Consider the following 72,089-nt stretch of genomic DNA (forward strand, 5'->3'; position numbering starts at 1 on the left):
GTTGTTTTTCTAGATTTTAATCAGTATAAGAAACTAATTGGGCTCATTAACTTTAATACCGATTTATCTGTAATTCCTCACTCAGTGTCATATGTATATTCTTCTTTTATGTTTAAAGATCTTTACGAATAAAATTATCACTGATTTGGCAATTATGAGGTATGAAAGCCTTTTTATGTAGACAATAAATAACCAGCATTCTCACTGTATATGTCTAACCACTACAGTCCCTGTTTTGCAGGTGAAGCAATTACAATACATGTGCCCAAATGCATAGATGAACTCAGATGCAGCTCAGAGAGAGCCTGCTGGTTACTGAACACCTCAGGGCAACTTGGATTTCAGCCTTGTTCCAAAGAGTACTTACGTGCTCTGCATAAAGTAGACTAATGTCAAAAGAAGAAAATAAATGTACTCCAGTTCCATCAGGAGAGCTAACTTCAGTCTGCATCGTGCTCAATTTACAGGCCTGAAACTTCTAATTATTTGCAGGATGAATGCAGGATGTCACGCATTTCTCACTACTTTCTGTGAGAATACCTTTACTCTGAATACTCCTAGAAATTAGAAGACAGATAAGGTAATGGCTCATCTAAAGTATGGGTGTATGGTTAGCATTAAGCTACTCAGCACTGCTGAATACTAGGCACTTTTGCCTCCAGCAGAAAGGGAATATTTCTCCCTGAAGAAATGTAGTAGTTAAGAGACTTAAACCATCTGCTTATATACAAAGAAACACAATGGGAATTTCTGCAAACATTCACATTTTTGTGTCATCTCCTTTCCAACTCTAGCACTATCGCACAGATTCATATCAGAATTTAGGAGTGCTTGTCTCACAAGTCCTAACCCAAGCAATGATCAGGTGGATAAAGGTATCTCTGTAGTAGATTTGATTCAATTGAAACAAGCAGAGGAAGTAAATGCATTCAGTATTTTATAAAAATTCCACACATTTAGTATAATTCTCCTTTCCAAGGGATAAATTAGTTTGAAAATTTTATTTTTTTTCTAAGAACTTCATTTTTTACTCTTCACATTTCAGACTCATGATTTGTTTGTAAGGGACTATCACACTATCATTTGATTTTTATTAGTTTATTGTTTTCTGGAATTTGGGGTATGTTTTAATTAATGGGAAACATGTTCATGTGCTTTTCCCATGTGTTCTCTCACACACTGATGTGAGAGAGAACTTGTTTACAACTTCAATATTATTTCAAGTGACAGAAAAAGACCAAGTTCAGAAAGTTACTGCTTTTTCAAATAACAGGCACATAATTTTGGGATGTATTTTGCAACAACAGGGACATAGCGTTTGCATGACTTTTCCAAGAATAACGTTACTGATCTGTCTGCATGTCAACGGGAAGACCACCGTCTTATATAGGAAGAATACACAGGATGAATCTACACCAAGGAAGACTCAACAAACCATTGATCAGTTAGGAAATCACAGACCCAACACTGCACTAATTGGCATCCACAGGAGTCACCTTGGAACTGAAAGGTCGAGAACTACTTCCATCACATCTGATCTCAAAAAAATCAGGTGCCAACCAGTACCACAACACTGGTTGGCACCACAGTGCATCATCAAGACTCCTATCTACCTCTTGACCTGCTGCAGCATCATGAAGCATTTTGAGAACTCAGTGAAGAGATGTGCTGATTAAGGTTATCTCCAGCACCTTGAATTTCACCAAGCATGCTATGAAGATAACTGTGGCCACCATGGGCAGGACTGCATCACTGCACATTCAGGGGTTAAATCCTCAGAACAGACTGATATAGCACATTTTTAATTTGCCCTTAGTTATGCATGAAGGCTACTGCAGTTATGGTTATTTACATATTTCCTGACATCTATTCAAGTATATCTTTCTTGGCACCTTTCTTTAAGCTGTTAAACTATTTCCAGTACTTAGGCTTGTGCTTTGTTGGTATTTTAATCAAGAAGAGATGTTCAGATTCCTGACCATACTATTTTTGATACTTGCATTACTGAAGTATCCCTTACTCTTAGTATCTTTTATCTTTCCATCCCAAAAAGCCAGCATACTTCCAGAAGTACAGATCAACAAATTACACTCTCTTGAAGAGCATAATGATGAACTAAATATTTCTTCTGTATTCACTATTTTCCAGATGTGATTTTTAATATTCAAGACAAGGCTGAGATTTACATTCATCTTTTTCCCCTTTCTTTTGCTAGAAAAAATAATATGATCTACTTCAGCATTATAAAACTCAAAGTCTTACTGCACTTAGAAATATTAAATCCATCCAATGAATTATCCTTAGGATAAACAAATGCACTTTAAACAGATCTCAGTGGACTATTCAGGTTTCTTTCACAGAGCTTATTTCAAATGATTTTTGCCCCTCCCCTGTGAGATTCTCTTATTTTTCTTAAAGGTGGCTAATTGCTAATGTAACTGTAAGATTATGTACTTAGGCATACAAACATTCCTTTCTCTCTTCAAGGGAAGATCCTGCTGTGGATACGGACACAGATTTTCAGTTGTCAAATCAACAGATTACATACTATGTAGAAACCAAGTAATATTTATTCACGTGTCTGCCCTTCATATGAGAAGCAGGCCAGCTCAACACCATCTCAAAACCCAGGAGCAGCTGCATAGATATTCCCATATACCTAAACCTCTTGGATTACCATATACTCACTATCCATATATTCATATCTTGAATAAAATATTCCATTATACTTGCCCTCATAGAGATCCCCATATACCTGATTAGAACAGAGACCTGTCCTAATCTTAGTTAAGAGAAGAGAACCAGGATTGACCCCAGACCTGGAGGGAAAGGGGAGACAAGTCTACAGCCTTCCACACCAGCACTGGCAGCAGAGTTGTGTTGAAGATTACCTTTTTTTTTTTTTTTTTTTTTTCCTTTCACTAATCAAAGTGAATATATAAATCCATGTGTGTGTGTATGTGTGTTTATAAACCAGTCTTAAAAACAGACAAATAGAATTACTTTTTCTTGACGTTATGACATTATAAATGCAACACATACTGCTAAATCAGGTTTATTTTGGGTGTCAAACTTTATTTAATGGTAGTTAGCTTGCTACAAAAAAAAAAATATATATATATAATGTTTTTTAAGGTAATATTTACTACTCTACATAATTTTAATTTTGCAAGTGCTCCAAATGGTTTCAGTTGATTCTTAATAAAATATGTTGGGGTTAAGGCCTGAAAAGCTTTATCCTATTCTAACTCTGAAAAGCCTACTTTGCAGCTAGAACAGGGTTAAATAAATAAATAACATTATCTGGAAACAGTTGACAGATCTAAGAGTTTAAATAAGGACTGGGAGACTGGATAAGTCTAGCAGGTCATGGTATCTGCAATGAGAAAAAAAAAGTTTTGTTTTGTACAGAGGTCTGAAATCTGTAACTTCTTATATGTCTAACTGATCCTTTTGAAACGGCAAGTAGAAGTTTGCTGAGATTGCCAAAAGCCTGAAAATATTTGGCTCCAAAGCAAGAAGAAACTGGGGGGGGAATGAAAAAAAGTGAAAAAGAACAGAAAAGTTTTCATAACAGAATTCTGGATTCTGTTGCTTAAGAGGAGGTTATAAATACGGACATCAGAATGCTGTGACTGCAGAGTGTGATGTGCCCTGAAAATAAATCAAATATTACACAGAAAACATCAAATATAGGTCATGTTTTAACACATCAGTCTCACAGCACTAATGTTTCTTTCAAGAACAAACACTAACAACAGAAAGAAACAAAGTTGTGGAGATATTCAATTGGCCCCAAAAGCAAAGTCATCATCTTAAGAACCACACCTTAAAATTCCATAGAACTGAGTTTCTTCCTGCTAATATAGCACAATACGTACGGAACTCCACGGACTCTCTACTTTTAAGCTCAGTCAATGAACCTGATTGAGGATGTGCTATTTCTGTAACACTACAGAATGATTATCAGGATCTGGGTATACATGTATGAAGTTAAAGAAAACTTGGGTCTTCCAAAAATCCTCATTTCCCATGCAAGGCTGCAGAAGGTAAAATACAGCATGTGCTAAGTCAGCAGGCTATAAAGAAGGATATTCTATTTTGTTTGGCAGGGAACAACAGAGAGCCTCAGATAGATTGGCAAAGCCCAGAATGCCAAAGGTTTAAAGAATTATAACCACCAACCAAAGAAAAAAAATAGACAAGTAAAAGTGATGTTTTTTGGGACTGTACCAAGACTTTAAGATTTACTAACATAAATTGGTTTTGAAGAGGGAGAAACGCACGTTGCAGATGCAGGGGACAGCTAGAGGCTTTGACATTTTTAGAGCTCTGAGTTATTTGCAAAGACTCCTACAGAGAGAAAGGAACCCACTAGCGGCACCACTGATAGAAAGAATGATACTACCCACAGATACGGTGAATTTAGTGTTAACCATAGCCTAACAACGTATACAGGAAATTCTTCCATAAAACAGAGGATATACACCTTGTGTAGATTGGTGAATATTTGTTCAGAATCTACCTAGCTCAAGCTCATGTGTAAAACTAAAGGTAATTGTGGGATATGCAGCATGACCAACACATATACACACATCCGCAGCCTTACTTCAGTACAACAGGAAAATGGTATCTACACATACAAGCCATTTCAGGTACTGAGTGTTTCTTAGACAAAACATTAATTCCATGAAGGCTAAAACATTCTGAAAGTATTTCAGAATTTATCTGCATCCAAATCCAAATCCAGTCTTATATTAAGAAATATCAATTATGTAAAAAAAAAAAAAAAAAAAAGGCCTGCTAGCAGCCTTACAAGGGTGCGCATTTGTTGAAAATATCTCACTTGTGCAAAGAAAAAAAAAAAAAAGACTATTATACGTTCAGGAGACAGAACTGATACCTGAATCAAACACATTTGCTGATTGATGGCACAGAATTAGTGCATAATGCACCAGGGATGTAGGGAGGGTGGGCTTGACCTGACGTTGAAGAATGCATGTGGCAGAATATTCTCTGCCCACTGAAAACCTTGACTGATACAGCTTTGCTATCTTCTTTGGAGAATAGCAAAGCTCTGCTATTTGGAGAATAACAAGCTCTGCTATCGAAGTGATAAAGGTCTATATATGAAAGTAAACAATTACACAGTGAGAAAATGTGTTAGTATACCTTCTCTTGTGAATGCTGTACAGAACGCTGTATAGTAACAGCAAGGATTCAATAGGTCTGATAGCAGCACAGCTGGGCTTTTGTATATAAACCAAGAAGTTTCCCCAGTGACTTTTGTTCAATGTGCTTTTACCACTGCTTCCTGAATGAGGCCCTTCCTCAGCATCTCTGCCCATCCTTTTACAAGATGTTTTGCTGTAGTTTCTGTATTACCTAGCTACTTAATTTTGAATGATTTATTTTTAAATGGATAGTTACCTGGAAACACTGTGATGGGTTAACGCAGAACATCCTGCATGCTAAAATTATACATGTGCCCTTCATGTGGATCTAACCTACTGAGTCAGATGGCACAGATAATTTAATTAACTGGTTGCTCTGCCTTGCTCCAACACTAGGTTAAAAGTCTTGAAATAATGTGTTTCCTTCATCACAGTGGTTCCTAGCATGAGAAAAGGGGGATTATGAATTTTATTGAAAGAACTACTACAATAATGTTTAGAAGCAGATTATTTATTTATTTATTTATTTTTACTAGTTTTTAAATGTCAGTTTAAGCATGTTAAACAGCTAAGCCCTCTCTTTCTGGTACAAAAAATGAACTGAAAGATCACATCAACTGTGCAATGGAGCACCAACAAAGATGCACAGATACATGGAAATAGCGCTCTTACAGCTAAATACAGATTATCCACATATATGGTTCTTCACTGAACAAATCCTGTCCTTCATCAGAATTTCACTAAGAGGAAAACAATCTAACACAATCATGCATCTATTTCCAAAGACAGTTCAGAAATGTCCTTTTCCTCACTCCAGGACGTGATGCTTACATACTTAGAGCCCTTCAACAATTTCCATGTCCGTGGTCCTTATCCCTTCTAGACAAATTTACAGTCTGATATGAAGCATGTCCAGCATGTTTGCTTCACAGGTGATGCCTGAAGATACTGGAGAACAGTACCTATCCATGTTCTGCATTGCCTACATACCACCACCATACGAGCTCCACATATGAACCTTTGTGATGAGATAGCTCCATTATATAAAATACCATATAAGATGCTGAGGAGGGAGGCAGTGGCAATAATACAGACAGAATATATGAAGTGTTTTGTCATACACTGTTGCTATTCTATCGAAGTCCATGATAACATAACATCTAGTCTTGCAAACACTACAGTGCAGAAGCACAATGGGTTTCAGAATTCAAGTTTGTGGAGCACATTCAGGGACAGCATATACCCAAGAGCCTGACAGGTGTTCCTCTGCTTGTTTTAAGAGTGCCTTTAGCCTTATGTGGACACCCACAGGTCATTTTTCCTTTTATGGATCAGCAATTAGATAACTCACCCAAAAATACATCAAACTATTTCTTTATCTTTTTCCTAGGAGAACTCAAGCTTCTGTCATACAGCAGTGACTGCATAAAGGGAAGAAAAGTAAAGGTTTTTTTTTTGTTTTTTTTTTTTTTTTTTTAATCAAGACTCAGGTACCTACTTTTGGCAGGTTCAGAGTAGAGAAACTGGAGGGAAATGGAGCACCTCTCAGTGTGCATCTGCCAAAAGATGCATGAAAAATAGTTTAAAACACACATCAACTTTCATTATGGCTTATTTTAAGTAACTATATGTTCAGTGGGTTTCCAGTATAATTGCCTCACTTATGTCACAAAAAATTTAGGAACAACACTAAAGATCTGGATTCTTCCAAGCAATCAAAATTTAGGTGCAGTGATGCTAAAATTCACAACACTTGGGTCAATTTTACCCACACAACCCTCAGTTATCCTACGCAGAACACAATTGCACAGCTGCTGAGCAAAAAGGAAAAGTTTACCTGATAGAAGTTTACATAGTTGGAAGAGCATTCTTTATTAATACATTTTTGCAGCATCCATGAATTACATCTTCACTCCAGTATTCCAATTAATGGATCCAGAACACATATGTAGATCATTATTCCACAGTTATCTATCCTGTTATTTGATTAGGACTTTTCCAGATGATTGGTGATCTTAGGGGCTCGCGGGGGGAAGGGTTCATATAGTCTAAAGTAGGCTTTTTAAAATTTCCAAAATGCATTTCTAACCAGGTATAAACCAAGGTGTTCTTCTTCCATCTCAGTAACGCTGTAGTATAACTGCCAGATTTGTTTAGAGACGGTGGGGTTAACAGAAGTGACTTATTTCTCAGTATGCTGCTTTCAAGTAGCACAGAGCATACTGGCATTAAAGGATAGTGGTCAACTTGAATGTATGAGTTGCTAATATTTTACCCTGTAGTACGCATGCTCTTTCAATATTTGGCATTTGTCATGTTGATAGATATCTTCATTAGGATATTTATCCATTGTCTGCTTCAGATCATAAAAAGGAGACCCAGTGGTGGTATAAAAAAATAAGAGATAGGAGGTGGAAAATATCAATAAAATACTATTTTTAATTTGCACTGGATTAGGATTTGATAACTGGTGTCTCCTTGTTCTTTATCAATGAAAGAAAGGAATTGAATATACCTAATTCATAACAGCTCTGTGAGAAGTACACAACTGTGAGAAGTACACAAATTGCCAGGTCATCTCATCAAGTTTAATAAAGCAGTACCTCGTCTAGGAAGGGAGTTTACATTTATTAGTAAATAATTCCGTGTGGTCTACATGAGTGTTAAATTGACATTCCATAATGAATCAGAAAGAAAGAAAGAAAGAAAAACACAACACAGTAAATAGTGAAAGTAGAGGTAGGAAAAAAAATCATAAAGCAGCTGTAAGAAGCCTAAGACAATAGAACATTTGAAGGATGTGTCCAAGCATTTCTGGCAGATAAATAACACGCTGAGCCCCCACCCCCTACAGATCTCAAGAAGGAATTCACAAACAAACCCTCTGTCTGTAACACAACTTCAGACAAAAGTGAAACAATAAACAGGACTACGCATAGTAGCAGGACCACAACCGCAGTTTATAACAGCAGTTTGCATGCCAAGTACATCAATGAGCATGGGTAATACACACCAGCATTCACTAGCCTCACTTGCTAGGTTTGGAGAATGTGGACAGAAGGAAAAAGAGGTAAAATAGGGAAGAAATCAAACAAGACAAAGTATTTTGTAGATAGGCATATATTTTTATTAAATGTTGTAAGATTTTACCATGAAACACAGTCAAATTTTTATCACTCTCTTAACAAGATGTCCTTGCTAGAGTGGCAGCCTAGGATCACAGCAGGAGTGAAGCATCAAAGTCCTGAGGCTTCTATTAATTGGGAACTCTTCTTCTTTTAAGACTTTGATAATATTGTGCAGTTGTCTCATCAAGAAAGGACTAGTTTATTCACTGCTTGAACGTTAACACTGAATAGACCAGACACGTTCAATATGGAATACCTTCATAATACTGCTTTTAAATTGATCTAATTTGTACACTGAAAAATGAGCCCTATAAGAAACAAAGTGAAATAACACTGAAGAAAAACTGTTTTGAAAAGCCCTTCACCCAGCACTGAGTGATCTCTGTTTCTTCCCGCTGATGCTGTGCCACCTCACAAGTGAATGAGATTGCAAAGCTTTTTGCGGAGTTATTCCAAGTCCCACAGCAATCAAGCCTGTTATGTCAACTTTTGACTGGGTTACCGGCACAAGTGAATAGGTGTGAGGTCAAGAGAAAAATAAGCAGAGAAAGCAATGCTTGAGCTGACACTATTGACAGCAAAACTCATCCAGTGCTCACTCTCTGCAGCTGGTGTTACTTGACAGGAATGGCATAGGGATGCTGTGAATGCATTTTAGCTTAGTCACCTTGAGAAATACACTTGCAATTCTTTAAACAGGGCAACTATGATTTTAATGACCATTCAATAGTTAAGGAAAAAGGCTGCATGACTTCTTCACTGAGTATTTTCTGATCTTCTTTTCAAAATCATAAACATATTAGTTAAGACCTTGCTAATGAGGCTTTTGGCTCTGATGTTTTGCTGAACAGTTTCTAGAGGGCCTTGCACATCTTTTTTTATTAGCTATGTTTAGATTAATGAGAAGTATCATGTACAGGCAGTCCTTGTTTACGGTATTTCATTGTGAGGGAGTACAGCTGAGTGAGGTCATACCTCTTCTGTTTGTCCTGGAGGCCACATCCCTGCAAGGGTGACAGTGTAACAAACTCCCACATCACTTTTGGCACAGGAATAAGGGAAGAGGTGGAGCCCCCTATTTCCCTTTCGCTGGTTCTCACCCCTTCAGAAGCAAGGATGCCCATTTCCCAGAACTGCTTCCAAGCTCTGCTTTCTTGTGCCCAATGGCTGGCACAAAAAAGAGTGCACACAGAACTAAGATGGGTGCTCCCCACAAACAGAAGTCATAAACTGAAAGAAAGGGAACAGAAAAGCATACCCCATCAAATCCTGCAACATCTGAAACGGTAAATACCTTGCTTAAAGCCCCTTCTTGAAGGATTCAGTATTCCTGGCAAATCCCATATCCTCTTGCTGGAGGTCTCAAGTAGGAAACGCCACTGTTAGGACTGAACAGGCAGGACCTGCTTGTTTTCAAACAAACACAGATGAGTAGTGTGGGGGAGAAGGAGGCTTTGGTAAAGCAAGATCTCCAGGATTAACAGTGAGTGTCCCATTGGTGCATCCTCTGATATGAGCAGCAGCAGCAAGTTTCCCTAGTATCCAACTCCTGCCCTTCACCTACCGTAGTTTCAGTCTTAAAGCTTGAGTTCAGCTCCTAGCTGCTGGAATGCACTCAGCCAGCACCTGAAAAGCATTGTTTTAGTCACACAAACTCAGCCTACCCGAGACCTAATTTGAAATGAACCTGAGCTGAACTCTGTCCTGGCAAAATTACTACTGGAAGCTAAGCAAGGTTGTTTCAATCTAGCTTGTTACAAGAGACACACCTTTCATTGGGGTCTCTCTCAACCCTTGTCCCTGCAGGAGATACCCTAACCATTTGCTCAGGGTTGTGTTGCTTGGCACATAAAAAAACAAAACAAAGCCATACCAGTCACGGTATCATGCTCTGCTGCTCCTCAGTAGCATGCCCAGGCACACACAGTACAACAAACGCCACAGGGATGTGCCAAGACCTGCATTACGGGTCTCCCAGCTCACGCTCAGAAGACAGTTTAGCAAACTGAGAAAACAATCCAAACCCAAACCCCCATGCTGAAGTGGATTTGTAAAAGTATTGGAAATATTTTTTAATATTAAAATAGAAGCTTGTAAAGAAATTTTACATGCCTTTCTGCAGCATGGAGAACCCAAAAGAGGCATATACGCAGTAATTAATCACTGTTGCTGTCACATAAGGGCTTAACTCATGCTCCAAAATTTCAGTTCATCACTTTTAAAACCACAAGATGTTCAGGCTCTCCACAGCAGTTTTCCTTTGGAGGTGCTGATTTGCAGAACTGCTGTTTATCTGCCTCTGAACATCAAATCCCAAATGGGCCTTTCAGATTAGGCACTGAAAATAGTTCATCACTTAAATGTGACCTATAATTTGAAGGCTGAGGACACCATTCAACTGGGAATAGGAAACATCTGGTAAGGTAAACAACAGAAAAATGCCTTTGTCAAACTTCACAGGAATCAGGGATTGATTTTTTCCCCACTATCCAGACCTACTCCACAGTTACATTTCCTCTCCCCTTCTCTCTAATACACATAGGTTTAGGCATGGGCTGTTCTCATATGTGAAGAACAAAGGGGAATTCTAAACAAAATCAGTTCAGGTGCTTATGGACATCATAGAACTGCACCCTGTGTGCAGTCCATGCTAAGAAACATCTGCCTGAGAGGGGTAAGCAAGGGCTTTCAAGAGATATTTCAAATAAGGTTAAAAATGAGACCCCTTACCATTCCTTTTAGACTGCTACTGGAAGCTGAACAAGCTGTTTGGAAGGTACCATGTACAAGACATCTTTACTGTACAAGGCAGCAGTCTTATAATGGAGCTTCTTCCTTGTCCTGTAAGTCACGCACACACACCACAGGTCCTTACTTCTGCAGAACACAAAGCTGTCATCTCAGCACAAGCTACTAAGGCACTGCTTTTTTCATGCTCCATGCATACACACGGTAGTGAGCTCCTAACGTCTTACAGCAGCACTGTCTATTCCTGTAGACTGTTACCAGTCACTAACCATGGAATGAAAACAACACTGCCAAAGAGTAGAATAAGAGGGAGGAAAAGGAAACAAACCAAAAAACAGTGCACAGTCATGCAATTAGGGAAGCATGCCCACATTCATTCGCAGAATGAAAGGTTAAAGCGAAGACTGTTAACACAGAAAGATTTCATTTAAAAATCCATAGTATTTGTCTTCCTTCCCATCTGAGCTGTCAGAAATTTCCCTCATAATTTTGGTCTCCTCAGAAAGGTATTAAAGCAGAAACGTTAAAAGAACATTGCTATTGTGTTTAAAAACCTTCCAGACTGAACAGGGTCCCTGTCAGCCACCCGAAAGAATGGTATTCTGACTCATAACCCTTCTCACTCACTCTGATCTTCTCTTCACTTCAAGCCAGAATGCTGATCTGTCTGTCTTCGATTGCTTGCTAGCCTGGAGAAAAAGAAAATAGTAACTGCTTTTAAAATATCGAGTCAATTTTGTGCTAGGCTTAATTCACCATCATGATACAATCTGCAATGATATAGAAATTTTCCTTCCAATGGTTAAATCTCTGGGGCACTTTATAGAATCAAGTCTTGTCACAAGCAGCATCACATCAAGAAAGTTTTTAAAATAGATTTAAAAGACAAAGAGCAATTCAGCATATGCATTATCCATGTGGAGCTGGTTTGGCAACTGCAACATGGAATCACTTAAAGCTTGCCCGCAGCCCTACTTCCCCCCCTCCTTCTTTTTTTCTGACAGCACAGCCTTGGAAAACATTAGGCCTAGACTATTATCAATACAAGTTTTAAACCTAGGAAGTTGTTCTTTATTTCTGCCTGCTGTCATCCAGCTTTGACATCTAGTTTTGCCAGGTCATCTACTTACAGTAAGTACCATTTCAAAAGGATACAGGATTCTCTGAGGTAGACTGAAAAGTATTAAACACTTCACTAAATTAAACTGGTGAGTGTGGTAGATAACCTCTTTATAAATAAGCTCATATTTTACTTGTGCCATTGTCACATCCTCTCACAGAAGTGATGACTAAACAGAATGACACAAACTGCCAGGGAAAAAAAGTGGTAAAGAATTCCAAGAATTCTTTTACTACAGAAATAGCAAAACTACCACTTAGAAGACAATGTTTTCAAATGGCTGCACCCATTTACAGTCCTACTAAGCTGAAGCACCACTTTCAGGTGTAAAAGCAAGACACTTAAAGAGAGTGAAGGAGAGCTGGTCAAATCAAGGTACAACATGAGAGGGAGAGATTGTACTTCCTTGCTGTGGGATGGAGAACAATGGTGGTGGCTGTAGCATACCTGATCTCTCTCCGCAAATACAGTGTTCTAGGTTGTGCTTACCATACCCAAGAACAGACGGGTATGTTTGCATTTAGTTATATTTATTGAAATCAATTTTCATTCACCTAAAGTGAATTATAATATGATCAAATATGACCACCCATTAGTTTTCATTTTGATGTCTTAACCTTACAAACAGGTAATTATTACAAATTACTAGAATAAAATATCATTGTTAGTAACGATTGATATGCACCTTTTCTGCTGCTATGTTCTGAATAGTATCTGATGTTTGCAGTATCTACGTTATATATATCAATCCTTTGCAATACATTTTTTGCAGTAAATATTGAAAATTTGTCCAAAAAGAGCAACATCATATATATGCATCTTAAGCCACTAGCTTTTACATACTTGTTAGCAGCTAATTCTAGGCACTGAGCAAAGGAAATTCAGGACTCTGAACATCCTCCCGTTCAGATTTGTTTTAAGCCCATGCAGAAACTCAGATTCTCAGAATGTAACTGAAAGAATGGGAAGCTGCAAATATATGAAGTGTATTTTCAGTGGGGCTTGCAAATACATAAATGCAAAGCGTTAAAGAAATCCAATGCTCTGGCCACAACTTCAAGCCCATTTTGAATAACGCTTCTGCTAAATGGAAAGGACTACTCTGCTCTGGTCCTCCATGAAGGGCCAGTCAAACACCTGCAGAGTCACTTGGGGAAGAGAACTGAAGAAGGAATCCAAATGAAAAAAAATCCCAACCTTTCCCCCATCCATACAAAGAAATGGCTTTTGTTTTAGTTTATATTGTCTTTCTGATTTAGTTTGTCACATAACCTCATGTATTTCTACTGACTCCGAAGGATAGATGCTTGTCTGAGGGCTGGTGCCAGTTTAACATTTTTATGAAATTATCATCTAAGTATTGTATTTAATAATAAAATGGGTTTACAACACTACATAAGGCTTCTAGTTTAAATAGTATCTCTGCATTACCACTCTTATGTCAGAATTTTTGACCTATTCCATTTAAACAGATCAATTTGAGAAGCTTCCTTATATTTTGATTTCCTGCATTCCTCAAATATTTGCTATTTTCAGAATACATTAGCCATACTGTACTATTAGAACTGGCTGCTCACCCTACAAAGCGGGTTTCAGTTTCTTTACTGTACTTTGTCTTAAGATAGGTTCACAAACACAACAAGGGAAAGAGGTGGTATTTCATTTTTAAGTCCTGCAAAACACCAAAAAGAAAAGCCTTGGAAGCAAGAGTAACCCAGTTCGTTCCTACTGTCGTTTGTTTATATTTACATTGCTGTTGACCAAATAAATTAACAACACAAAAATCTGTTTCTAGTCTGTACAAAGATCTACAAGCGTTTCGAAGAATGACTTCAATCTCATCATTGCCCAAGCAGAAAGTAGTTATTTACACAAAAGAGCCTGTAAAATATCTGAATGCTGCATTTTAGAAATACTCAAGTATCTCAAACTCTTGTAAGATAAGCCATTCACAAACTCCTTATGAAGTGACAATATCAAATGCTTTACAAGATCCTATGTAGAAGAATAGAGGTATCAGTAACAAATAAAATAACAGTAATAAATGAAATAGTAAATGGAAAAAATCTTCAGCACCAAGAGACAGCATTATCAAAAAAATCAATTTTTACTCTTTCAGGTTTTTACGAAATTGGATGATGACTGTCACTGTTCAGAATAATCAAAATTACTTCATAGACGAGTAAAGCTGAAAGCAAATTATACTTGAATTATGTACCAGTTCTTTAAGGCCAAAGGAAGAAGCTTCCCTCCTCCATAAGCACTGAGCACTAGAGATAGTCAAGTCTTGCAGAGTAAGTGTGTGCAAATTGTAAAAGTGTTAGTAACAGCTTTTTTAAGGGGAAAATAAAATCAAATACCTGTGTTCAGAGAATTTGCATAGTTAATTCAAGCAATGTTGACAAAGTAGTGAGGCTACCTAAAGAGAAAGTTTTATAGTTTAGTATTGTATCTCCTTTTAATAATAGATTGACCAGTTCTCAGCTGGATATAGCAACATCCATCAATCCTAGTAGCATTACCATTTTTCATAAGTGATGGAGGATGAGGCAAAGAGGTTATTTATATATATATATATATATATATTTTTTTTTTTTTTTTTTTACTTAGTTGAAGGTTACCATCACAAGTGTTCTTAGATTTCATTCATATCTTGAGGTCACTGTATCTTGCTGCTTTGTGCTGAAGTGAGTCAAAGCCAGAAGCTTGGACCTTTTCAATAAAAATATGGGAAATCCAGATAATGAAGAATTGCTCTTGATCTACTTATAACAATGGCAGAGACTACAGGTTACTTGAACAAGAATCCTGCAACAGACAAGAAGGCTTGTATCAACTCAGAAGATACCAAGACATATGTATAATACAAATATATCTATGTTACTTCCAATTCTATAAAGTAAAAACGTCTGTAACAACAGTGCCCAGCTCCTTACAAGTATCAGTTGACACACTTTGGGGCATGCTTGTGGTGTCACTTATCTCTTCCCACCCTCTTGGTACAATCCTGTGACCTTTCTACAGTGCCTCAAAACACAACTTTTATCCTCTTTAACCTAGAGAGTTAGCAGGCATTAGATGCACATAAGAGACTATACATGTGCTCCCACGTGTACAAATCCAGTGGCTCAATCAAGAAAAGAAAAATGCAAGCACTCCATAAGCCTCTTCAGGTTCAGAAAGCATCTCCAAAGTTCCAGATGCTCTAAGAAGTGTCAGAAGAGCACGTACAATCTACTGAAAGCTCAAATAGACTAAGTTTCACAGCAGCATCCCCCACCCAAATACTGTCCATCCTCACAGGAAGTCAGCTGCAGATCAAGTCTTTTTTCTTTTTTTTTCAATCCACAAAAGGGGGCTTCCTTTAATTACTGTTGATAAAAAAGCTGTTTCAACTGACATTACTAAGAAAAAAGTTATCTAATCCAGTTCTGGGAGGGATTAGAGAGAAACTGTAAGATTAGAAAGGCAAACGCACCATTTATCAAGAACACGATCTTAGAGCATTTGTACCTTAACTATCCTCAAAGACAACAAAAAAGCATTGTACCACACTAGTACTGTCAGGGTAAAGTTCTCAATCTAGCAAAAAAGAATCTACTGACACCTATAATCTAATTCATAAAAAGTATTTTCTCTCCTTAAATACTGCACTTGTCCACTAATTCACACACATTTAACCTTCACTCCCAACAAGACCACAGCAACTAATCCAAGAACTAGTAGAGATTAAAAGCAACTCTGCAAGCTTCTGAGCTCACTGTTCTGAAATCTAGAAAACAAAGCTTACAGTGGATAGAGAGGGGAAAAAAAAAAAAAAAGAATGCGAGCACTCAGGTCTCCATTTCAAGTAAGGCACCAGAACCAGGTGATCAATCGACAAAAAAGAGAAAGTATAAACATTTCAGCAGGGACAAAGTTTTATGATGGTCATGACTGTAAAACAAACAAACAAACAAACAAAAAAACAAACAGAATGAGTTATAAGTTTTATGAATAGCAAATGAACCAGTCTTTTGAGTAGATTCTGATGGTTGGGAAAGGTTCTTGAACAGTACAAGGCATCTGATTGTAGTTTTAAATTTCTATATTAAAACGCAAGTTCACATAACCATATTATTCTAACATCTCTTCACTCATTTATTCATCTTGTTCAAACCTCATGTATTCATATTCTAGTACATTTGTTGGCACCCAAGGCAGGAGCCATTTAAATGCACGGAGTAAATGAAAGCAGTGCAGTTCAACTTGAATGTTCACCAGCTGTCTGCTTAAACTAGTAAGAGAGAAACTCCATATAAAATAAGCAGATTTACATTTACCCTTGAGTAGCTAGTGGATTTAATGACGGACAAAAGACAACGAAGTACAATTTTTTTTTTAATAAAGATAAAATTACAAAAAAGGTAAAATCAGCTCAGGAAAGGCAAATTACTTTAATAGATCAGTTTAGACATTTAACATAATAACTCACATCCATTTTTAAATACTATTACATAAAGCATGGTGAAGAAAGGAATTTCTGCCTCATAATTAGAAAACTCACAATACAACTTGCCAAAAACCAGAACAAAGCCGTTTGAAAATAAATACGGTCCATGCCAAATAGTACAAAATGAAATCAGCAGTCTCTCTCAATACGAAAACTTTTCTTCTTTTAGGTATTCTCCAATTCTAGTATTATGTTCTGCAACTGATGTGAGGCTATCTTTTGTTCAAGGGTTGCTGAGCTGTTCTGATTTTGCTCTGCATAAAAGCAAAAACAAACTTAAGTTGTGCAATTTTTTTAGATTAACTGTTCTAGAAATGTCATTTTTAGTTATTACTGTTACAAGTCTAAAATCTTTAATGTTATGAGGGAATGAAAGTAAACAAATATTTTAAAATTTAAATTTTCTAAATGCTCTCAAAAGATGATATTAATCATTAGAGTTTACCCTTTGGTGTCCGTCTTTTCACCACTGCTGTCCTTGGATTTATCCTCCTCCTTAACATCTAAAAATAAAAATTACTTGAGTTGAAACATACAGAAAAGATACAAGACTTCAAAGATTTAGAAAAAAGAACGACAAAGTTATTCTTTTTATATATACACCTGTAACTTTGGGGAAAAAAACAACTGGTTACACATCGACCTACAGTATTAAACGTACCCATCTAAGGGGATGAGCTGAGCACAGTGCCAAGCCATCCAAAATATTTCAGGATAAGTCTCTCTTGACTGGCCATAACAATGTTATGCAGTAATTAGGCCTGGATTTGCCCCTAAGCATCATGGGATTGGTTGTCTTGTAGCCTTAAGATATAGCCTTTTTCTAGAAATGTCAGAAATCTTTTGGAATACACTGTCCCCAGAAACCTATCCAGCTTTTGTTGCAGAAAACTAGCATGCTCGCTCTATGAAAACAAACTATTTGTCTAACATAAAGCAAGACTACCTTTTTTATCCCTGTTTTCATTAAGCTACACAACCCCCTTGGCTCTAAAACTTCAAGCTTGTGTGGAAGCAACAATAGTTATTAACTGAAAGTACTATTTCTGTGTGAATAGCTGCACCCTTAAACTGATGAAATTTAAAAGAGATGCTTTAAATACGATGCGGAAAAAATAATTTCAACATCTATTTAACTGTTAATTGAGAACGCATCTTTCTCCTAGCAGAGCTGACATTCGCAGTTCTAAAATACAGGATAAAATCACAACGATGTCCTACCTGCTTTTTTGTCCTCTGTCTCTTTTTTGTCTTCTTCTATCCTGGCTTTCTTTGCTCCTTTTTTATGATCTGCAACATTTCGTCGTCCACCCTCCCCTTCATCTTCAGAATCTGAAAACTCTTCGTCACAGGCTATGCGTTTATCAGATGCTCGAACTAGGATTCAAGAGTTATGAAGTTAATCAAACAAAAAGAAAAGCATGAAGTCTGATTACAATAGAACAGACCTAAAAGAAGCACCAGTAAAAATATACTATAACCATTTAACAGTGACGAAATAAGTTAGGGAAAAAATACCATCTTTGCATATACACTGGGAGATTATGACTTCTGAAAGCAACTTTAGAGACATTGGGAAGATAATTTTAACACATCTAATGAATTTCAAATACTGGAAACTAAATGACAGTTCTTAAATCACTTTCTTAAAAAGTTAAATGTATCAGGAAGCTCAGAACTCAAGAACAATTTATTTTTTTACATAAAGATAACATTAATAAAATAAAAGGTAGCTCTACAAGTACAGAAAACTTCTCACAGGCAATAAATAAAGCAAACAGACAAATTTAATTTTGAATAACACATTATCTCACTTTCCTTTTTTCACGAATAGCTCAAGTTAGAGGCTAAATCCTTCAGTTATAATTTATCCAAGACGTCTGGAGTATGTACATGTATTTTAGATTTACAATAGCTTGTTTCTTACAATACAAAACCCTGAACACTTTAATCACTTCTTTAGACTCCCTTAACAGGTTCACATTCGGACACAGGTGCAGTTTTAAAAAAAAACAACTGGCAGAACAACGGCAAGTGTTTTTACTCTGGGGAAAAAAGTTCTCCAACTGTCAATCTTGCAGTATTGCACTACTGGGACTAAGGTTCTGAACAATTCAATCTATGACTATTTGGACTTAACCTGTTATGAGTAATGACATTTCTTACTAGAAATGCGTTTGTCTGGATCTTCTCCATCCTCATCTCCACTATCTTCATGAACAGCATCTTCAGGAATGGCCTGCATCTGTACACCAGGTGCATGAGGTAACATGCGCAAGTTTTCAAACAAGCGTTGCCTGGAAGTCAGGGACAAGGAAAGTTATTAGTAAGTGGAAGCAGCATGTCCTTGGATGCTGTATTTAATTCTGAAAATCTGCACCAATGTTAACCTGCTTTGCTTTAAATCCACTCTTTCTATCCCTAAGAAATCATCAATACCCAGTTTTCTTTTCATCATTTTCTTTGAACTATTTAAACATACGTTGCAATCAACTTCAGTCTTCAGTCTCTACTAGATCAGTCCACGTCCTCCTGACCTGGGAGGACCCCAATGACAGTATTAAGAGGCTAGAGTATCAAGTTGGATAATAAACTAGCCTCTGAAGAAAGCTAGAGACTTAAAGTATGAAAACTTCCAAACTGTGTGCAGCAATGACATCAGGGTCAAAAGTGATCCATCTGGATAAGATTACTTATTGGATATTCCAGAGAGAACAAAAAGTTGTTCTTTCCCGTCTAAGCAACCTGATGCAATGGACCTCACACTGAAGAGCCATGTGCAGGAACAGAAAGGACAATGGACTTCTCTTGGGACTTGAAACTACCATTCCAAAGAATTCAAATATAGAGAAAAATGATGGGTCATTGGTCATCTTATGGGTACTCTCACAAGGATGTGAGATTCTCTATGCACAATCCAAGGCCTGGGATGTGTTAAAGAGCAAGCACATTTTTGCAGCTTATTCACACCATGAAACCTCAACTATACACAACATACAGCAAGCATCCTGGCAGATGAACAGCTGGAGCACTCTTACTGTAGAGAAATTTTATAGAATCAAATCAATAAAATAGAGGTGTGTCTCCTCTCCAACAGTGTACATATCAAATGGGTTTTAATTTTTAATTTGTGATGTATATATTTGTATTATGAACAACAGTCTATACAGCAACCCTTTCAAAAATTAGTGTTTTATCTGCTTTGGTGAATTCTGCAATTTGACAAACTTATACAGTTGCTAGTTTTTCATCTTTATTCATCTATTGTTACTAACCAAAAGTATTACTGTGCCCTATTAAGTGTGTTAACTCAGGAGGTGCTCTTCCTCTTAAACTCAGAGCAGGGACAAGCCATGGTAAACTGAGTACTTCAGGTTAACAAATTCTCTCTTATCAGTTGAGTACAGAATTGATTGCATGTTTGTATTACTACATCCCTTAAGTCCTTAAGTAAAATATTAGTTTACAATCAAACCTTCATTATGTGAGGAATAAGCTACGTATCAGATAAAGACACCCCCCCCTCCATAGTTTGGCAGTGAGCATTTCTCAAACCTTGTAGACTTGTTGAACCACAGTCCCTCAATTGCTTGCACACATCACTATCTTTCCACGGTTTTGGATGTCTGAGCTCACATGTGACTTTTTTATTTTTACAGCTGACAGCTACAAAGAATGACAATCAGTTCATGTTTAGACAAGGGAGCTGAGAATTTGAAATCCCAATCATCAGTGCACACCAGTTTCTTTCCTGACAGGATAAACTTTCTACAAAATTATAACAGTAAGCCAAGTAAAACAGTCATCTCTTTAGTTGCTGGAAGAAGTAAGAAAAATAAAAATCCGAAGTGGGTCTCAAGTTTTCATATTTATATTCATAGAATTTCATAAGCATACATGCTTTTATAGGCACAGACTTTTAATTTAAAGTCCCTCTTCTGATAAAAGGGAAAAATGCCATTTCTGCTCAATACTTTTTCAATGTGTAATAGAGAAAGGTGCATAGCTTTTAAACCTGTGTAAAACCTAAAACTTCTGGAGAAATGTGATTCACAGAACCTACTCAGCAGATAAGGTAATCACTACTTACTTGATCTTCTCCATATATTCTGGTGTATTCTGATTAGTCATATTGGATGGACTAATATGAAGCTTAAAATCTGGTCCAAAATACTCAAAGTAATCATTGTATGGCAACTCTATAAACCAAAACACAAAAGATCAATTCGTGACCCATTTAAAACATTTTAAATACAACAGTAGTTACGTCAAGATTTTAGTTTGAGAACTACTAAATCTGAAGTATTCAGGTAAGTAACTATACTTTTAAGTACTGCTCACACTGCTTAGTGTTTTTCCTCTAAATTATTCAATACATGAACTTAACTTTTTTTGTAAAATACGTACAAAAAAGAACAAAAGAAAGTGCAGCTGTAATTATGTTAGAAAACATGTTGAGATAATGTTTAAATATATTTGATAGTATAATTAAAAATGCTACTTCTGGAAAATAACTGATGATTATTTATAGCTATCAAGTTAGTCAAGTTTGAAAGGTATACGTGACCAAGTCAAAATATTCCTTTAGTAAAATGTGGTATGCATTAATCGGTTGAACATCACAGCTAGTTCAATACCCACATTAACTTTTGTACAGCAGTTCAGAGATGCCTGTCCTGTCCCTCTGCCGCGCAACACCTTTCTGGTATTTTCACAGATAACCTGTCCCCTGACTAGAACATCTAAGTTCCCAAAATGAACTAGATGAACACTTCATACTAGGAAATTGGTAGCTTTTTATATTAAATATGACCATATTTTCCCAAGTAACAAGACAAAAACAGCAAAAAGCCAGAACATTTAAGAAGTAAGATACCAAAACCCACTTCTTAATGTACCCTTTGTCTTGCTTCTTCATTCATAACTATTCCAGGATAAGGGATCTTGTTAGAAAGGAGATGGGAAGATTTGTTATTGCAACATTTAGAAATTCACTGTTTGTTCTCAGCACACATTAAAGATGGCTAAGATCCACAAACTTTAGAGGAATGTTAAAAAAATAAAAAATCCTATATATCTATCTGTTGATGGGGACACGTGAATTTTAAAACTTCCAAGATAAGGAAATAGCATCTCTTCAAATCCTTTTGTTGATGTAGAATATACATTGAATTACAGGATGTAAAATGTACATCTTGAAATGGGTTATCTACATATTTTCTCACTGACAGCAACATTCCACTGAAGTCAGATGGAAACGATATAAATCCAGTAAGAGACGTGCATCAAGAGGTTATCAGCAAAAGCTTCAGTCCAACATGAAAACTGCCAATGACTGATGCAACAAACCAGTCCAAATATTGATTTTATAGAAAAAGTTCCAAAAACATGTCCAGAAGCATATCTGGCCAGAAATGAAGGGAGCACAGGAGCTTTGGGGATCTTCCTCAGAGAAATTACTTCACTATTGAAGTCTTTAGAAGAAGCCTACTATTGCTCTTTCGGCTTTAAAACTTTTAGGAGAGCTTGTGTAGCCAAAATCAAGACAAAGAGCTGAAGTCGATATGAAGTAGTTACTTTTAAGTCAAAGACAATGAAGATGCAGCTATGCTTTACTAGGTAGAATGGCCACTTGCATACTCAATGATTTCTTATGAACACCATGTCTGTGGTACCCAACTTACATAGGTCTGTGCTGTCACAATCAAAACAAGAGTATATATTCAATCACACAGATGACAAAGTGATGCAATCATTTAAAGCTTTTAAAGCATAAAAAAGCACCAAACCCTGAAGTTTATTTAGTGCAAATGCTTCTGAAGTTATTGGCTAAACCCTAACAATAACTTTCTACATAGTTTATTCTAAACTGATGTATTGCACTTAGTTATAGAAATATTTACTATCTGTTCACTTAGACCTTCCCATGACTACTTCTTAATAAAACATTATTTGGGAGATTAATATTTACCATTAGGAATTTCACAATCTAAGGCAACAGCAGTTTCATATGTCCAGCATCGAGCAACGTTGCGAATAGTATATCCACCTCCTCCTAACATCAGCAATGGCAAGTTAAAAGTCTTTACAACTTCCACACATTTAGCATGACCTGTCACAAAGAAAAAAAGATTTGACAATGTATGCAAAATACCTATTAAAGAAAAAAATGTGTTTTCTATGTAAAGAGTTATTTAATCAGATGTATGCAGTCATACTTATTGAGAACTGAATTGATTCAAGTAAAACAGAACTGTCTCCCCCTATATTTAAGCACAACCTCACAAAAAGTCAAGATCTACATGTAAGAATTGTACAAAATATATTGAACATTACCCACCCCAGTCTTCAGAGACTTTGTATGATGGTCTCCTATTGCTGCAGTTTTGAAATGCTCTTTGAATGTTTTGCATTGACATCAGTTATGAAAAGACACAGTGATAAATCTAGGGACAATTTCCCAGTTAAAAGCAAAGTTGGAAGAAGAAAAGCAAATCAGTACTTGGTCCTTTCTACTTCTAAATTTGAACCTGTATTATAGGTTGCTAAGTCTTGCTTACAGAGTGAACTGGTGCCAAGACAGTACACAGTCCAGGTAGATACAGCATACTGAAAGGCATCTGTAGGAGGCAGCAGCTCTCTTGGTTTCCAAGATATGTAAGATGAAAAAAAATCTGAGCTGTATGGGCAACTGAAGTAGCTTTGCCACCTGGTGCAAATCAAGAAAAGAACCCTGAAACACTGCAGACCCAACAGATACTGTACTGCATTTGTTGCCTACAAAACTCTAATTGCCTCATTAAGAAAATAAAAACAAAATCCAGAAAATCAATGATTAAAACAGGGTGGATTCAAAGCTTAGTGACAGTTCAACACATATTTAACATTTTCACTTAAATAATTAATACTAATATTTATTTTGTTTGTTAAATTAATGCCTCATCCCAATTTTGAGAATCATGCCTTCAGATAGAAATGTAAGTAATACTAAAAATCAATTAATTCTACAAAAGTTAATAAAAATAAATGTTACCATAAGGCTTGGTATAAAACAATATAAGTGTACATCAGTATGAGTTTAACAATGCAATCAGTATTCTCATTTCAGGAACACCTATTTTATGCCTAACAAGATTTTTTTTTTTTTTTTTTTAAACATTTAGTAGTCCTACTAAGTGACCCACTAGTTTTGTTAGTTGACTGTCACAGTAAGTATTGCAGTAGGACTACAGTTATCATCCCGTCATTTCAGGACACAACTTAAAAGCTACAGTAAGCCTGTGCATATAAGAAAGAGAATCAGTTGAGTGGCTAGAAAGAACATGGAAAACCACGGTTCTTAACTTTTTTAGATGGATAGAAAGAAAGAGTCAACTTCTGTGTTTCTTTTGGCCATCTCTGTATAGTAAAGAAAGAAGTGATTAATCACAGTAATGATTTCTGACTTGTCTTCATCATACAAATTTGTTGAAAAATAGTATGAAAAATGTAAGTTTTTCTTAGGAAAGAAGTTACTAACGCACAATTTTCTGCTCACCTTTAACAGTAAGATTAAAGCATCCCAGCCTGTCACCAGACAATGAATCTGCTCCACACTGTAATACCACAGCACTGGGCTGATACATCTCCATTACTTTGGATATAATCTATAATCAGTATAAAACACAAAGATGTTAATTCATATTCTGAAAATAAATCCACAAAAATTAAATAGGTATTCTTCCAAAGAGCTTTAAAAAAAACTCACTGGTTTGAATATCTGTCCATATGATTCATCATCTATACCATCCCTCATTGGGAAGTTGACAGCATAGTATTTGCCTTTTCCAGCACCAATGTCCTATGAGCAAAGATAAAAAATGCTTTACTACAAGTATAGAAACACATAATAGTATCATGAAAAAAGCCTATACAAATATGTTGAACTATTTTGTTCTATTATTCATGTCCATTGGGGGGAAAAAAGTGGCAAAATACCTTACTTGATTCCCATTCTCCCATACAATCATTTTGGAATGTAAGAATTGTACACCAAGTTTGCAGGAAGTACTCTTGATTTTTTAATTCAAAGACTTAAGACAAAAAGTTGAAACAGATCAATTTAACCCAGCAAAAATAGTTAAGCAAAAACAAACAAGAAAACTGAAAAGAGCAAAGTGAGATGCACATTTTTGATGCTATACATCAGATTTAGTTTCAAGCACCCTGCCAAACCTATTCTCTGCTCCAAACATAGGATGAAGAACTGGCAGGAGCAAAATGAGAGAGAAAAATCAGAGGCCAGTTACAGGTTCCCTTCGAGAAATGGAGCCTTTTTAAACAAAATGAAAAAACAAACAAACAAAACAACCTTGCAGATTATTTTCAGTTCCATTAGTTGTAAATGCAACAACTGCAACAGTCTATCTTACTGGCTTTCTTGAACAACAAATGCATTAAAAGTCTTTGAAAATAGATAAATAGTGAATCAACCCAAAATCTTTCCACTTCTGTTTTGACAATCAGCTTAATCCCTGAAGATCTTCGCTTGCCACACATTCCCATTTCCTCCCTTTAATCATCACCAAACATGACAGAAACTGATCCATTTTACACAGCACAGTTCTCTGCCACTAATCGAGGTACAGTCGGGAAGACAGCAATATCCGACATATTTAGTTGGGCTGTACACTATTATCAAAGAACAACCCTGTATAAAGAGGCCCCATGTCTTTGAAAAAACTGCAATTCCCTAATAGGGTAGCCCAGCAGTACAAATACTAAATTTCTCAACAATAAGTATTGAAAATGGTCATGGACTTCTTCTTCCTGAACAAAGCCTCTTTAGCAGCAAATGCAGCAGTAATGAACCACTTCCAGTAACCACCATTGGGGGCGGGAGGGGGGGACGACAATGCAGCAGAGTAACAGCATTTCATGGTATTGCAAATTACACGAAGACCCTCTGATAAACATGTCTCTGACTGCTTTGGAGTGTAACAGTAATCCAGAATTACATCTAGGCCTTCAGATGTCAGTGTTTCTGAGGTGACAGTAGTACCTTGCTTTCCAGATACAAAATTAATGATTAAGTCCACCTGAATCTAAAACAGAGGAAATCAGAATATTCACACAATTTCCCATTAAACAGAGTAACTGCTCTCCAGCTAGAGCTACACAATACATGTTTCTTTGTAACTAGTATTAGTTATACCAGATATAAACACTAAAGAAACAATATAACATATTGGTAGTTGTCTCATTCATTAATGAATTAAATTGCACCACAGAATCCATGCCTCCATCTAGCACTACTGACCTATGACATAAAGGTACCACAAATCTTGTCATACCTACATCTAAGACATGTGGAAAGTCAAATAACTTACTAGAGACACTAGAAGTTCTGCACAACACTTTCACTATAAAACAAATAAACATAGCTGAACTAGAACACATGAATGCAACCTCCATCAATGTATCTGATTTACAGTGATCTGCAACCACATGATTATCAATTCATGCATGATTTGTTTCTGCATTGAATAAGCATAAACTGATCAACAAACGAGAATTACAGAAACAAGTCTAAATGGAGCCCACTGACAACAAAGATAAGATTTGGCTGTTAAAATTGATGTAAATAACCAGCTAAGATAGATCAAGCTGAGCAAAAACAAGTAGTATAATACTGGTCTCCAGAATGAACATTTACTCCTTCCCAAAAATCAGTCTCCTTTAGCTCAATTAGTTTTGCATGCTCTGGAGAGGAAAAAAAGCTATTTTTTTTCTTCTCCTGTGAGGATGCAATCATTGCAATAAATCCTGCTGAAGTCTGTATGAAGACAATGCTCATTTCAAAATACTAGCTAGCAGCACAGAACTCGAAGTTACCATGCCTGAGGTACTTGTTTGTCGCTGACACTGTGCTACAAAAAATCCCAGTGACATTGCGATTTTTATCCCCTATGACATTCTTCTATTTCAGATGTGTATTTTTTAATTCTTTGTCCTGGGTGTGGCGAGGTGAAGAATCCATAAACTCCTCTGTCAACAGGAAGTGCTGTTTCTAAAAATCCAAGATATCTAACTCTTAAAAAAAGAAACCTTGCCAAATTCAGCAACAACAGCTTGTCATTATAAACATCCTGGTCTGATCTGCTTTTTGCTTGAAGCACCACTACCACCTTGTGGCCAGTCAAGTTAAATGACATGCATAAGAACAACACTCGATCTGATTACTACCTAAATCAATTTAGAAAGCAGTTTAATGAAATCTAACAACTGTAATAACATTCAGCTCCAACAACCAAACTGAAATGAACACAAAGCACCCCACTGACTTAAAGCTCAACTTTCTTTTACTGCCATGTCCTCTGGGTATCATAAGCACACTGTGGAGCACACATTCTGGGAATATTACTATAAACACACACCTGCATCACTTGAATCAATGTGAAGATAGTAGGGAAACAGTTAACACATTCTTACAGTTCTGTTATAGATCCACGTTTTAGAAGTTTTTAATATATTTCCTAAAAACTACTAACTGTATGCACAAACTATTGTAAGAAAGTTCTAGTACCTGTTTATTGACTTATCCTTGGAGTGCTGTAATAAGGAAAGGTGGAATGTAAAAGTATGAAGCTAGGAATATATTAGTCCTAATACCCGAAATACTTTCTCAAGTGGCAAACTGGAATAACTTCCTGTTCTAATGGGCTAGTTTAATGCGAGGAAAAGCTTACTTAAAATTAACCTTAAATGCTAGGTAAACTTGTTTTTAACTCAGTTTATCAGAGGTTCTCTCCAGCAGATTAAATGATAATGCTTCATGAGCCATTGTTCCCTATATCAAGCTAGCCATAATGCTTAATAAATAATCATCTGTGAAGCATGCTACACTTCTTCTGCAGTGAGCATTGTGAAAATTCAAAACATACTTTATATTATAAGAAATATTTCAAAAAATCAACCAGCTATATTAACAGGCAAATAAAACTGAATTCCACATTGCAAGTGAAGGTTTGTGACTATTAAAGCTCCAGCATGAAGGTATTCTAAGATTTGAAATAAGATGTTAAAACTTGCGGTCTCTAAACTGCTACTTTCCACTATATGTGAAGAACTGAAAAGCAGAAACTGTAATTACAAATATAGCACATCATTACTGTAACCTAGCACTAAAGCAGTATCTACAAGGAAGTGAGCAAGAGGGAATTTATCACCTAAAGAAATTTTAGGTTCAACCTTACCCTAAGGTCCCCTGTGCCCGGAAAATATTCACCGTACTTATGGAATGATACTGTCATGACACGATCTGTGGTATAAAATGCTTCTTCAACACCATCACCATGATGGATATCAATATCAATATACAACACTCTTTGGTGATACCTAGAAAGAAAATTATGCATGAGAAATCACCATTACCCACTATGTTCGTAATATATTGATACCTAAATGAGGAAAAACATAACCAAAAGAAAAAACAATCCAAAGAACACTCACATCCCAGATTATTAGATTTGATCATTTTGGTTGAAGTTACCATAACCCCTCAGAATTATCAATACAGTTTGGATAATGGTGAAAATACATTTATCTGAATCATAACCAAGTACCACTTAAGTACCAATCATGCCAGTTAAGTATCTAATGTATTCAATATTCATCTGAGTTGTCCTACTCAGTATTACATCTTGTTTTCTTGTTCACACCACTTTCTGTTGTTTAGATATGTTAAACAATATGTGAAAGGGGCAAATTCATCTGCTCTCTCAATGACTACAAACATATTCTGCACTAGAACACCTTATGTTAGATGCTTCTCCAGAATTTTCCAAGAAGCGTAGTACTATGAGCAGGCATAATCCACGTCCGATAATTTTTTTTGTGGGTTTATTTCAATACCTATTTTCCATCAACTTGCGCTCCTCATCTCTGCAGCTTGTAAAGATAGTTATGTTCTCTTTACTAGTTTCTTAAACGACTTAGATGCAGGATTCAAAGTCATAATAAGTAAGTTTGCTAACAGTACTAAATTGGGAGGAGCCACTAACTCCTTTCAGAATAGAGAGGCCTCAAAGAGAGATCTCGACTATTTAGAAAGCTGGACAGTCAACAACAACATGAAGTTTAATAAGAGCAAGCACCAGATTCTGCACCAGGGACATGGGAACCCCTGGCTATACATTCAGACCAGTAGACAAGTTAGACAGCAGCCCCACAGAAGGGTATCTGGGGATTCTGGTCAATGGCAAGTTGAATATGAGTCAAGAGTATGTCCTTCCCTTGCAGCCCAAATGGCAAACTATATCCTGGGGTGCATCAAACAGAGCACTGCTAGCCAGTTAAGGGAAGGGATTGTCCTGCTCTGCTGTGGTGTGGCTTCAACTCAAGTACTGTGTGCAGGTTTGGGTATCACAGTATAAGTAGACTACTACAAGAGACTGTCCAAGGGAGGACTACAAAGATGGTAAAGGGTCTCAAAGGGAAGATTATGAGAAAAAAACTGAGGCCCCTTAGTTTGTTCATCCCAGAGAAAGAGACTGAGGGGAGGCCTCATAGTAGCCTGCGGCTCCCTCACGAGGGGAGCAGAGGGGCAGGTGCTGAGCTCTGCTCTCTGGAAACAGTGGCAGGATGCAAGAGAACGGCATGGAGCTGGGACAGGGGAGGGGTAGGCTGGGTGTTAGAAAAAGGTTCTTCACCAAGAGGCTCCCCTGGGCAGCGGTTACAGCCCTGGGCCTCACAGAATTCAAGAAGTGTTTGGACCAGGCTCTCAAACACATGGTCTGATTTTTGGGTGGTCCTGTGTGAAGCCAGGAGTTGGACTACGCAATCCTTGTGGGTCCCTTCCAACTTGGAATATTCTATGTTCTTATTTCCAATTGTATTGCACTTACTATTAGCATTAAAGTATGTTACTGCTTAGTATTTCCTTATATACAGCAAGTTGCAGACCATTTTATTTGAGAGGGATAAAGAAGCCAGTTGTTTGAAGCCGCAGAGCTTCAGAAACAGTAAACATCCCTCAAATACCACGCTGTTCAGTGAAGCACGAAGTGTCAGCAACAGAAGACACATTTTCATCATGCTTTGTATAATGCTATAGATTGAGTCTGAGCAGCCACAATTTCAGGCATTCTAAGATTTTTCTCTTAATAAGATGTCAGAAAAGATTTCAAAAAAAAGTTTCCCATGGCCATATAACCCACATCTATTTGAAAGTTTCCTTCCTTCACATACATGTTAAGGTAAAAAAAAAATCAAGTGTGGAACACAGAAAATTATGCTGGTTTTGTTAGACTATAGGGACATATCCCAAATATATGCAGATTAAAAGGAATGTTTTAATAAGTTAATATTTATTTTTTGTGTATGCGTTTAGCAATTTCTTCCATGCTTGGAATCACTTCCTGGTTACAGCTACTTCCCCTCACCAGCAGACTCAGATGCTACATTCCCAATCAGTCAAATGCCCAGAGTGTATTTTGTTAAATAAATAATATTTATGTTATCAGAAGGGATATAGTCCCATTAAACAGTACAATAATATTAATGATTTGAAATTTTAGTGACGCACTTCTGTTTGAAGGTAGTTTTATGATAGCTTTTTCATTACTTCTCTCAGCATTTTTTATTTTGCAACCACAGCAGCACAGCTGTTATTTCACTATTTTGTTAATAGCCACATTAACTCATGTAACAATCCAAGGAAGCTCAGCATATGATCTTCCTTGAATATTTTTGTTTGGTTTAGTAAAAATGGCTTATAAGAAACAACCAGACATATTGAAAAATCAAATCGGTATACAATTACAAGCACTACACGTGACATTTAAGTGCATAATGACTACTCTAAAGGGTCAGGCCAGCAATCATCTAGCCCACTGTCCCCATGAGTAGCAACAGGAGGCAACTTTTACAGAGACCAAGCAAGCCTATCCATTTTCTGAAATCTGCTACCCTAGTACTTGTTTGCCACCTACAATTACAGCATATGGTGTTTTAGAGGGTGCACTCCTTCTTGGTTCTTTAACTTTCATTTACAGAACTCTTGTCCATGATTATGTGGTCTTTTCCTTTTTAATCTGTTGTTGTTTTCTGTCTCATTCCTAGACTAGCAAGATCTAGAAGTTCACTATCTTCTGTGTAAAGAAGTATTTCTAAGTATGTGTTTCAAAACTATCTCCAAATATCTATCTTTTCAGCTTGCCCGTATTTTAGTTTAGGCTTCTCACTGGAGCCAAAATGGACAGTTTGGAGTTTTCTCAATTGACATCGTACAAGTTCACCAAAGGCTATGAAAACTCAGTGAAATAATGACATTACAACCCACATCTTCAAACATTTAAATACTCAAATTTGACACTATAATTTTATCTTTATTCCTCATCATAAACTTACTTCAGTAACTCAAGGATGGCAAGCACAATATCATTAACATAACAGAAACCAGATGCTTCTGACTTCTTGGCATGGTGAAGACCTCCCGCCCAGTTAACAGCCATGTCTGTCTGTTGTCTGTTCAATTTTACCGCCCCAGCTGTAAAAAGACACACAGAATTGAAAGGAAATGCAGTCAGAAATGTCTGAAAGCCTTTAAATCTGTTACAGAAAATGTATTTGTTTTTATTATTATTATTATTAATATAATTAAATCTCACAGTTAATCATAGATTTAATCATTTACCAATACCGAGATACAGATTGTCAAATATCAGACAGAACAATTAACTACTGATCTGCATGTTTCTATATAAAACAAACTTGTATTTGATAGTATATTAGAAAGTGAAGCAAAGTTTTAAGTTGCCGACATAGACTAGTAAAGCTACAAAACATATGGCAAACAACCCATACTTACCAACAGAGCCTCCAGTTGATAGCTGACAAAACTCAAACAGGCCATCAAACACAGGACAATCTTCTCCAACGTTAACTGTTTAAGAAATGCATTACTTTTCAAAAACATCATTCCAACAGTATTGTTAAAAGCATGGATGATGCATACAGATGCATAACACATTTCAACAACCCTTTCTTTTTTTGATAGGTTAAATTTTAAACATTGAAACACACATACAGCTTGCCCACACCTCTAATAATCAAAGTCAATTGGTAAGGTCTTTATCATCTAAGATGACTCCACACTGTTCTGTTTTAGTTATTTTGTTTCCACGGGAAGCTTTTTTTTTTTTAAATGAAGAATTAAAAAGAAATTAGACTGTTTTTATGTTTTGGAAGATATGCTGATTAACAGCATATTAAGAAATGTACAACTGTGTGGAAAAATATGTCGAGAAAGAGGCACCGCAAAAAGGTAAGAATATATCAATTAAAAAATGAAATCGTGTCAAGCTGCACTTCTAATAGTACTTTCAGCTTATTTCTAAAATCCAAGCAATAAATTCATGGAAAAAGTGACATCTGAATAACATCCAATTTTTACCACCTCTAACAGGAGTGAGTCAACTTTACCTGAACACATTTCTTTACCTGACCACATTTTCACTTTTATTTTTTTGTATTATTTCTCTGTTCCCCTATAAGCAATTTTTCTTTAGCAAGATTTTACATTAAAAAGTATTTAAGACATTTTTGCAAACAGCTAACGACTAAAGTCTAACTTGGCGCACTAAACCTACAGGAAGTATTATTCCACATTCAACATACACTCTGAACAGGCGCATGTGTAAATTCTTTCATAAGCTTAATGAACAGTTTTGTGAGTATAGATGCTTTTAAATAGAAAGTCCACCAAACTAGTATAGCTAAAGAAAGCCGTGTTACTCTTACAGCATTTCTCTAACCTACTTACATTATTAGGCTACTGTTTCTACCTTTGTACAGGTGAATATTTAGCTTTAAATAACATTAACCATTAAAGCACATACACAAATGCACATTTAGCCTAATATTGACACTTACATCTCTGCATCTGCTTGCTGTACTCAGACATATTGTCAGGCCTTATTGATCGGAGAAATTTGATGTATTCATCACTATGGTACTTGGTCATTTCCTCAGCAGTTGCTTTGTGGGGTCGCTGATAACAGAACAAGTTATTTTAATAACTGTTTTTGCAGCAGTACCCTGATTAACAATTGACTAAAACAGACAACTCAAAAGAAATAGTCTACTCTGACAGGTGAAATAGTGAAACTGCTAGTAGTAGTGTTTTGCATAATGCAAGGTTTACTAGAGTCTGCTAAATTCTTCTAACCCCAACCCCAAACAAGAAAATAAAAAGTTTCATAAAAGTTCCTACTGAGGCTGTATCTCACTTCTTCTGGAGATGGACAGCAATCAGCAGTCGACGCCAGTTATAAAACAGTGCTTCATTTTTAAGTAAGACAGCTCTATATACACTAATTATTTTCTATTTCCACTCCCACTTCTCTATTTGTGTGAGAATACTTAAAGCCTTTATAAAAAATGAAAACGTTTCAGTATAATGTTTCGCTTATACTCACGTAAATTTCCATTTTTCTGTATAAGCCATAATTTAGCAGCAAGTTGTGGGTCATTCGGATCCTATGAGGCTTCATTGGATGCCCTTGTCCATAGTAATAGTTTCCAATATCACCTGTCAATATTACACAAATGAATTTGTATTTCAAAAACAACTTTCCATTGCTACCTAAAAGAATCATCCCCAGAAGATAAATGATGATTCCAGAAAGAGATGATAAAGTGAACACTCAAACAGTCCATGAAAGGCTATATGTAGGAAGCAGATGGCCAAAAGGCCAAAAACTAAGGCCAAAACTAAGACCTTTACCAAAAGCAGACAGCAGTGGGAGAGTGAAGATGCATCCAAGAGGTTTCAAAATCAAGAGCAAAGAAACTAGTGGGATGAAGCTGTAGAATGGTAAACAACATTGGAACGAAGAGGCGAGCAAAAACTACTGATGACAGTGGCATTATACTGCAACAAGAGGCTGTGGTAAAACTGCAAGAACTGATTTTAAGAAGATACCATCCCCAGCCTACCCTGAACTGCTAATCCTAACAGTTACATTCCAGCAGTTAGCTTCAAATCCACTCCTGTAACCACACGCGTAAACATTTCTGAGCCACCTGCTGCTAGGGATCCAGAGTAGTTTTACAGAGACTTGTAATCCAAATGAACCCAACTCTGTCCAATTGGAGAGTGACTAGACACATGATCATCATAATAAATTTAACACACTTCCAAGAAAAGAAGAATGGCTACTTTCACTGGCTAGTAAGTTCTCCACCAGCTTGCATATAGTAAGAGCACACCTGCCTCTCCTTTAAATACTGACATTCCCAAGACACGAACCATTTTAAATAGAACCAGTGCTCCACACGTTTCTAGAAAAGTGGACAAGCCTGAAATGTATGCCCAGTTGTCAAGGGCTTTCAGTTCGCCAATTCCATAACAGCTGTTTGCAATAGATCTTCTATTTTGAGGAAATTTCCTGGTAAAATTAGTGGTTTTACCTTCTTGACTTTTTAAAAACTTTTCTTGTCAGTTACCAAGACCTGGAGTCTTGCTCATACAGCAACCCTGCACTTTCATCACATACAGGTCAAGAGCAGAAGGTTAAAACAGAGGATAATCCGACCTCCCACATATAAAAACATCACTTTACATTTTATAAAATTCCATATAACAGCATATATAATATATAGGGTTCAGGAAAGAACTTCCACAACTCTTTGAAACAATGACAGTAAGATGGAAACTGACCATTTACCAGCCCCACCTTTTTTTTTTTTTTTTTAAATGAAGTTACCATTAAGTCCCATGTTCACAAAGCTTTAAGCTAGTAAAAGCTTAAAATTTTGAAAAATTTAAGACTAGTAATTCCATAATAATGGCTTTAAGTAGCATGAAATTTTTGAAGAAACTTCAGAACACATGGCAAAGAATGCATGTTGCACTTTTTTTTTTTAAGCAGGTCATTTCAGTTTCAATTACACACCATGTATAGTCGTTAACACTGACATTTTACTCAAAATGTTAATGGATAATTAAAAATGATTTCCTATCTTCTGGAAAAGGTGAGACTTTTCCTTACATAAAAGAAGGTACTCTTACCCATTTCCCAAGCATATTTGGGACACATCCTTTGATAAGAGCATCAATTATACATTCAAAATTAATCATCTTCTACACACCATACACTGCAGAAAGCATTCTTAAAAAATAACAACAAAACAATCAGTCATCAATAAATTAAGCATGACTTTTTTTTTTTAATGAGGAAGAAAAACTTTTAAAAGTTTGGCAATTTGGCAAATTTAGTGGGAGACTATTTGATAAAAAAAGATGATTTGTTGGTGAGTAGCTAGCAGAAGCATATCAATCCTTTCATGTTAGAGGTCAGCTATAACGATTAACAATAGATATTAATATAATACACTTCAGCAACCAGCAATACCATTTGCATCTTTTCAGGTCCAGCAAAAGAGGGTTAGGGCATTAGCCTCTTAAAAAAATACATAAATTCAAATGTATGGACAAAAAGCCCACTGAGTTTCAAGGAACTGTTATGACGTGCATGTTCTCAGTGTGTGGGTAGGGGTAAGGAATAAGTCTCCTCTTTCTGCATTACTGCCTTGATTTGCGGCCTGTATCACCACCACCTTGGAGACATCATCCTGTGGAAGGCAAAGGTCTGCTTAGAAGTTTCTCCTTCAGTCCATGAAGGAGAAGGTGCCCCTCCTGGAACTTCTTCATCCACTCATCCTGAAACCCATGCATCTCTTTTGCAAGAGCAAGGTGTACCAAGATCCACTGCATGTGGGGCAGGGCGATACCTCCCCACTGATGGAACTAGAAAGCTCTGCACTTAGTACCAGACTAATTCTGGTGATAGTATGCATATTTACATATACATACATACATGTGTGTGTGTATATATATATATATATATCTATATGAGATAAGTGAATACAGCAGAGCCAAGTATGCAAGACTACTATTGCTGATAGCATGAGTACTTGATGTCAAAGATGTCAATACAAGGGTAAAAATACAGAAGTGTTATGAGCATACTCATAACACATCACTCACCAGTGAGGATGTACATGGTAAGTGAAAAAAAACACGAGTGAAACAGGAAGCAGAGGGGAAAAAATGCAAAGTAGCACATGCAGAAAGTCGACAAATCTATTAATCCTCCACACCAAGGTTTCAAAGACTCTAATTTACTGTACTATACCAGCAAAAACATCAGCTATTGAGAAGTAACGATATAATTTTGAAACATCGAGTCTCCTAGAAGGAGACAAACCAAGTGCCAATACAATGCCAGCACCAGCTTATTGTTCACCATGTGATTCAAGCTGTGATACCAGAGGACAAGGAAGATCTACCTAAAAATTAACTCATTACACATGCTGTAATGTCTTGGGTTCAAGTATGCTAACAATACAGTAATAACTCATCGATTCAGAGAAGCTACACCATTAGGGCTACGAAGATGGTGAAAGGCCTGGAGGGGAAGACGTACGAGGAACGGCTGAGGTCACTGGGCCTGTTCAGCCTGGAGAAGAGGAGGCTGAGGGGAGACCTCATCACAGTCTACAACTTCCTCGTAAGGGGGTGTCGAGAGGCGGGAGACCTTTTCTCCATTAACACTAGTGACAGGACCCACGGGAACGGGGTTAAGCTGAGGCAGGGGAAATTTAGGCTTGACATCAGAAGGGGGTTCTTCACAGAGAGCGTGGTTGCACACTGGAACAGGCTCCCCAGGGAAGTGGTCACTGCACCGAGCCTGTCTGAATTTAAGAAGAGATTGGACTGTGCACTTAGGCACATGGTCTGAACTTTTGGGTAGACCTGTGCGGTGTCAAGAGTTGGACTTGATGATCCTTAAGGGTCCCTTCCAACTCAGGATATTCTATGATTCTATGATTAAATTCTGAGTAGAGCTATAAAATGAAAACAATTCCACATGATTCTTTTGTTGAACCTCAGTGTTGGACACTCACATCTCTACGAGAGAGTTCATGAAGGTCTGTAGATGTTCAGTATTCTATAGCAGAAAAATACAAGATGCTACATGCCCTAAAGGAACTTCGGTTACATTTCACAGACTAACAACAAACTAAGGAAAGCAGCTACGCCCCCAAGAAACACATGCAACACTGTCCTCTTACTAAGATTTATAGAGAAATGACACCTTTAAATTGACTGATTACAAAACAGTCTTAACAGCCTGAAGGGGGTTGGGAGATACGACATTTACGTACCATTTTATTTGTAACTTTGGTTACTAAGATAATTTGTTATGTACACCAATCGTAACTCTGCTCATTTTAAATACAGTTACCATAAAATCACAAGGTATTTCAGAACCGTTTTAAGGACTGAAACCCAACCACAACTACGGTGGAAATCACACAAAAAAAATCTTAACAGAGGTAGTTATATTTGGATTGACTTCTACAGTACGAAGAGGTGAAATCGTAAAGATTAATCTAGAAAGTAATCATTGATGCCTGATCAATCCAACAAAAAGCTACTTAAATAGACCTAAAGCTACTACATTAGCATATGAGGACCTGAGTTTTTTTTTTTTTTTTTTTTTTAAATTAAGCAGGTGAAGTTCAGACTTTTGAGTCTTGAGCAGAAGTTGGGTACCACTGCAGTTTTGGAAACCACAGTGCAAATCATCAGCAAATTTCAGTGAAATACTCTTCGGTTAGAGTTTACATTTGCAGATAAACAAGTTAAACACAAAGTACTAATGTACTTAAATGCTGTCTGAATACACTAGCCTACTGTGCTATTACTACAGGTTTAGTCTCATCTTTATGGGTGGAACCAACCACATTCTGATGCAGATCTCTGAAATTTTTCACAAAGGTTGAGCCTTTTGAACACCCACATCGAATTATGCAAGACAAGTAATCTAAACAATACTGCTAGTGCACTGGCACTGAACAAACCCACTTATTAACTGAAACTGAGCTAGCTGCTGTAATTCCACAGAACTGTGCTTTGCTGTACAGGACACAGAGTTGGAAAGACCATCCTGGGTCCTGCCTGTTGCTGTGGGCAATGGTACAACACCTATCTGTTTTGAAACTGGCCACTGAACCACATGCTTCAAGACCACTGCAATGACTCGAAGAGACATATAAAGAAAGGGCTACAATATCCTTCCGTATCTAGGACAGTTCTTGGTGATGTCAGCAACAGACTTCACTAAGTTATGATCACAAATATTAAGGTGCCTAGAAACATTTGCTCAAAATATTTTAGACAAGAGAACTAAAATACCCTAGTTTGCACATTTCTCTGTGATATACTGCATCAAATTTAATAAAATTCCTGACAAGCGTGATCACGAACAACATAAACTCTGCAAACAGGATGTAGCTGGCACTCTGTTACAAACAAGCTATAGAAAATGAAATCAAACTCCTTCTTCCACAAGCTTACTGGTTGCAGGTACAGACTGAAGGCTGTTAAAACTGTTAATTAACAACAAATGTTAACAGCAACACACTCATCAAGACTTGTTAAGTGACAGGCTAATTTGAAAAAGCAACTCCAGATGACATAATGAGTTACCACAAAAAGCACGTAGAAATTTATTGCATCTTAAAAAAAATATGCACATATGCTTCTAGTACTCAACACTTTTTGTTGTGTATTTTCAAAGAAAAAGAATGAAAGTCTGTGTGGAAGGACAACTATGATAAAAAAAATGGTCGTTTACTTCCGTGAGGACATCCTTAGAGATATTCTGCTACCTCAGTTGTGAGCTTGCAGTATCTGTACTTTTTGGGTTTGGGTTATTTAAGGCTTTGAACACTCCCCCCACTTTGATTCAAGGCTTTGCTGGTTCAACGTGTTACAAAATACTAAGAATTACCAGATGAACCACAAATTAGCATTGGAAATATTTACCGCAGGTATTAACTCTAAAAGCTCTGCTAACAACTGAACTTCCAAAAGAAGTTTAGAACAACTGTTGGCTTTGGAAATAAAGAGGACACCAAAAGTGTTGTGATGCTGTTTATTTGTTACAGTGAAAATCATTATAAAAATGACTTTCAAAACAGATACTCCTCCTTTCTCTACATTATTTTTAATTGCACATGTTGTAGTCTACGTATTTAAGCAAGGTATTAGCTACAACTGCTTGTAAGTCACCATTACACTGTCACCTCAAAATTTCTCTTCCCCACTTTCTCCTACCTCTTTCCTAGCTGGTTTAGGGATCCTGACACTAGTACCAAGAATCAAAATACAGGAATCACAGCAAAACTAAAGATATCCATGCCTAGTAAATTATAAGCACCTGACATTAAAAAAAATAATGCTTAGTAAAAAAAAAAAAAAAAACAAAAACATAACATGCAAACAGTTGTAGACAGAAAGGTTCTCATCTATTGCTACAGTCTTCCTTTCTACAAGGAAAGAACTGATTCCTCTTGCTTGGTAGTAAGATCCCAGCCTCACCAAAATTATCCCTAACAGGGGCCTCCTTTCCCCTTTAGGCTGAACAAAGAACCAGAGCCAGCAACAAAGAGAAGGGGGCGGCAACCACCACTCTGCCTCCTTTAGTGTGGTGAAAGACCAAGACAGGCCCCACAAGATCTGCCATTTCTAAAGAATGGCGGATTTGCTGCAGCAGCAGGCACCTTTGATAGCTTAGTGGGTTTAGCTCATTCCTCTTCGTTTCCAAAATGGTGAAACCAACAAAACGTGGAGGCAAAACAGCCTCAGCCTCTGTTCCCTGAGTACGAGGGCACCAGCCTCATCCACCAACCTACAGAATTGTTACACCTGGAGGCGATTTGAAAGATTTGATCTGTAAGTGAAGTGACCATCGAGTTTACCTTGTGAGTACGAAAAAAAAAAAAAAAAAAGAAGGAAAAACAAACGCAAAGTCAACAGAACAAAACGAAAAGTTCTCCCTGCCGTGGCCAGCACCGCCACCAAGTTGCTGCACGCATCTGAAGCGCAGCACGAGCTTTACCCACTTCTCCCCTGCCTGTTGTACTGACAGCACAACCCCCCAGTCGCTGCGGTCCCCCCCGAAGGAAGCGAGCACCCCGGGAGGGGCTGCGAGCACCTGGGGCCCGCAGCCGCAGCGCTGGGCTCCGCCGGCAGGGAGCCCCTCGCCCCCCCCCCCAGCCCCCAGCTCTCCGTGAGAGCCCGGGCAAGGCCTGGGCCGCAGCAGCCACCAGGTGCAGACCCTACGCATGGCCTCGGCTCTTTTCTTTTTTCTTTTTTTTTTTTTTTTTTTTTTTTATCGGGGGAGGAGCCAGACGCGGCAGCGACTCCCCCGCCCTCACGTTTAGCGGATGAAGGGGAGTGTCCCAACTTTTCTCTCTCCCCCCCACCCCCTCTTTTTTTTTTTTTTTTACCCTTTCTCATTTTGGGAGGCGGGGGGGGAGGGCGGCGGGGGTATAACAATAAACACCGCGCTCACACCGCCGGGAGCCCGGCGGCCTCCTGGCTCCTCACCCCGATTCCCTTCCCTTCCCCTCAGCGATCCCCGGGGCTCCGCCGGCTGCAGGTGGACGGGACCCCGGCCCCTCACAGGGCTACGCGGGGCAGGGGGCGCCCGTAATGGCGGGGGACGGCGCCCGGCGCGGCGGTTGCCGGCGGTTAACGGCGGCTAACGGCGCTGCCCCGCTCCTTCCCTCCCCGCAGGCCCCCTCGCTCACCGTCGTAGTAGTAGCAGACTTTCTTCTTGCCGCCGCCCTGACTGTACGCCATAGGGCCGCCGCGCCGGGGCCCAGCCGGGGCAGGGGGAGGGAGCGGGAGGCCGAGGCGAGCGCCGAGCCGGCACCGAGGGAGGGAGGAGGGAGGAGGAGGAGGAGGAGGGAGGGGGCGGGAGAGCGGGAACTCGCGACGCCGGGCTGCGGGCGGACCCCACCATCGGCTGCGCGGGGAGGGGGGGGGGCGGGAGCGGGTCGCGACCAATCCGCCGCTGCCGGGGGAGGAGGCGGAGAGGAGAAGGCGGGGAGAGGTGGAAGAGTGAGTGAGAGCGCTCGCCCACTCGCTGCTGTCTTTGGCGGTGATTTTTTTAGGTGGAATTGAGGGAGGAGGCAGCGCGGAGCCCTCCCCAGCGGGCTCGGGGAGGAAGGGCTTTCCCTGTTCCCCCCCCCCAGCGCAATGGTACGGCCCTCCGGCGGGAGGGAGCGGGCTGCAGGGCTTATCCCCGCCCCTCAGTGGAGCCCCCTCCTCGGCGCATGCGCGGGGCGGCCCCGGGCGGCCCCTGTGCCGCATGGCGGCCGCGGCGTGAGGGGAGCCCCTGGTCCCCTCGGCGGCGCCTCCCCTCCTGAGGGAGGGGAAAGGCCAAGGCCCCGCCTGTCTGTCCCCCTGCGTCCCTGCTGGGGACGGGCACAGCCCCAGCCCCAGCCCGGCCCTGAGGGGACTGTGGGGTGCTGCCGGTGCCCGTAAAGCCCTGGCGCAGTCACCCGGCGGCCTGAGGGGGGTGGGAGCTGCGTACAGGTTCTTGTGTTAGTTACCAAAAGTGGTGAGGGGGTACCAAACACGACCATTTCGCTCACTCTCCTTCACCTAACAGATGCTAGGCCCCTAGGAACTGGGGCAACAGGTAGCTGTGGAGAGCTAAGGGGCAGATGGCACGGCTAAACCCCACCACCGGCAGTGCAAGCACTGAATTGCCGCTGTTACAGCCCCCTACACCCCTTCTAGAAAAAGTTCAAAGCATATTTAAGCATATTTTACAGCATGCATGGTAATTACTTCTTCCAAAATTAAAACATGCTACACAAGATCAAAGTGGCTGTGGTTTTATATGTGGGGCTTGACATCTGAAGCAAGTTTCAGTTTCAGATGCATGTAGCAGCAATTTTCTCTGCTTCAGCTACAAACGGGAGGAAGAAATACGAAAAGTTACAATAATCACATTTATACTTACAGAGTAACTACAGCTTTAGTGTGTTTAAGCTGACTCAAGGGTTTACAGCTGGTAGAACTTGGTCTGATACATCCATATCTGGGGATTTGCATCAGTCAGAAAAAAGTTCTTCAGCTGACATAAAAACCCAATATTTAGAGACTTGCACTGATTTTGAGTGTTTACAAATGTTCCTTGGTTTATTTTAGTCTAGGAGTACTTAGTAACCCTGATTCTCACCATGGGTGCTTTTATAATAGATTATATAAAGGCCTACACCCATCAAAACCAGTGCATGCTCAAACAGAGGTTAGATCTGTATGCTGAAAATCATGTTATTTTCAGTCCTAGAGGTATCCATCAAAATCTTAGGCCCTCAGAGCTGGTAAAAAAAATCATTTAATATGTCTTTATATTGTCATAGGGGACCAACTGTAAAATACTTCCGTTAAATACATGTATATATACAGCACATTGAACATAAACCTAGGACATACTGAAAAGTGTTATGGATTCTTTGCCCCCCTTCACACTGTAACAAAAGAAGACTCTTGCATAGTCAGGTGGCGTAGCATATGTAAGAAGCATTAACCATATTCCACTTGGCATTTTCTCTTAAAAATAAGATACAAAATTGATTCCTACAGCTCGTCATACAGCTGATACGTGCTTCTTGATGTACCATGTTATTAGCATACACTTGCGACCATTGAAATTCAATACATTTGTGAAGTTAACTCAGCATTTTGTAGTTGCCTGATAAACATTTCTATCCAAGCAATGTAATAGCACAAGTCAGCTGGCTCCGCAAGGAATAATTTGACAATAAATCACTATTTGCATGGTGGAAGTAAAAGTTATTCTTAGGGACTTAATGTAAAGAAAAAGTTCTTAATTTCATTAATTATATAATTGGTTTTGGATGAATGCTTTACTTCTTATAGAAATCGGTTATTTTGGTTTAAAATTCATAGAAGTGACATTATCTAAATCAAGAAGCTACTTTCAGGGTAAAAGTGACTATACGTATTTCTTCTAATCTGAATTTATTTAAGGTAGTTCTCATTGAGAGAAGTTTCTGGGATAGCAATTCATATCTGAATCAATCAAGCACAGACAAGCATACAAAGTTGCCTTTTAGCTCTAGAGATTAAATCTGTGATAATCCAGTATTATAGTAAGGACACTACGGGTCAGAAAAGCTTAATTATCCATTTTCAGTGGCATGTATACAGTGATGATTTCCTAGTCTAGTGTCACTTCTGGAAATGCAAGTTCATCAGATAAATTCTAACATACTTGTTAAGGAAGCAGCATGGTGACAATGCCACATAAGAGCTAATGACATGGAAGAAGCTCTCCACAGATGAATGCCAACTGTTAGAGTCTCAGGCTCTGAGACAGAAGAGAGTATATAACAAAGTACAGGGAAGTACAGGAAAAGGTGATTATTCCATTTTAATATGCAGCTACCTACAGACATGAATTTACAATATAATTAAGTTTTTGTTTGTTTGTTTGTTTTTGGTGTGTGTATTTTTGTTTCATTATACTAGGATTAGCTTGTTCTTTCACACAGTATTTGTGTTGTACCTCAGTCTTTATTTAGTAAGTGGTATATATATAAAAAAAAAAAAGTAATTAGGAGCTTTTTAACAGAAAAATAACTTTCAGCTTTAGCATTTGTAGCCTGCTTTGCAATAGAGAATGTTGCTGTTTCTTACATGTCTCTCCTAAAGCACATCCCCTATGAGAGCTTGGTGAATACTTATGCAAACATTGAAGGAGAAATCCAATGTACATAAGAGTTTAAACCTTTATTTCTTACCAAAAAATAGTCAAGATGGTGTTCTCAAATCCAGAGGATCCCCGCAGTAAAAGCAAAGCAGACTAAGATTTATTTATTTATTTATTTATTTTTAAACATAGTACTTAAGTGAAGGCTCTATAGCATGTACTGTTTTTCCTCTTAGCATTTGCCTTGGAGAAGTAACATTATTCATACTACAGAAATCACAACCAGATCACCTTCCATCTCTCTCCTTGCATACTCTAGAAGCAGAAAGATATAGCTACAAAATTTGCCGTCACCAAGCTCATTACTCACCTAAACTGTGCAAGCCCATGTGTACTCATATGCATACAGCTACCTCAGTTTAATTCAGTAGAATTCAGTAACTAATCAAATGAACTACAACAAAACACAGCCCTTCAAACTACTGTATTCCCAACCACACCCTCTGAAAAAATATAAAACTATTTTAACAGAGATACAACATAAAATCTTTTAATTACTTTGCCTCCTCATGAAGTATTTACTTCTTATTTCATTATACTATAACACCCATATCCTCATTTAACCCCAGCCATGCTCATGTTCATTCTCCAACCTACCCCCTTTTTATCTGTGAAAAGTAAGTTTTTTCAGGCACTTCTTTATACCAGCATTCACAGCCAAAAACTTGTAATCACATATATATTAATGTAAGGAAATTGAAGATAAAAGAATACAACTGGCCTGTCCCATTATTCAGCAGTAGTAGCAATCCCTTGGCAGCACAGAGAACAGTTAACATGGAAAAATAGTTTTCCCAAGTCATCCATAGATCTTGGGGTAGTTCTAGAAAGCATAAAACTATAAAAATAGGGCTTTGGTGCTGCTTTCCTGAAAAGTAAACACAAGTTTTGTCACGCAGGTAGCTGGCTAATGAAATCACTTTATGCAGAAAATCAAAGTTATTAAAGAACAAATAAATAAAGAGGATTAAATAGCAAACTAACTGTGAGGTTCAGGTCTTCTCTCTTGGTTATCTGTGCAATAAGCACCTTCAATATTACCATCTACTAATTGCTTTTGAATTTCAAGAGGATAGACTGCTGATTTTTCCTTAATTGTTGCACTCTGAGTGGCATTATATTAACTCTATACAATAGTAGTACTGTACGTCTGGGAGCCGAGGGAGCTTGCACTGCTCCTGAATTCTCATGACAATAGCAAAAAAATGGCAGTGATTCCAGTTTAAGTGGGAGTATAACCTGTATATTCCCTTACATACCTATCATTTCTCTGCCTAGTGTTTTCATCTCTGTGATGTGTGTAAACATAATACATCAGAAGTATATTCTGCCTGGGGCAGTTGTACCCACCCATTGAATCTCTTCTATAATTGCCTGAAACTGGTTTCCTGTTCAGTTCTGTTGCTAGCAAACTGCTAGCCAAGAAAAGTCTGTGTTCAGTGTACAGCACATAAACACAGATGCAGTGTTTATGCAAAGCGGTGTGATATAATGTAATAGTTCTAATGACTGTCTCTCACTTAAAAATGACAATGTAATGATTTAAAAGTGCATTGCCAATATTCAAATATTGTCTTCTTAAAATTTACTTTTTGTTTCTTTGTTTGTTTGCTTGTTTTGTTTTAGTAGAGGGTCTGCATCAAGCACAGTGCTTGTGACATGTGTCTGCTTTACTTTGCTTTATCCTATCTATAAGTTAAATACTGAAATTGGGTGGAAGATAAACTCATGTAAAGTAACAGATGTCTACTCAACATGTAACTGGTGTTTTCAAAGATCTATATGCTTACTGCTTGCTAGGGTTAAATGTTTCTCTTCTTAGCAGCAGTCTGACTTGCATAGATTGGTATGGACAAACACAGGTTAAGTTTTTATTTTCAGTAAGTAGAGGGAAACTTGTTCCCCAGTGGTGGGAAGCAGTCTGCTGGTATGAAGTCCCCACATAGGGAGCATATCAGGACACGAACAGGTGCAGAGTACCAGTGTTCTTCAGCAACTCTTAAAGAGTGCATCCTGAACTGCTATAACCTATACATCACTTCCTTATTTATTCTCTGTCTCAGGGACTGAACAGATAACAGCTGATAAAACATTTTCATCCCTGCATGAGTCACTTTCCCTCCTGCTTCCTCAATTAACCCTTGATATCTGAAACAAACAAAAAATAGGTAGCCAGTGGCCATCTATGCAAACACCCTGCCAGTGCTATTTTTTTTTTTTGGTATGTCTGGCCTACCACGTAAAGTGTTATTAAATAAGGTTGTATCTGTACAAGAAAAAAATACCAATTTAACTTAAAATCAATTTTTGGACCAATTTAAATAGTAGTGTGGCACTTTGTGAACACTATTTCAATTCAACAGTGACAGGTTGGCTTCAATTTAAACTGATTCTAATCTTCAGAAACCAATCTGATATAAAACAGAGTCCACATAGTCATTTGTATCAATTAGAAAACAATTTAAGGTAAACAGGGGCAAATTTCTCATTTAAACAAAGTCTATCAGTTTGAATTTCCCATCTGATTGAGTCTTGGCATTGAATAAATTGCCAATAAATAAGAAGAGACAGAATAAATGGAATTCTGGAGCCTGTGGACAGCTCAGTGCTAGGATGACAAGACTACTAGCCACTCAGTTAGCCATACCAGAGCAAGGTTAAAAAACAGTAGCAGTGACCTGAAAATGGATGTGTCTGAGGAGACATGCAGTTATCAGCGTGCAAATGAGATCATTGGCTATTTTTTTTGGCTTTATTTCCACTGTGCCAGAATTATCAGCAAGCTGTGGATCAGCAACCTCATTAGTGCAAAGTCATGAATGTTCCTTTTCTTCTCATCTGTTCCTAGTGTGAATATATCACAGGTGCAATGTACCACAGCATTTCTTTGCAGCACAGCAAACCAGAGTGTCAAAGAACAGAAGCAAAGGTGAACAAAAACATTTTTGCAAAATGTGTCCCGAAGACAGATTTTATTGTTACTTCTCATAAATCCAATTGAAAATGTCATTTAGATTTTTTTAAGCAACTGATTTTATTCCGGAAGCCCACTGGAAAAAAAAAATAGTTCTCCCAAATACCAAAATGCCCATTTTACCCCACTAACCCAGCTTAATATCACATTTTAGAAACCATATTATTTTCACATTTCAGAATCTGTGATTTATTGGTAGCTGGCTGTAATAATGTATCAGATTGTACCCAGATGAAAATATGTATATTTTACATACAGTGCAGATACTGTCAGTTTATTAGTGGCACTCTCAAGATGTACACTTTAGGAAAGGAAACAAGTTCTCTACTCCTTTCTGCCATCATTTTGCGTGGAGCCACTGATGCTGACATACTGGCTATACACTTACTTCTCTGCCAAGATTCCTGTTTCCTCACCTCACCCCACTTGATAAGCAGATTTCTTCAAGAATATCACATTCCTGCAGGTGGTGGCTGGGAGATCAAAGCATTTGGAGGGCAGGCTGAAGCATGTTTCTTGGCAATTAAATGGTTGAGGAGCAAATGGAGCAAATTAAAACAGAGTTTGTAGGTTTTGCAGGAAAGAAAAAAAAAAAAAAGAGAGAGAGAAAAGTCGAAATCCTATTACATTTTTATTCTCCATTAAATTGCCCATGACATTTTATTAGCTTTTTAATATTTTTTGGCCCCAAATATGTTTGATTTAGGCATTAAATAACAGGCATGTCTGAGTGCTGGCATGGACACTGCTGCCTTATTGGCCCTGACACTACTTTCCTCTCTCCAGATTTGACTGCACACCCCAACACCAGCAGGCAGACTGACCAAGAAGAGAGTCTCATTCATGTACCATCCTAATCTCCTCAAGTCCCTTCCTTGGTTTCTGTCCAGGTCAATGGTTACCTTGACACATCATCAGAATGCCATTTTGGGCAAAATCAGACAGGCAGGGGTGTAGGAAGTGCTGCAGTGCTTTACCATTGTGAAGACTGTGGGGACCTCTCTCCAAAGGGAAGAGCACTAAGGTAAATTGAGTCAGATCTGCTGAGTGCTCATATGGTATTACAGTAATACATAGTGTCCATTAGCCTGAAAGCTAAGAAAAGGAGAAATTTGAAAAGTAATGGCATAAGACAGCATAATATCAGTGTTGCCCTCTAAAATGACCAGAAAGAATGACAAGGAAGCAGTCTGGTTTAGCAAGATCATAAGCAAGAAAAAGGCAGTGATTAGCTGTGTAACATACACCCTGACTCAAAATTTAGCATGCTTCTTTCATATTTCCAACCCCACATAGAGTCTCTCTTTCTCTTTTTCCCAGTGTTATGAATTCCAAAGTCTTCTGGTAGTCCATCACTTTTGTATTTTCAGTTTTCCATGATTTGCTGCCTTAAGAGATGAGATAACAAAGAAGCAAGTCAGAAATGTTCATTGCTCTGGTGAGAGACACAGAGGGAGAAAACTGGTTTGGGGACTGAAAATGAATTTAAAATGTAAGCTTTAGTGAGCTTATATAAAGCATGTTTTTTCTCCTATTCATCAAACGTGATTTACTTCAGCCTAAATGTCTATGCAAAGGGCTGCTTTAGCATCTAAGGTAATTATAGCAGAGGGGAGAGGATCTGGACAAGTAACATTCCAAGTGAGTCCCAGACTACTTACCTTCATTTCAGTTAACTTAAATAGCCAAACCTATTTTGAGAAACTGAGTACTTATTTCCACTACTGTTTTTATGTTAAAAGTTTTAGCAATTCTAAATATATCTTCAGTCTCACAGGAAGCATAGATTTTGAAAGGAAAATATAGCAGATAGCAAAGGCTCTAGTTCTGACACGAAAAGCAAATAACAGAGCTAAGTCTCATATCTTTTTCAACTCAGACGTTTAATACTCTGTCATGGACAGCGTGAAAACTTGAGATTGCACATACATAACTTGATGGCCTAATTCTCCTCTGCTTCACTTTTTACAGAATCCTGAATTAAAACATAATGTAATGCTGTCCATATAGTGTCCCCTGACTCAGATTTTTAACTGGTAGCAATTAAACATCCTGAGGTGTCAATGAGTAGCCTTCACAATGTTGTGAGCCTTATTTTGGAATAATAGGATAAACATATAAAGCTGCATCATCCTACCATCTATTCCAGGGGTGGGAAAGAAGTACCTACAGATTTGTTTAGCAAAGAGATGTGGAAACAAACATTTTAAAACTTGTAACTTAAAGGAGGTGATAATGAATTTACTGGTTAAGAGAATCCATCCAATGTGATTGCTGCCCTTTGGACAACAGGCAGATTTTCTTCATTGTCTAATGCTCAAGTAGTTTCCAATGACATTTTTCAAGAGAAGAAAAACAAACCAAGTCACATTTCTTGGTGCTTCTTTAGAAGGAAAATAATGACTTCCTCTGCATCTGGAGACAAGTTCTATCTCATTTGAAGCTGTTGGTCTAAGCTTTGAAGTGACATTATCAGAGGGATATATTCCACATCAGGCAGATACAAGAAACTGAAATTTTATCAGTGGAAAGAGTTTTTGTTATTTGTTTTTAATTATCATGCTGGTTTTAGCCATGGCTAAGTCTGTTTCAGTGTTCATTGTGCATTCTGAAGCACAGGAAGATCTTGCTGTACTTCTGTCCCTGATGACTCTTGAAGCAGTGCAGAGAACTAGCTGAATCATTTTCTGAAAAAAAGAAATAAAATGCAGTCATCAGTTGGATGCTACTAATCAAGTTCAATAGCTCAGTCCATCCTTCAAACCTGATATTCCCAGCTAAGTTTGCAGATGAAAAAGCAGAGAGAAGGAAACCACTTGTAGAGATTATTATAGTTTCTTGGAGTTGGAAGATAGGATGAAACCCCAGTAGGTGTGATGAAGATAATCCACTCTAGTAACCTTTTTCTTTCTATTTAGGGAAATCTGGAAAATCTTACTTTCTGTTAGAATTTGTCCAAGGAGTTGCGTGAACTACATAATTAATTTATCAAATCCCTACCTTACTGTTCTAATGAATAAAAAGCAGTGGTTGTGAAATAGTCTCTACAAATTATGTTTACTTTGTGTTCAATAAGATAGCATCATAAGCAGATAAAATGCTGACACATTTGAACTACTTTGCTAGATTGCTCCTAGGGTGTTCCAAATTAGAGGCCTGGTTATGGCATACAGCCATAAAACCTTGTTTATGTCCATGCTCTAGCTGCAAGGAAGTACACAAACCAATTCATTTATAATTAGGTGGTCAGGGTATCCTGAAAAAATGTGCAGGTTATCCCAGGATAGGAACTCTATCAGTGTGTCTGGCATGAATTCTCTCAGTTGTTCTTATACCATGCACACACTGTGACCCCTTATTCAGCACCACTCCCTTCTGCAGCTCCTCAGCACCTTCTCCAATTTCAGTGCATCAATGTCCTCTAGCAAGCGCACTGATACAGTACGTGTAGTAGCACGTGGTTTGGGGAAAGATGAGAATGGAACAAGAGGCTTCAAAAACCTAAATGGAGAGAGCAGCATGCTCACATCTGAACTACTTAAGCTCACTTCAAGGACCATGTCACCCTGCCAGGTGCCAGTCATAATTTCAGGTCAACTGCTCAGACGTAATAAGAGTATAATCAAGTCTTTGCTGACAAAATCTTATTCACCATATTTGACATTCTGGAAATATATGTTGTGTGATGGCCAGCAAGGGTTGATTTCCAGATGGCCTGGGTTTACTGCTAAGTGAAGAAGCCAGGTTGACAGGTGGGTGTGAGGAGATGGAGGAAGACAGCTGATGGCAGAAGGCACACTGTTGACTGCTGACTCGCACAGGGAAGAGCTTGGAGGATCAGATTATTTGAGGAAAAATATCTCACTACTTGCTTCCTGTTGCTGTACTTAGGGTATCTGTGGTTGAAGCTGTGGCTAGGGATATGCTAAATGATTTTCCCTGCTATCCAGCTCAGAGTCTATCACTGAGTTTTTCCTTTTCTTTCCCTGCTCCCACACTCACTCAGATGTTGCACCAACTGCCTCCTGCTATGGAGCTCCTGAAACACTTCATATGAAGTAGGACAGCCCCCTTAACCTCAGCAGTTGTTTTTGTCTTTAGTTTTGTCACAGCCTTTTTCTCCTTCCATGAGCACTGCCTCAGCATTTGTGTAGATGTGGGACATGTGCATATCAACGTAGTCAGGAATGAACCAACTCAGCTCTATCTTGGCAAAGCTAGTGTTTTACACAAATTCCCTGGAAAGAGGCTTTTGTCAGAGCATCTTAGTCTGATCAGCAGGTGAAGACTTCCAGCACATGTGGCTCAATACAAAGTGAACTGTGTTCCCCCCCTTCCCCAAGAACAATGCTTCATGCTTGTGGTGGAGCCAAGTGTGAGGATGCAATGACTGCATTTCAGTGCCTTGTGAGATGTGCAGTGATGGATTCGGGCTCTTTCTGGAGAGGGAAACTACACTTTCAGAAAATTTCTAGGGGTTTCTGGAAGCACTCTGAGAATTAGGTGACCATTAAGATTTCCTTGCAAATAATGCAACACCACTCTGTGATGTTCTGAAATAGTTTTCCAAAAGTTAGATCATAAGTCTTGAAGCATTAGTGAGGGAGCTTTTACAGAGCTATATTCATCATTAGGTTAACCACCACAATTCTCCAAGACTGCAGTCTAATATATCTTCTTGATTTACATAATGTCCTTGGAGTAGGAAGGAAAAGCTTTGAAAGAAGCTATTGCAAAAAAGTCTCTAAAGTACACTTCTGTCAGTAGTCTTGCTGTTCACAGATGTGCAGAGCAGAAATGAAGGACTGCTGTTTGTGTCTTCTAGAAATCCTGAGGTTGGAAATTTTTTTGGATTACCATTTCTTCTGAGAAAGAGAGAAAGAAGAAAGAAAAAAGGAGGGGAAGTAGACAATATCCCAAATTTAATAAAATAAAATAAAATAAAATAAACAACCAAAACAAGAAACCAACAAAATAAACACAAAAAACTTGAGGATTCCCCCCCTTAACCATAGCTGCTAAATATTTGCCTCCAGAGCTCTATTGGAGAGCAAGCTGAAGAATTTGTCCAAAGACATTTCTCATGTCTACCATGAGAAGTAGCTGTGTTAATAATTGATGGAAGTTGTTATTTATAACATAAAGAAGAAAATAGTAATGAATAGTTTCTTATTAAGTGGCCAGATCAGAAAAAAAAAAAAAAAAAAAAAAAGAGAGAAAAAACAAACAAACAAATTTTCCCCTAGCTGCCTTGTCAGATGATCAGATGATCAGGCAGGTGAATGATGCATGCATGGTCTTGAGAATATATGCCCCAAATTAATGTTGGGGCTCCTGAGTTCAGTCTTGCTGTCTGGGCTTTGTGTGTCCTTGACTGAACTTCAGCTTGCAAAAATATAATATCATTGGTAGTATTTTAAGGTTCTTTTGTGGAGAAATTTGATGGTGTACTGCAGTCACTCCTTTTCTGTCTTTGATAAGCAGTGATAGAAGAGTGTTGACATTTAAAGTATTATCAATGGGTAGCTAAGTTGATTCTCACAGAGAAAGATGCGGGAAATCATTCCTCAGAACATTTTTAGTTAAGGTTCTAAAAGTGCAAGCAGATGCCACTACATCTGTTACATCCTCTTCCCGTGTTTGAGCGCATCTCCCCAACCATATTAGCTGGAGATTTCATTCTGAGGGAAACTGCAATAAACACAGATACTTCCCCTCAGCTCCCAAGCCTTTAGGATCTGGAGAACAAAGAAATAGCATTTAAAAAGGTGCCAATATATCTTACAGCTTTCTAGCTAAATCCATACTGTGCATGTATCAACTCTTAATATTAATGCATGTGATGCAGGAAAGATAATACACTTTGGGTAAATGGCTAAAAATATATGTGCTAACAACATTGTGGCTGGGAGGCCTAAAAATCTAAGGAAATAGATAGCTGTTCTGTATGAGAAATGTAAGGGACAAAATGCCTAAGGATAGCTGTTCTACATGAGAAATGTAAGAGATAAAATGCTTTACACAGTATGTATGGCCAGTTTCACAAAGAGAATAGCAAAGGAAAAAAACAGTAAATGACTAAATATGAAACAACATTTGTTCATAATATTGTTTGCAATTACTGAATAGTTATAGGTCATTCATAACAACAGCAACAAAAAATGTTATGTGTACTTTGATATTTATTTTCTAGAAGCAATTTGACCATTTTATATGTGTGTGTGTGCATAGCATGTTAAATTACTTTTCCTGGCATAGAAATATTTCTACATTTCTATTAGTAGCATTGTTATTCTCATAATCACATGACTAGAACATATAGAATCAGGGTTTAAGATCTGTGAATCTTAATTTAAAGTAATATTTAAGTTCTGTGAACAATGTTGATTTATCAAGGCAATGATTTTCAATAGCTGAACAAGTTCTTTTTTCCCCCCTTTCTATAGTAAATCCCAGTGGAATAAATTCTGTGTTGCAGCCAATGGGATTAAACCAGCACAGTGTTCACAGATGGTTATTTAAGTGCCAAATATCAGGGAATCTGTTATAAAAGTCCCCAGGAAGCTCTGTTAGGAGTCAGGAGGATAGGCACGTGATAAAAGAGAGGTAGGGGAAGGAACACTTATTTCATAGTGACACATTGAGCAATAGCTCCCTGGTTAATTCGGTTAAAGCAAGGTATGCACACCAAAATAACAAGCAATTAGATCTAAAAAAGGGAGATTGGACTGCAGAGCCAAGAACAGCCAGAGTACAGGGCTCCTCCTTACACATGCTCTGTCACGTTCAGGAAATCCTGAGTTCATTTCTGCAGAGCTGCAACAAAGGACTCGAACAATGCAGCTTTTCTCTCCTCCAGACTCTTCCTGCATCTGTAATTTAGGTAGGCTTCTTGTAGCTGGAAAGATGTGGGAGAGAATGTCTGAGGAAGAGGAAGGAAGCCTTTACTTCCTAAAGGTGTAGTTTCACAGACAGCTTGAGCTACCAAGCCCCACAGCTGCCACTACATCCTCGCAGCCCCAAGACGTGCTGATTGTCTTGAGCTGTCACTGAACTCCACAAGCTGGTTCAAATTGCTTAGCATAAATGCCAGCTTGCAAAGGCAGTGGGTAGTTCTGTGCAGGACCTGTAAATCGAGTCCACTCGTGGGAAAATCCTGTGTGTGCCAGCACTGACACACAAGATGGGTGTCATGCCACATGTCTGAGAATGGGGAGAGGAGCAGAGTCAGGTACTTGATGATCCTTGTCAGTCCCTTCCAACTCAGGATATGCTAGGTAGTGTGAGGAAAGGTTGATGGAGGAAAACAGGGGACAGAGGAGGAGTGAAGAAGAAGGGAGAGGAGAAAAGTCCACAAGGAACAAGCAGCTGTTGTGTGCTGCCTGCTAAGCAGGTTACTGTGGGTGAGAAGACCATTAGAATCATGAGGAAAGGGGAATTTACTTCCTTTCCTTATTGGGGCCTCTAGTATCACAAGAGCTCCCTCACTCTCACTAACATCAGGACTGGTCACACAACAGTGTAAGTGTTTTGCATGGTAAAAGTTTTATGTCTCCGGATTTGAGCCAGACACTCTTTCCAGCGATTTTTGGTGGCTTTAAAGATTTCTCTGCCTATCCACATGTAATGAATTACAGCTTCCCAGTGAGGAGATTAGCACCTCATGACAGATCTCAGCACTAGCTATGACTGACTGCTGCAAAATCTGTTTTCAATTTCACTTCTTCTAGGACCTGGAGAAAATCACAAAGCTTAGCTCTGACAGAAAACATTGATGGACAAACAATCAGGGACAAGAACTGCTTAAATTTCCATTACTACAAAGACAAACAACAACAACAAAACAACCAACCAACTGTGCTGGGTCACCAAGCATGGAAAGTCTTCTGTATTTGTTGTTGTCCTGGTTTGGGTTGGGATAGTTAATTTTCTTCCTAGTAGATTGTATGGTGCTGTGTTTTGGGTTTAGGAGGAAAACAATGCTGATACACAGGGATGTTTCAGTTGCTGCAGAGCAGTGCTTGTACAGAGCCGAGGCCTCTCCCGCTCCTGGTGCTGCCTGGCCCACAAGGAGGCTGGGGGTGCCCCAGGAGCTGGGAAGGGACATGGCCAGGACAGCTGGCCCAGGCTGCCCAAAGGGATGTCCCACACCGTGTGGTGCCGTGCTCAGCAATACCAGCTGGGTGAAAGGAGGAGGCAGGGGAAATGCTGGGGTGATGGCATTTGTCTTCCCAAGGAACCATGCCATGGGGTGAGCCCTGCTCTCCTGGAGGTGGCTGAACCCCTGCCTGACGAGGGGAAGCAGCGAATGGATTCCTTGTTCTGCTGTGCTTGTGCGCAGTTTTTGCTTTGTCTAGAGAAATGTCTTGGTCTTAACCCATGGGTTCTGTCACTTTTACATTTCCAATTCTCTCCCGTCCTTCTTGGGGGGAGTGAGTGGGTGGCTGTGTGGTGCTGAGCTGTCTGTCAGGGTTAACTCACAATAGATGTGGAGGATCAATACCTGCAATGTCTGTGTCTTCAGCAGCAAGCCAAACACCTCCAGGAGGTGTGCCCAAACACTGCAGCTGAAGTGTCTGTGCTGTACAACTGCCAGTGGTTGCTGATTTTGGCTCAGATTGATCATCAATCTTCCAAACATAGGCCTTGAGTATGGGGCAGAGTTTAGTATGGTTATGGACCATTTCCAGTAGGCAGTTTGGATGAAGCCAGGCTGTTTTGAAGGGTAAGGTAATTTTATGTTATGGAAGTGGTCTGTACAGTTGGCTTTAATGCCGCAGAGCTGTCCTGGGCTTAACTTACTAGCAGAGACACAGGTAAAGAATTGATTGCATTTTGGGCTTCCTGTGTTAATACAGGGTGTTTTGTATTAGTATTTAATACAGACAGAACCAAGCCTAAATAAAGGTCCTGCAAGTGTAAAGTCTCTCCTTGCTGGTTTTGTTTCAGAAGAGTCACATCATGAGTATATTATTTCACTGCCTCATGCCTTATAAGGGACATTTTTTAATGACTAGACAACACAATTTAACAAACTTTTTCATATCATAGAGAACAAAATGCCATTAAAAAAACAAACAAACACTCAAAGCAGAAAATCCTGAAGCTCTTTCTTTCTATTTCATTAGGAGAAACAAACATTATTTCATTATTTTTTATTCTTTTTTGTTGTCCTCAATGTCAATTCCTACTTTAAGGCCAGTGTGTTCAATAAGACTTCTCTGATAATTTTTCCCCCACACCAAAGAACCCCTTTTTAAAACTGTACATCTTTTTAACAGACTTGCTAAGCTTTCTTCCAAAAGCTCCCTATAGTTTCTTCTCCCTTTCTTTTGGAATTCAGAGAAGGTAATTTGGAGTGACTTCAGTCTGTTATGGATTTTGAAAAGATTCCAGAGGCACAGGCAAGACTAAAACAAGCTGGCAGAATCGATCATTTTAAAGTTTTAGCCTTTAGTTTAGACAATTTTGACAATAATGCTGAAAGAATGTTGGAAAATGTCACAGTCCAGCAAGGAAACTGCTGTATAATGTGTGGTGAATAAATAACACATGAAGAGACACTGGTAAAGGAATCCTGGGGAAGATGATACCTTCAGAATGTTGTCACATTATTAAACCCCAATTTCTGTTCCCACTTACACAGAACTATGTCTGCAGCAATTTCTCTGACCTAATGTCAAGATTGGATTCTTTATTCCCATACATGAGTTTTTACAAAAGGCTCACCTCAGTGAAGTTATTTCAGTGAGAAATAGAGACAGCTCGGGCATTTAGTAAGGGTATACTAGGAACTGAGAGGTCACTGTGACTGTGTTTCACCTGAGCAGTGGGTGCATGACACAGACTGCCAGCACATCTCCCCTCATTGCAGTTGGCAGTGTGAGCCTGGCTACTGGACATCCAGGTGCCTGGGTTTCTTCCCCATGAAAACTATAGGGAGGGGAGAAAGAGGGTTAAGGCATTTCGACACCCCCGTTTGGTTTTCAGATATGGTTGGAATGGATCCTGAGAATGTATATGCCAGAATATATATCTGTTCATTTGATAAAGTCAGGAAAATATAAATACAATGGCTTGCATAATCTCACATGAAATGTCATTGGGTCTCACAAGAACTGAGTTTTGTTAAAGGCAAGCCTTAAACCATCAGGATAAATTACTGAACATGCTTAACTGGTCAATTCCACAGCAGAAATATGTCACTGGTTTCTAATAAGCCTAATTTGATCATATATGAATTCTTTCACTTTGTAAAGGGCTCAGACTGAGCTGGTGATTTTTTTGTAGCACTAAGAAAAGCAGCATTTTTTTTTCTTTCTTACCATACACTTTCTTTTATTCTGTGAACATAAAACAAGTATTTGATTTACACTGGCTGAGCCAGCAATACTAGCCTAACCTTTTTCCCCATATAGGATAACCCTACATTTATATTACTAAAATAACAAAACCTCAGCATAAAGTGCAGACAGCAAAAAATCATAAAGGCAGCACTTCCTGGCTTTAGGGGAGGACAGTATGTGCTATTTTCTTGCCTGTTTTTCCTCATTGTTCACAAGCTCTGAGTTCGTCACCTGTCATCTTTCATGGGGCATGAGCTTGGCAAAGTCCAAATGCCACACACTGCTATTTTTGCCAGCAGGAGAACTCCTGAGTCTCTGAATGGCTGTCTAGAAAAATTGCTTTTTATGATCTTTTGGTTCAGTTGGCTCTGCGGTGGAGGCCTGCTACAATTGTTTGAACAGTTTGCAATGAAGAGGGCATAAGGAATAAATGTTCTCTGCCTCCCTAGCGATTTTTAGGAATGCATCTGCCAATGTTAAATGTCTCAGAGTTTAATTCAAAGAGTGAAGTGATCTGTCTGACAGTATGCACCTTATCCTCAGAATTTAAAATACATACTCCCTTAGGTTGTTCAGGTTATGCATTTATTTTCGCTTCCTGTTTGGTCTTGGCTCTCTGAGGATTGTTCACTGTCCAAATGAACTCCTGAGGTAGGTATAACATAATATGTACTTCTCTCTGCCTGACGCATGGTTTGGACAGCTTATGCATAGATTTGCCCTCAGGCACCATTGGGATTCTGCTTGAGATGTCTCAGTGCATCTATGCAGGGCTAAGCAAGCCTGTTGTACCATTTCTGTTCACTTCAGCCTTCATATGGCCATTTGGTTAGCTCAAGCAGCACCAACATTTTCCTGTTTGGTTTATGGCTTGACATTCTAATATTGCAATGAGACAAATTCTTAACTCATCCTTCGCTGGAAAAACTTCTTTGATTTTAGTAAAATAATAGCAAAGTAACAAACTCTCCAATACTTACCTTCTACCTTGAATTGCATTTTCTCAGTCCATCAGTTTTTCAGTCTAGTAGATATGAAAGAACTAGGCACATTTTTAGTGCTAGACATAAAACTAAAATTTCAATTAAAAAAAATATTTTTACTGAATAATTTTTAGCGAATATTTCAGTTTAAATTGTTACAACTTCATCTCTTTGCAACTTCTTGCTGCAACAGGCACAATTAATAAGGATGTCAGATTTTAGACTTAAAATAATATTCTGCATCCCAAACAAAATACTGTTACCACTGGCAACCTTATTGGCTGCTCTAGCAGACAGGCCAGGTGCTGGAGGAGCACGAAGAGCAAACCTCTCTCAACGCAGGAAATGACTCTTCTTTGTTAGGACAATGTGGGAAGGATTCTTAAGTTATACATGCATTGTGTAAAATTGCAGAGCCACAGCCTCTAACATAGGTTATTCTACAGTAAATTACTTTTAGAGCAAGCCAGAAATAATCAGAACAAAGCAGTCTATAGCTGCTGTCACCATGCCTCCAATGGGAACTAAATTCACTAAACTGGATTGTAAGAAATAGCAGGGGGCTCAGTTCCTTTTCACTTGTGTCTGAATAGCTGGCTTCACCCTTCAGCTAGGTTCAGGCTGTATTAACCTGTTGAGGGCAACAGTCATCTTCCCTTCAGGCTACAGGGAAAAACTTTAAATCACTTTTGTTAAGAAGTAGTGAGAACTGCAGAGCCATTCCCTGTCAAAGCAGTGCTTTGAGACCTAAAGGGTGGAGTGAGAAATGGGCTAACAAATGATAAGAGGGAGGTATTGTCTAGTGGAGCCCTCTTTGTCCTCAAAATGCCTCTAGCCTGAGTTCAGGAGAAGAAGGAAATGAGGGATATCCTGAGTGCATGCCTCTTGGTTTACCTGGATGCTAGCACAGCACACAAAACACACTGAATGGAGACGTGTTTGTCCATCCCAGGTGTTATAAATCAAGTCTCAACTCAATCTGAATTTTGTAATATTTATACTTATAAAAGGTCTAAAAGCTATAAAAGGTATAAAAGGCAAGTAAACAGCGCTGGGTGTGCGGGGATTCTACTCTCCACCAATATGCACACACAAACATCAAACATTCTAAATATACAGAACATTGCTTTACATACTAAACCCAAGTATGCCTATACATACATACAATCAGGAAAGAACAATCCTTTAAGTTCCATGACTTACTAAACTCGAGTACACCTATACATATGTAAAATCAGAAAAGGTAACAAACAATCCTTTAAGTTCCATGACTTAACAGTCTCAATTTTCCATTCCTTTTATTGACTACAAACAAGTTTCCATTTTCCATTCCTTTTGAACAATATGTCTTGCTTTAAGTTGTCAAGCAACTCGGTCTTCAGGCCTTATGTATCCCGTTATTCCCATATCGAAGGAAAGCATATCCATCTCCTTTTCAAGGCCAATAGGCCTGGGTCAAAAGACACGTCCACGTCAGCAGGGGGCGTAACAGCAAAAGCCTTTGATGGCTGTAGCAGCAGAGGGGCCGATGGCATAGCAGTCGGATCAGTAAACGAGCCCACAGCTCCCTCACTGTCTGGCAAGCCACACGTTTCTGACTGTGGTCCCACATGGCTCTTTAAGGCCTCAGAGATTGCTCGCCAGGTGCCGAGCAATCCCACTGCAAACTTGTCGTTTTTAGTTGCAGAGTCCCGCACCTTGACCTCCATTTGGTCCCATAATTCAGGATCGTAAACTGTCCGATTGTTAAGAAGGAGAATAAGCTGTAAGGTTACCAGGACAGTCTTTGTTCCTAAGGACGTATGATTCCCCATAATGCGCAGCTGCTTACCAGCGAGGGGCAGCTGTGTGCATGGGTCCGCTTCTCTCGGCTCTAGCTTCTTCCCAGCTCCGGTGCGCCCATTTCCAGCGACTTTCAGTACGAGCTTCTCTGAGCAGTTTGCTGAGTGTGGCCGAACCTATCTTCATGAGGCGATCAGTGTGCCTGTTCCCGTCCTAGTCTCCGTTCTAATAGCCTGCTCCTCCTCATTCCTTCTTTCTGCCTCCCCACTGACAACTTAACTTCATCACATCGTGTTGCCTTCTTTTTTAATCTTGAGGGCAGGCTCCCCTCTTATACCCTTCTCTCCACAGTAGTTCTTTTCAAAACAACTTTTCATTGGTCAAACATCTTTGAATATAACAACAACAGCAAACACCCAGAAACTTCCATGCCTTAATGGCTGGAGAACAAGCAACCCGAGACTGCATGGAGTCTTCTGAATCACCTTTCTTTGTTCCCTCTAAACTCTTTTATATTCCTGATGGCGTCATTGTTAAGAGTCTAATGTTATCTCAACCACGGGGCTTTCCAACCCCCATGGCCACATTCCCAAATCTCCCCCTTCTTTATTAATATCAACCATCTTCTGGACACGAATTACCACTCCGTATATAACACAGGTGTGTTGGTTTGACTAATCCTCATGCACAACAGAGTCATGCACAGCAGTGAGCTGCAGCACTAGGATGTAGGTCCACGTGTCCAGAGGGACCCTCTGAACTGACCAGTAGCGAACACTAGATCAGGAGACTTGAAGTGTCAGGTGCTGGGCATCACCTGAAGCTGAGGGGAAGCCATGCTGCTGCTCTAGGACTGAGTGAGGTGCCAGCTCTTGAGCTACAGTGGGAATTGCAGGGGTGAAAGCATGAACAGCACGTTGATGAGCCTTGAGTAGTCACTCTGTCACCAATGCCATCATGCATCTTCCCAGCCCAGTCCAGGATGGACTCAGGCTTTGCTGCCAGCACAGACTGCAGTGAGTAGCTCTGCTGGTCCTCAGTAGACTAGTGGCCACTGGAGAACTGTAATTGCTGTGGTTGCTCTCCCTCAGATCCCCCCTTCTACCCACCATGAACACACAGATCCTGACTAGCTCCAGGCCTCCAGGGACCTGCATTGTGTTACACACACACAGACAAAAGTTCTTTGCCATTACAGCCTTGTTTTCCTCTCTTTCAATCCTCACTCATCTCTGGCCTGACACATGAGCTGAAGTCTGAGAAAACCTCCTGCAATATATTGCTCCTTCTCTCCCCCTCCCCCCCCCCCCCAACACTGCCTAGAGCTTCTGTCTCTGTAAGTAGACTGACAGGAGTACAGTGGTTCACTCAGGCTGCAAAGGCAATGAAAAAATGATCTTTGTCACTAAAAAGAATGGCAAGTTTATCTTCGCCAACATTTTGCATTACTGTAGCACTTTAAACCTCCTACAGTTGTCCATATTTATTGCCTGTATTTCATCTCTTCTCTGCTGTGCCTCAGAAACATCTGCCTGAGAGGTCATCATTTACTCAAGAATATAATAAAATATTTTACTGTGTTTTATTTTGAAATTATACTGAAGAAATGGTACCTTGATCTAGAGGAAATGGAAGATCATAAACCATTAATTATTTAGTGCAGTAGTTGATGCAGGAAAATATTTTTCTCTGAAGATTCCAGAATGAATGAGGGATCATTTTCTGGTTTTGTAATAGAATTACATCAATCAATGGAAAAACAAAAAACAAAAACAATTCATTGAAAAGCAATTACTTAGCAGGTCTCTGACTAAAAGGCAAAAACTTACAGAGTGAGTAAGAAAAGATAATGGAAAATTTCTTCCTCTTAAAAGCTTATCTGCATGAAAACATTACAGGCAAGATAAAGCAGATGGGGCCAGCATACAAAAGATGCTGAGCTAGACTCACCTGTCATGGACATAGCCACCCTGGTCTGGGAAAACAGACCAGCAGTACTGAATCACACACTGAACAAGGCCAAAGGCTTTCTAATGTATTCTGTATTTACTACAACCATATGTTGTTCAGGAGGAATTACACAAAAGAAAGATATTTATACAAAGTTTTTGTTAATGTTACATATTCCTGTGCCTGCAGACATTGATCCATCTGTAAACTTGGTTTTGAATAAATTATTTAGCAATAATCAGTCACATGCAATCGAGAATAAATCATTGGTTACATATTTAATTGTACTGTCATAGTTCATCTTGGATTATAAATAATCCATGGGCTCAGGTACAGTAACATTTCTATCTCAGCAGAAACACAGACCACTGAGAGCAGTGGTCTCACTTTTGTGGAAAATTCACTCACAATATAAAAAAAAGACTAATGGCAGCTCTCGCCACAAGACTATACTATAACTAGAGGGCAATCTCTGAAGCTAGGAGGTTGTTTTAAAACAAATATAATAGCTCTTACACAGTGGATAGAAAATATTAGAAGAAGGTTGACAAAGTGGGGTGAGGAAAGAGAAGCAAGAGAATTTCTAGTTAGGAGAGTATCAGTCACAGTAAGCATGGTTAGATCCATGAATATGTTGCTCAGAGAGGCCTCATAATCTCTACCCTTGGAGATTTACAAAGCTCAGAGACAAGGACCTGAGCAACCTGATCTAGCATTGAAGTTAACCCTGCAATGAATGAGCTGGTCATTGGACTAGGTAACCTCCAGAGATCCCTACCAAGCTGAATTAATTTGTGATTATACATACTTCTGGAATTTGCTTCTAAAGGGGCTTGAGGGATTCAGATCATATCAGCAGAATCAAAAGAGGATTGGATAAATTAATTGAGAACATGTCCATAGATGTATGGTAAAGATGTGCCTTCTAACATGGATACTGAATGGGCAAAGGGAATAATAGATAAAATAGTGCTCATGCTATCTTCCTAAGTGGCACCTCATATTGACATAGCCAAAGGGAAAATAAAGGGCAAATGAATAACTGGTCTGATCCCATATGGTATTTATTTTTGTCATTTATTCTTCTTATTTAACCCATATCTTGGTGGCAACGCTACTGCTTCTGTAACTCTAACACTTCCTGGATCTTCCACTGTAGTCCTGATGCTCAAATGAGCTGTCTCAACTCCTTTGATCTCACTGTTTTCTAAGTCTCTTCTGGTTTTCTCGAAGTGCCTTAAAAGCCTATCAAGTCTGACTACATGGAGTGAAGTTCCTCATAGGAAATTGAGAACTGATGGATTAATCTGTGCTGTCTTTAGTCTCATGATATTCAAGCTTCATTTATTCATTAAAAATAAAACAAACAAAAACAAAAACAAACAAACAAACAAACAAACAAAAAAACCAGCATCTCCTTGCATTGAATAACTACAAGATACTGCCCCCTGTAGTGACTTGGAAATATTGTAGTATTGGTTGTGACCTTGAGGATGATTTTGGACTTATCTGACATCACACCAAACTGTCTGTGATATGTCACTATTGATCTCTGCGTGGGTATTAGTGTACTTAGATATGGAGCTGCTAGAAAGCTGTGCATATGATGTTTCAATACAGAAATGGAAGAGGACCTATGAAACAAAGAGCTATGATATGAACCTGTCACATGTAACATTGCAGGTGGTGTTCAGTGCAGATGTGAGTAAGTTGGTACAGACTCTAGTGGACTAAAATTTACTGGCAGACGTCAGAGCTCCATATTTTAGGGTTAAGCCTCTTGCCATCTGAAAGAACAGTTTGGAGTTTTAGTAAAGAAGCAGTTTGGGCTCTACCTCTACTCCAGCCCACAAACAGAATCCAATTCAGTGTACATTTAAAACTGAGCCAAAGGTTTTTCATGCATTAATGAAATGAGCTAAAATCAGATAAAAGTTTTAGGTATCAAAGAAATACCTATATCTCAGTATACATTTATTATGAAAAGCCCGTAAAGAAATGTATGTATTTAAACTTGTGTATGAGTCAAGCTGACAACTTTTTAGCAGGCCCTGAAGTGCCCTCCCTAAGGGGAGTTCTTTCTTGAGCTGGCATCTGACTCCTGCACTCTCTAAAAGGGTTCATCTATACCCAGGTTTCTCCTGCCCTGAAGTAGATATTGCACTTTTCTGAGCTATGAATGCCTCCTGGAACTTCTGCTAGGCTAGCATGAAATCACAGACTCTCTAGAGCAGCCCCATCTGTCTATAACATAATGATTCACACATTATTCCTCAGTAAAGGGTAGGGGAAGTCATCACTCTGGGAATTTACAATCCCCTTTGGTCGTCCACTATGCCAGAACCATAACAACAGCTTTCATTATTGTGCTCTAGTTTAAATGGATTATCCCTTTTATTGCTGGCTGCAGTTGCAGTTCTCAGAAATAAACCAAAAATTATTCATTATATTAAAAAATTCTCCAATCTTCATTAATGTTGCTCTCTTTAGTGTTATTTATTGAATGATTAAATTACCATTAGCAGATGGTAACTGAAGTATATAAAATGCAAATGCCTACAATATCAGGCAAGCATATTTTACTGACAAAATTTAATACAAGTGAACATCATGATTGCTCGTTTTTGTGCACAGAATGGAGGATAATGGGGATGCGTATCATGTCTCACTTAGATTAATTAATCTATTTATTCAACAAATCAAGTTGATGCCAGTAGTTTAGTTAACAATATGGAAAGATAGGTGATATTAGAGCATATGTTCTGGAGTTAAAATGAACTTTGTTGCTCTATAATGGAACTTTTTCCCCATGTTTCTTTATTTTAATGGTACACCATCAGAAGCTTAAGGCATATTAAAGAACAAGGCTGTAAATTGTTTCTCAGTTTTATTCTGAAACCTAGGTAATCTCGTTTTATAGAGAAGACTCAAAACATTGAGATAAGGACTCTAAATACTTGAATAATAAAGAAAATGTTCTTTTTCATGTCACCAGGGTCTTCTACATTCCCCATGCAGTTTGTTTGAACATGTACCCCAAACTCCCATTAACTGCAGTGGGGATTAAACAAGCCATATACATTCAGAGTGGTAGCCTTTGCAGATTATAATATAAAGGTAATGGGAAAAATATGGAATATCCCCATTGTCTCATTTCCTGATTCAGCAGGATTAGTTCTTCCTTTATGCATCTAATTCAGCAGGATATATCTGAAGAGTCCTGAAAACATTAGGGTAACCACACAATAGGGACCCCCCGTGCATATATTCTTTCTTAATTTACCTGGGGCTCAGGAAAGATCCTTCAGATTACAGAGACAAACGAAAGTGCTCATTTCAGTGGGTATAGCAGTTGCAAAAACAACTACACTTTCTGTGTTCTTCCTTTCTTCTCTAACCAGCCTGTGATGTTATATCCTTTGCAAACCACAAAGCCAGTTGACTAGTGCACAGGGCACAGAATTATTACTTCTTGCATGAGTAGAAATTTGTGATGCAGACTGGATGTTAGAGGTTTGCATTTGCTTAGTTGCATATTGTTTGTGACAAATCAAATGGAGGCAGTCAGCAATGAGGAGAATGAATATATATGAATACAATGATAACATAACCGAACTGTTTGCAAAGGCTGTATATTGCATATTTATTGGGATAAAAACATAGGTGATGAAGGAGAAGTTTCAGTTAGCTAACATGGAGATAGTAAGAAAAATCAGAGTAAATGTTATCTAGAACATATCTATATAGTGTTGCTGTATGTAAGCTATTTCTACTGCTTTAAGAACAGATATGGATTATTTTACTTGAGGGAATTCATTTACTTTAAACAAACAAAGAAGCAAACAAACATTCTACTGCAACTGCACATCTTGCAAAGCATGTAGTATGGCTTCATGTGGCTCTGCATGTAAACATGCCTGGCTGCTGAGCACTCCCTCCAGCTATGCTTGCATAAGTTATACTTTCATTAAGTTATACTTACATTAGGACTTTTCAGGTCATATCCCAGAGGCTGTAGCATTGAGGAAAGCAGAGCAAGCAGAGCACTTTTCTTTCTCAGAAAAGTGTGGGTGGGCAGAGAAAGACTGTCAGCACAGGAGAAGTATAGCTTCTGCTGTTCCCTCAAAGGCCAATATATTTGCCACTTGAATTTTAGCCAGGATCCTGAGGGGTTTGTCCATACTGCCACAAGGAAGAAGAACTGCCGAAGGACTGAGAAAGAGGTTTTTGTGCTCAGTAGAGCCAGAAAAGGAGTAATGTTAGAGCTGGAAAATAAACTGAGAACTTGATTTCAGGGTAAAGTCATATTAAGCATTAATTTTTTTTATTTTTATTTTTTTTTTTTTTTGGAAGAGCTGAAAAATATAAGTATTTAATTTAAATTCTAAAGAGTTTGTTGTAGCAAGATACAACAATAGCTTTGTCTGGACCAAGTGAACAATAATTAACTAAATTTGACATAATTAACTCAATTAGATCCTTTCTCCCCATTTAACTGCAGCTTATTTCACTTTCAAACAGTGGCTACTCAAACTTTTTTGAACTGAGCAAAAGCAATTTCTCTGTCTCAGCAGGGGTCTACAGCTGCATCATATTTCCAGGTAGGTCCTGGGAAACCCTCTGGTTATACTGGCTGTGCCCTCCCAGCTGTTTCAGTTGAACAAATAAACATAATTTGCAAAGATTAACTATTAGATCTCTGGCAATCTGGCTCCTGAATGACTGAACATTCACTCTGTCTGCTGAGAAGATTTAAGGGGCAATATCCCACAGCAGAGGTTCAGTATTTAGCAGCCAGGGTAGAGGTGCAGATGGTTACCTTTCTCAGTAGCATGGCTCTATGCCCAATGCCTGCTGTAGGCTACAGCAAAACTGTGAAGGTCTGAAAAATACACAGTGTAAATATTGTGCAATAAAAATAACAGGGAGCTGAAGAGTTTAAGGGGTCAAGATGAATGGTGAAGTGATGTTGCTGGGGCTGACAACGTGTGGTATTTTACTCCCTACCTACTGTACAGCATTAAAAGGAAAATAAGTGATAAATACTGTGCCAAGGTCATTTTCATGATTTCATCCAGTTTCTGGAAGAAGTAAAACTAAGCACATTCTGGAATAGCTGATCATGCCATGCTGAGATGTACCACAGAATGCTAAGAGTAGGACCTGGGTAACCTGAAAGATTGTATTTCCTAAGATGTCAATGGATGCAGTCAAGCAGATAAAGCTCTAATACCACCAAAACTATTGCAGAGGATAACTTGTTCAAATCCTAAGAAGCATTGACATCTTCTCCCATGTAACCTGTTTATATAGATGTGTGGCTGGTCACTGCATGTGACCTACGATGAGTCAAAGTGAGGGCATGCTTGGGATGCTAGAGGCACTGAAAAGGGAACAAAGTCCCATTCCTGATGATGCTGACAATTTTCTCTTCTCCCTCATGCTGATCTGCTTAGTACCAAAGACACTAGTAACTATTACTGGGTTATTACTAGTAACTATTACTTCTCTCCTCCTGCCCTTGTTTTGTTTTCATCACACTATATAATGAAGGGGCAGTAATGAATTCAGCCTGGCCTCCACTCAGTAATAATTATGTGCTGTGGTTTTTTTTTTTGTTTGTTTGTTTTTTTGTTTTGTTTTGTTTTGTTTTGTTTTTTTTGATATATACAATTGTATGTCATTTTTACAGGATTTGGGTTTCTTTTTCTATCTAGACTGCAAAATGTTTATATCAGAGAAGCCAAGGCTGAAGACATGCATTGCAACTTAAAGCTGTAAGATATATGAAGGTCTTAATGTTTTGGGAAGGGTTTTACAGTTTTGGCCAAACCTAGTGGATATTTCTGAACACAGTGGATATTCTGAACATAGTGTGGTGACACTCTCCTGTAGGTTTTCTTTTTTGCTACTGGAAATTTTCTGCCCCATCACCTCTTTTGCATGTATTGCATCAATGGACAGTGAGCAGTGAGACTACGGGAGAAACACTTTGACAAAGCTCCATGCAGCAATCCATCTAGCAGGTGTCATTTAGATTTTGCTGAAGTGTGAGTGACAGGGCTGAGCCCAGATATGGCTTTTTGTACTATAGCAAAGTATCAGCCATTTTATAGTACAAGAATTTTAGTTCGAGTAAAATCATATGCAAATCTCCAAAGTTACCCAGATCAATGTTCTAATCTTTTCTGGCCTAGGTTTCTTTATTTAAGAACAGCCTCACTTCTACATGAAATTGCTTAGCAAACTGAATATCAGCCATAAGCGAATTAATGCCCTGAAGAAAATCTCTAAGATTTTGTAGGTTAGGATATCAAGATTGCTTTAGTTAAAATGAGAAATCTGTCTCTTATTGCAAAACTAGTTTCCCATTGTATTCCTTGAGGGGGAGCTCCAGTTAATGAAAAGAAGTGAGGGTGAAATACATGGAAGAAAAAAAAAAAAAGATGAAGTAAAGGAATATTTTTTAAAGATGCTAATAAGCCAATTGATGGAACAAATCTCTCACTCACATGTAACAAGCTTAATTTTCTAGCTGATACACTGCTTTTCCAGCTGTCCTCTCTCAATTAGTACACTGTAAAGTTCTGTAACAAGGATTTCAATGTCATCTTCGGGGGAGCACAATAGTGCAATCAGCTTCTGTTCTCTCAGCTCTTGATATTTGCGTACACTGACTTTCTAAGACTCTTCCAACTCAGAAAGAATATATTACTTTTCTGCGTTTTCCCAGCAACCCTCCTGGCAATAAAAGTTTCTGTGAATATAATTTTTTTTTTTTAAATATATTTTATGACACAGAAAACCTGTTAAATCTTTCTTATTTTAAAGAATATTATTCTTCTCAGCCCTCAAGAAAAAAGATGCAAAAGTGCTACAGATTCTGCATGGAGTACTAACCCATTTCCTTTTGAATATAGTACTACATTTTAAGAGGTTCAGAGGTTCTCACAGTAAGGTAGAATCTTACAACTTTTTCTCTTACTGAAGAAAAAATGTCTCTTACTGAGACATTTTCCTTTTGTTTCTCACTTTTTTGTTTGTTTGTTTGTTTTGTTTGTTCTTCTACTTGAAGGTTAGTTTTAATGCTATTATAATTGCATTCCAGGTGTTAACAATTACTGAATTCTCTACATCCAAGATAAAAAACAAACAGCCAAAACAACTACAACAATAACAACGAAAAACATATTGCCTTGGCCGTCTGGAAACAGATTATCAGCACAGGTGTGCCTGAGCATTAGTTTTACCTTTATAAACATAAAAGGTAGAGGAATGGGTTCCATAAATATTAATTTACTAAAAATTGAGATTTTATGGATTCCCATCCTTATTATGATTTTTTTTGCACCACCCCCCCCCCCAAAAAAAAAAAAAAAAGTTTTCGGATAGGAAAGCCATGAAACACCATGCTATTGATTTACTTTCATATCTTGTGCAATAATACATAAGTAGCAAGTACTTTAATAATTTTATGGCCTTTTCAGTCACAAGGTTACTGTAATATTACTTTGAACAGCCTTTGGGTAGCGAAGAGCTTGTGTAAAGCTGGAAAGAAAGAAACCTTTATTTCTTTAAGATATATCTATTCCTATCTGAATAAATGCAACAAGATTAATTTCCCTTATGACAACCTGAATATGCTGTATTATTCTTTTACCCATTTTCACTTGCTTTCCATATACAAACACAGGGGAGTTGTGCAGTCATAAGGGAATCATTAGTCTACAGATGCACTTTACTCTTCATTTAAACCTTATTTATTTATTTATTTTTACCTAAACTCTTCATTTGCAGAATATATAGTCAAACACATGTCCTTGATCACGATGATGAGGAAGGCTTTATCAAGAAGGTTGAGGAAAGTTGCCATGCTTACAGGGCTACTTAGCATCATGAATCTTGCCTCTCAGCCAAATGTTCTGAAAATGAGGAGCAAAAGAAAAGCAAAATGCTCATTTGCCTATGCACAAATCAAAAGCTCATCACCTGCTCCATAGCAGTCTTCCACAAACATGTACAGCTGCAACAGCAGTTCCAGCTCCTGTTGCGTTCACGAAGTTCATCACAGTGCAAGATGTCCTCTACTACAGCAAGAATTTCCCCTCTGGACAAGTCTACAGCTCATTGCCTCCTGCCAGCCAGAGCTCAGTGGGACTAGAACAGCTCATTGTTACCTGCTTGCTGCTGTGGTTACAATGGTTGATGTTGAAGTCCGGCAAGTGTTTTGGATGCAGCTGTTTGCTTTCAGAATGTGGTCATGGTGATAGTCAGTGCCATCAGTTGTACCCATGCAGACAAGAAATAGCATGTACTCCAGCTGTGGTTGATATTACCAGGAGTAGAAGGACAGCACAGTGTTAACTGAAGTGAAAACCCTGAAGACAGATTTGTGTAGATTATATAGCCCCTAGCTGATCTGTCTGGGTTTGTTGTATTGCATTGAGTAATAAACAGCATTATGCTTGTGGATTTTGTGTTTCATTGAACAGTTGAATCTGAGGACCTGAAACAAAGTTGCTTGCACAGGTCTTTGAACATGTCTGGCATTGAACACAGGTAGTCTTACTGCTGCTTATCCCAGTTTTCCAGCACAGGATAGCTCCTCAAAGAGATTCTTGTACTCCTGTCCCTGAAGCAGCTCCTACCATTAACTTTTCCACCCATTTTGTGTTGAACTACTCTAAATTACAAAGAGGTTTTGGATATTCCTTTTGAACATGGCCAACACATTCCTGTGACTGTAGTGGGAGAGGGTTGAGACCTCTCACCTTCATGTGTTAGGGAATGTAAAGTGATAAATTTCCAGTTAGCAAAGGTTAAGGGATAATCTGTTTGGCTTAGACCTGAGAAAAAAGGCCAACAGAGATTGTTCTTAATTGTGAATGTTACATACATCTTAAGCATATTCTAGCTTCTCCGTATTCTTCATACCCTGGTATTATAGTTTACATATATACCAATAAAGAAGAGGTTTGGAGAGTGTTTATGGCTACAAGTCACTGCCTTGACATGGGGAATGCTAGCAATATGGCCCATGTTGAGATAGTGCTCTAGAACAATTTTGAACAAACAGATTTGATGCAGCTTAGATTACTGATAGAAATGTAGGCACAGTGCTCAATAGGTTGTTTTCCTTCTAACAAATTCCTGATGCACCTCTTATTGCATCAACATCCTTATTTAAATGAGGCATTCTAGTTTCTCAGTTTTATTTTATTTTCTAGAAGTTTAAAGGATAAAAAATAATTTTGTAATGATTTATTATTTCCTTAAAATATATTTAAATGGTACATAGTTTGTATTTATTGTTTTTCACTTTTTCCTATATGACTATTTTTTTCTTTTTTCTTTCTTTTTTTCTTTCTTTTTTCTTTCTTTTTTTTTTTTTTTCTGTCTTTCACTTCACACAAAGGTGAGATGTTGTCTGTGAAGGATGTGTCTTGCTGCACATAGATTTGTCAGCATTTCCTGGCATTAATTATTTCCTTGATGAACAACTCAGCAATGATAAATTGCTTGTCTAGTTTGCTCTGTAACTATCATTTTAAATAGGTGCGTGATCCAACTCTTGAAGTCTTATTATCAATAACCTAAAACTCCTAATGTTTCTCAGCCATGAAACTCTCTGAGAATTTTCATTTGATTATTAGGCTGTAAACAATGGCAAATTAGTCTTCTCCAACCTCAAAGTCCAGAATGTTTCTGCAGGTTACTGCACAACATGAGCTCTTTTGAAAATACTGTTTTAATGAAAGATCTCATCAGCCACGCCCTTGCTCCAGTTATATTGGGAATTTTTTTTGAAGTTCTAGGACATTTCTTTCCATGACTGTAGAAGAATAGAAAAACTGCCTGACAGTCCTCGACAAGTAAAAGCATGAAATGATTCTGTGATGATAGCACTGTAGTTCTTTCATTGTAAAGTCAAACTGCTGGTCCTAGCTGTCTGTGGTAGAGACTGGAACACAGTGACAGCATATTAATGCTGACTAAGTGGTCACATAGTAGTAGGGCTAGCTGCAGCATTCAGGAATCTTTGAGCTTTTACCCCATGACAAACATTGACAAACATGCAGCATGACCTAGATTTTGGCTTAATTTCTGTGGTTCCATATACTTCTACCTTGATAACTGCAGCAGTGAAACCTTTTAGCACCATTGGTCCAAGAGGCTAGGCATACTCACAATCTGGCCCTAACTCTTTGGTATTTCACTGACTTTGATGTTAAAAGGTTCCTGTGTATAGTTCTGACTGCACAGTTGGTAAAAATCTCTGGACCATGGATTCTGACTTTCCATGCATATGCAAAACCCAATAATACAAGAAATCAATAAACAATAAGCTTACTAGTTTGGCATCTAGCATCACTCACAAGCAAACATAAATCAAACAGAAATAAAAGGCACCAAAGAGAGCTGAAGTAGTCCTTTACTTTGCAAATGTGTGGTTCATTAGGCATACTGTACAAATTAGGTTTAAATGTGTAAACATGAAAAATATGAAGGTAAAAACGTTATTTTCCTTTTATTTTCAATGTAAACATATATTCTTTCTATGGATTAATACTTATCTCCTGAAAATAAGTACTGGTAATATCACAAAAGTATTTTTATTTGAGAATATTTACTTTTATTATATTTTTTATTTTATTTTTTATTATATACATATTTACTTTTATTTGAACTGTTTTTCTCTGTTATGACTGCTGCCAATCTTCAGATTTACCTATTAGTATGCTGTTCA

At 38.4% G+C, this 72,089-nt stretch overlaps 1 protein-coding gene across 1 annotated transcript; it reads right to left on the reverse strand.

The window, feature by feature from the left end:
* Nucleotides 1-16,537: 16,537 nt before the first annotated feature.
* HDAC2 (histone deacetylase 2) lies at nt 16,538-40,462 on the reverse strand. The gene is made up of 14 exons (XM_084283330.1): nt 40,309-40,462; nt 33,120-33,232; nt 32,575-32,692; nt 31,511-31,585; nt 31,051-31,189; nt 27,897-28,038; nt 24,410-24,502; nt 24,200-24,308; nt 22,634-22,774; nt 20,753-20,861; nt 18,829-18,959; nt 17,884-18,039; nt 17,108-17,165; nt 16,538-16,916 (listed from the first exon to the last, which is right to left on the reverse strand). Exons 1-14 carry the CDS (start codon nt 40,358-40,360, stop codon nt 16,886-16,888), a joined length of 1,467 nt encoding a protein of 488 aa, XP_084139456.1. The 5' UTR covers nt 40,361-40,462; the 3' UTR covers nt 16,538-16,885.
* Nucleotides 40,463-72,089: the final 31,627 nt, after the last annotated feature.

The sequence above is a fragment of the Netta rufina genome, assembly GCF_964035555.1.
Source record: "Netta rufina genome assembly, chromosome: 3".
Classification (NCBI taxonomy): Eukaryota; Metazoa; Chordata; class Aves; order Anseriformes; family Anatidae; genus Netta; species Netta rufina.

Excerpts from the sequence above, each read along its gene's own strand:
- HDAC2 (XM_084283330.1), bottom strand. The coding sequence starts at position 40,360 with ATGGCGTACAGTCAGGGCGGCGGCAAGAAGAAAGTCTGCTACTACTAC. Across the intron at positions 20,862-22,633 it reads AGATTGTGAAATTCCTAATG|AGTTGCCATACAATGATTAC; the intron begins GTAAATATTAAT and ends TTTGGTTTATAG. Across the intron at positions 16,917-17,107 it reads GAAAAGACGGACACCAAAGG|AGCAAAATCAGAACAGCTCA; the intron begins GTAAACTCTAAT and ends GCTTTTATGCAG.